The following is a 72,089-nucleotide window of genomic DNA, read 5'->3' as shown; positions in this document are numbered from 1 at the left end:
AGTTATTGGCATTTGATAGCTGCAGGGAGAGGTGGAATCTGTTTTCTTTGAGGATTTGTGGATCATATTCCAAGGCAGGCTCCATGTTCAAGAATATCTGGGGAACACAGTTTGGACTCAATGGATTTTGAAAAACAGTAACAACAGAAAAGAGAAACCACAAACTTGTGTGGGTATGGAGGTGGTGGGGGAGACCTGGGAAAGGAGCTGGGGGAGGGGTGACTGTTGGCAGCATGGGGGAGGGGTCCAAGGCAATGAGTGCTCCAGCTTCACTTTCCTGCATCCCTTCAACTTTCTGCATGTCCTAAGGCCTGGACCCAAGAAAAGCCAGAGGATCATGGAGCCAGCTGGTATAGTCCATGAGGACCAACGTGTCTGGACACCGAGCAGGAGAAGATGGAGGCCATGCCAGAGTAGGCCATGCAAATTTTCCAGCACTGTTTATCATGACCACTTTGCTGTAAGATCAGGCTGGACTAGGCTTCCTGTCTTAGTATGATGCTAAAGTAGATGCTTTTATTATTACTATTTTTTTTTTTTTTGAGACAGGGTCTGACCATGTAGCCCAGACTAACCTGGAACTCATTATGTAGACAAGGTTGGCTTTGAACTAATAGGGATATACCTGTCTCTGCCTCCTGAGTTCTCAGATTAAAGGTGTAGGTCACTGAACCTAGCATAAAGTAGAAGATAATAAATGTTAAGTAAGGGCTGGAGCCAGGTTTGGTTCCCAGGACCCTGTAGGAGGACTTTTCTGCCCTGCCTGCCATATTTAACCCATATTTCTTATTTACCTTCTGCCATATGGCTCAGTACCTTTTTTCAACACAGCATGTTCATTTTGCTTCTCCTGGTAACTTTGTCATTTTCATCCCAGAGAGTGCTCTCTCTGTCTGTACTCTTCCTATCTAGCTATTGGCTATTTAGCTCTTTATTAAATCAATGAGAGCAATGCATCTTTTCAGTGTACAAAAAGATTGTTCCAAGGTGTACCCACATTGTGGCCCACAGACTATCTGTAACTCCACTTCCAGGAGAACCAACATCCTGGGGCGCCTGGCAAACATATGGTGCACAGACATACATGGAAGCCAAACAATCCCGTGCATAAAGTAAAAATATTAAAAAATGTTGAATAAATAATCACAAGCTGGAATGGCTTTTTTTTTTGGAAACTTTCAAAGCTTACCTAGATAACCTTTTGTTTTTATCATGTAAAATATGATTTAAATATTCTTGTTTATTTTGTGAGAATTTCATATATGCATACAATATATTTTTGAATAAATTCACCTCTCATACTCTGTCCAATTTGTGCCAGACCCTCCCTTACGTCACCCTTCCAACTTCATGCTCTCAACTTATATCCCACTGGGCCCAGGTAGTGCATTAGTGTGGGGCCACTCCCTGGAGCATGGTCAGCTGAGCTACCTGGGATCACATCCCTCCTGACTTTCATTCCTCCAGCAGCCATCAGCTGCCAGTCGCTTCTCAGCTGGGGATGGAGGCTGTGTGCCCATTTACATCCATTCTGGAGTGTTGACTGGTTCCTTGTGCAGATAAATGACTGAATGCAGTGGTCTTGCCATATGCAGGATTCACTGTTTTTTCCAGGTCCTTCCTAACCTCTGGCTGGTACAGTATCCCTTTGTCTTCTTCCTTGATGGGAAGGAATGTGGATGAACATGCCACAGAGACTCGTTCACTGCACATAGATTGGTTGTGAGTTTCTGGATTAGTCTCTATACACAAAGCAACTTCTCTCACAACATCTGAGGGCTGTGCTATCCTGTGTGTATGAAGATAGCTATTTGGAAGGTAGTTTGGTACTATTCCCATTTAGAAAAAATATTTTTAAAAACTCTAGTTCTTGATAAATTACAAAATTTCTCTTTTTAAGTAGTTTCTTTAAATTAGCATACCAAGTCATGGCATATGACGTTTTATACATAAGTTGTCTTGGTGATTCACATTTTCCAAATCTGTTCCATTTCTGCTGGTCCCCTTCTCCCCCCAGTAGCTAGCTCCCTTTCTGTTTTCAACAACTGGTACTTTGAACATGATGCATTGAAGTGTATAGTGCTGTGTTCTTTCTTATCCTGTCACTGCTGGAGACCAAACTCTGGATCATACTCACCCCAGGCAGGCCCTCTCCACCTCTTCTTCCTTCCTTCCTTTCTTCCTTCTTTCCTTCCTTTTCTTTCTCCACCTCCCTTCTGTTCTTTCTCTCTCCTTTCTTTTTCTTTGTTTCCTTCTTCCTTCCTTCCCTCCTTCCCTCTCCTCCTCCTCTCTCTCTTTCCTCATGCCATGGTATGTATGAGCAAGAAAGAGAACAACTTATGAAGCTGGTTTGATGGCAGGCACCATTATCCATTGAGCCATCTACTGAGAATGATATCTATCTATCTATCTATCTATCTATCTATCTATCTATCTATCAATCTATCTATCTATCATTTATCTACCATCTATCTATCTTAAAGATCTCACCCTGTTGCCTTGGTGGGCCTGGATTTTGCTATATAGACCAGGCTGGACTTGCACCGACAGAGATTCACTGCCTCTGTGTCATGAGTGCTGAACTTAAAGGCATGCACCATCATATCAGGATTTGTTTTTTTTTTAAATGTAAAATATATATAGGATAAAATTGACTGTTCTATAAGGTATATAATTGAGTCAGGCATAGTGATTCACACCTAAAATGTTACCATCCAAGAGGCTGATTGATATACGTTTGAGGCCAGTCCAGGTTATAGAATGAGACTATGTCTCAAAAAAAGTCAAAACCAACTGACCCAATAAACAAACAACGCCCAGCACACTTCATGCATTTATTATAACCATCTTGTTATGCAGCCACCAAATTCAAGTACTGGTTTGTGGGGGCAGAGAGATGGCTCATCAGTTAGGGCTTATACTGCTGTTGCCAAGGACCAGAGTTTCAGCTCACAACTGACTGTAACTCTAGCCCCAAGGGAGCTGCACAAACTCATACACATGCACACAATTAAAAAAACAAATTGCTGGAAAAATCCTAGATATTTATTACCCCAAAGGGACTCCATTTATACCATTATCCTTCTTCTTTCCCCTGCTTGCAGCCCCGAACAAGTAACCTCCATTCTGTGTTCTGTCCGTATGGATTTACCCACTCTGGATTTGGCTAATAAATTCATTTACTAGAAGAATCCATAAACCTACATATGTATCTTTTATTTTTTAAATAAAATTTATTCTTTGAAAATTTATAATTTATATGATGTATTTTGACCACATTCACCCACCACTGCTTCCCTCCAACTTCCTACCCCCCACTCTGTCTCTCTCCCAACTTTATGTCCCCCCCTTTAAAATGTATTATTCTAATAAATACAAGAAGCTAAAGACAGGAAAATGACTTGTGGTTAATAAAACTCATCACTGTATATATACATGGACTGTGAAGAAATAATTTGATGAGATATAAAATTAAGATAGAAGGCTTCATTTGCTATTATTTTCAAAATACATCTCTCAGAACCAAGGAAAGGTTTATAAAAACTTGGTTTATTATAAAGTAGATAAAGCTAACTTTATAATATAAAGCATGTTAAAAGGTGAGATGCAATAAATATGATTTCCTTCCCTTGAAATTCTCTTTCAATTCTCCGACCTTTCCCTTGCACACCAGCTGCTCTGGCTAAGGAAGAGAGGCTATGGGAGCCAGAGAGGAAGACCCCCACCTCTGGTGTTCTGGGAACAGCAGAGAAACAGCCAGCCCATAATGAGACCCTCCTCTTCCTTAATGACTCTTGGGGCTTCGGGGATGCCTTAGGCTAGTTCTGCCCCAATTAATTGGTAGGGAGTACTTCCCACAGAGGAATTAGCCTGGATTCTTCTATCTCAGGCTTCTGTTCAATGCTCAGTCCTACCCCATAGGACGGGCCCAGCCATCAAGGGACAGTACCTCTGGGAGGGAGCTGGAGCCAGAGACTGTATCATAGCAGGTCATAGACTTGGGCTCAAATGCCTGTGCAGCTGTACATTAACAGCCACTTGGAGCCCCTTGCACATCTGCAAAGAATTCCAGTACCCTTAACCTATTGGGAGGAAAGTTTTATTGGTGAGAACAGGGATGAAGTATTTATCTAGTGTGCACAATGTCAGGAATGCTCAAACTTAGTCATTTCCTAATAGTACTATGATGTAGGTAACTAATGCCTTCCCGAAGTCTCACTACTATCACTGTTAATAAAATCATTAAAATATCAAAATGTTGATAAAATATCAGTAATATTGTTGAGCCAAGTCACACAGGAGGTTGAGACAGGAAGAAAAACCAGGAAATTTCATACAGTTAGTGACATTCTGCATTGTGGGTATTTTGTTATCATTTTTATGTAGTGTCTAATACTGAATGCGCTATTAGGTGATGGGATTGGTAAATGCATGAGGTTTGGTATGTCAAGTGTTCAGCATTTAAGATACTGTACTGAGGGGCCTGGAGAGATGGCACAGGTATGAAAAACTGTACTGCTCTTGCAGAGGACTGGAGTTTGGTAACCAGTATCTAGCTCCTGCACTTTGTAACTGTAGCCCAGAGAATCCGACGCCCTCTTCTGACCTTTGCAGGCACTGCACTCACCATATAATACCTCTCCTGCCCACTACACTTAATTTAAAATAAATGAACCTTGAAGAAACATTGCATAGAAATATTTATCTTAAATGTCAAATGCCTTATTCTTTAGTTACTAGTTTTTTGTTTTATTGAAGGGAGATTCATGTCATATGCAATGATAATTTCAAGGAGCATGAGTTTGGTATTGTTACCTCACCTAGTACGATTCACTATGTTGGGTAAATGTCAAACCATCTAGTTACAGAAGAACTTTATCACCATAAGAAAATCCTACCCCTTTTATCACTCCCATTGAACTCTCGGGGCTCTAGGCCACCACCAGACTATTTCCTGTGTTTGTGGATGGACGTATTCTGGACAGTTCACAGAAATAGGAACATACACTGTATGGCCTTTGTATGTGCTTTGTTTTACAAAGAATATAATCTGTTTTCAAGTGTGTATAAATACATGCAGAGGCTAGAGATTGACATTGGGTGTCTTCCTTGATTGCTCTGATTTTTTTTATTAGTAAATTTTGTTCTTTGTCAAGTTCATACATGTATATAGTGTATTTTGTTTACTCACACACCTACTCACGCTTATGTACCTCCAAGCCCTGGCAGCATCTATTCCTTTCTTACAAATATTTTTCTCATAAGCATTGGTTTTTGGTTTGTTTTGTGTCCCACAGAGTTTAACTAGCGCCATCTGTGTGGCCTTGAATTTAGAACTAACCATCAGAACCTAGTGGGCTTACAAGAGGAGCAGCATTGGATACTATTCCTCCCCTCTCCTGGACTCCATCAGTTTCTAATAATTCAGTGTAGGTGGGGGGATCCTGTGAGTTCCTCCTCCCTCTGTAGCTGCCCAGTAGGAGGGCCCAACTTGTTTGGGCTTAAGACCAGTAGGCAAAGCTGCTGTGAGTTCATAATTGTCACAGCTGTGACAGCCTCAGTCTTCCCATCTCAGCCTCCCTCATACTGCCACTTTTGTGTGACCCTCTCTCTTCCTGGAGAGATGTAAAATAAGTGTCTACTTGCCCCAGATATGGAACTGACAGCAGACTAGAGTAACACCACCGCCAATGTGTTTACTGGGCATGGGCGAGCATGGGTGATGACTCATGAAAACTGGCTCTCTACATGGCTTGCAGGCAGCTTGAAAGGCCAGGGAGTCTCTTCATCAGCAGTCCTTACTGTCTTATATAAAGGAGGAACCCTGTGAATCTACTAAGTTTCAGGGACTTCTCAAGCCTTTTGAGTTGTTTATCTCCTTATTGTTAATCAGCCTCCTCTTAGGACCTCCTTAATCTTAAAGACCCCTTCTCTGTAAAATAATAAATTAAAAAAAATGCTTTGACTCCAAAATTTAAGTTGAAGGACAAGTTACTGGGGAAAAGGATTTCTATTTTTGTTTCCACAGAAAATGAAAAGCTGTGGATTCCGTCCAGACTAATGTGGTTTGATCAAGCCAGACCACCTGAAACAGAGTACCAGGTGATCCTACATTCAAAACAGCTGTGCAAAGCAGCCTTGCAGACTACAGCCAGGATTTCTGCATCTTCTTAGAATCCCCCATGACAGCGCCCCTTACCAGCAGGAAGTAGTTTGGAAAGAACGACGCCCAAATTCCCAAATATTGTCTATAAATGCTTGTTTTCATTTAAATGGACTTGGTTATAAAAAAATAAATTTCCATGTGGCAATAAAAAAAAAGAAGGAGAAATAGAAACATCAGATCACAGGTAGAGAGCAAAGGAGAGGGAATGGGGAGGAGGCAGGGATGGCCTAAGAGTGTGGCCTGGTCCTCCCTACATCTAGGGCAGGTATTCCCTTAACCTTACTCATACCTGAGCATCACTTGCAGGATTATATAAATGAACCAATGTCTGGGTCCCATTCAAGGGATGTGATTCAATTGATATGTAGTTTAGACATATTTAGTTGAGTCAGAAGTTTTGTGAGCTACATGTTGGCAAGCAATGTCTTCTGGGCAAGACAGGAGTGTTGAACTCATGAACAACTACTCTGGTTGCCTGTACAAGATCTAGCCAATGAGCATTTTAGCACATCGCCGGGAGGGGCGTAGGAGCCATTGACAGTTGATGACTGCTTGGGGAGGTAAAGTCAGTTTTCTTAGGGGTAGATTGACCACGCTCCAGTGGATGGCCACACCCTCATCCACACAGAAACAGCACCAGTGGGACTCAGGTACTCAAACATAGAGGAGTGTAGTGGGGGAAGGTCTGGGAAGGGTTGGAAGGAGGATATGATCAAAATACATTGTGTGCAGGTATGAAATTCTCAAAGAATAAGTAAAACCGTATTGAAAAATTGTGATTTCAATGTCATTCTTTACAGGCGAGTGAAACTCCTCTGTGTTCCTGTACTTGCAATGTTTTCATGGTTCAGGGATGGTTGGACACCATGGCTGTGGTGAGTAGAGTAGCCACACACATGATGTGTGGATCTCGGGATTAAAATCCTTTATGTCCATTCTCAAGTGTGGTCTAGTTGGGTCCATTCTCAAGTGTGGTACTTGTATTTTCAGTCTTTTGAGGAAGCTCTATGGGAATGCTCACAGCAGCTGCACCATTTTACATTCCCATGAACAGAATATAAAGACTCCTTCACTCCTTGTCCTCAACAGAATTTCTTTCTGGTGTTATTGGTGACAGCCACACTGATTCGGGGGAGATAGAATCCCAGTTCAGTTTTGATTGGCATTAGAATCTTAAGAAGTTTTCCTGATTTTTGAAGGGTACAGCTAAGATTGAGAACCATCTTGCTTAGGAAGTATGTTCAAGGGCTGTGTGTACAAAGATTGGAGTTGGGGGACAGCTCTTTGGCTGTGCTGTTTTCTGAGTACCTGTCACTCAACCTGGGTTGGTCATGTTTACTTTGTAGGGCTATGCAAATGAAATATAGCTAAAGGAATCTGTCTGATTCACGAGGTTGCCATCAATAATTGACCAATAATAACAATAAGGAGCGCCTATTGGACTCCTAATAATAATGAGTGTGTGCACATGTGTGTGTTGGTGAGCTTGCCACAGCACATGTGTGGAGGTCAGGGGACAACTTCTGGTGTGAGTTCTTTCCTTCACCTTTATTCAGGGATTGAACTTAAGCCGCCAGTCTAGCACTGTAAGCTGTAGGCCAGTCATCTCGCCAGGGTCCACTGCATTGACTTTTATTCTCCTGCTGGGCTCTGTGCAGAACTCTATAAAGAGCCTCTCAGTTCTGAGAAGAACTAATGCACTGGAAGCAACTAAGTGTCATCTGAGAGGAAAATGCAGCTCCACATTGTCCCGTGTACTGAGTTGATAGCAAGGGATATTATTAATTACAACAGTAACAGCAATTATGAAAGGTTCCGGTTTGCACAGCGGTTCAAGCTGCAGAGAGCGTTTCTACACTCTCCAGCGCTTTGCTTTGCTCAGCTGTAATTTTCTCTCAGGTCAGGCTCAGAGAGGGAGAGGGTCTGGCCCAAAGGGACACAGCAGTGAAGTGGCCAATGCCAGAAAAGTGCACCCGAGGGAGAAGCTGGCCAGTGAGCCCACGTGGTGGCTGGCGGTGGTCACCCGACGCTGGCCGTCTCCCCTCCCCCGTCTCAGAGCCACACTGAAGAAGTGGGCTCCTGCCCAGAGATAATAGCCCCTGGTACCCTGTGTATCCCAAGGGGACCTACTGGCCTTAGAGGACTCGGGAGGGGCAGGGGGCGGGCTCGGAGGCGCGGCTCAGCACAGGGGCGGAGGCTGTGCGTGAGAGGCCGGTCACCCCGCCCGCCCGGCGTCCCCCAGCTCCTGTGCGGCTGCGGCAGGGGGACATCCCTGAGGGGGTACCGCCCCCCGCCCCGGCCTCTCGCCCCCCGCGCCCACGTGAGCGCAAGACCAGCCCGCACCCCTCCGGTTGCATAGCGCGTCCTGGCTCTGCGCCGATGCCTCGGTAGTCCGGTCCTCAACGCAGATTCAGCGCGGGTCCCTGGCGGGTCCCGGCGGACCCGGCCAGGAGCTTCCAAGGGTTCTGGCTTCTGCATCCGAGCGCAGCGTGCAGGCCGAGGCACCGGCAAGGCGGCCCCGCTAACCCAAGGCTGGTGAGTGGGACATTTGCCCCTGGGCGGGGTTGGTTCTGAGTCCGAGGCAGGTGGGGGTCCCTTGTGCACAGGTCCTCAATTTCTCGCTACCTTTCCTTAGCTCTTCCCTGTCCCTTTACAGGTGCTGAGCTTGCCTCTGCCCCAGGTCAGAGGTGAGTTTCCTGTCGTTAGATTTCTGGGTCTCCTTCCTATATCCCACACTCCCCATTCAGTAACCTTAACTCTCAGATAGTCCTGTTTCCAACACTGAATCTGACGCTTCTCCTATTTCTTGGGGTGGACTTCCTCTTCCCTACCAGAGGTTCATAACCCAAACCCAGCCATGTCTGCTGTGGTTAAGACTGGCCACCATTCCGGGGAACTGGGTATGGAGATGCTGTGTGCACGGTTGTATGTGTGTGATTGAGTTTTGGATGGGATTGCTGTTTTAAAGAGGTGTGTGTAGCTAAGTGTTTGATGTAGAGTTTTGTGCTCTCAAGTGTGTGCTGTGTGTTCAAGAATTGTGTGAATGTCACTGCCCATGTAGTTTCATTTGCATGGGGTACTTGTGCAGGAGACTCAAATTATGTGGTTTTGAGTTTCATGGTTGTGCATGGCGGTGTCCCGTGTATGTGTGTGTATCTCTCTCTGTAGGACTTTGTATGGCTGATGCTGACTTCATAGGGTTGCATTCTGAGGGTGTGTGAGTGGTTATGATTGTGTGGCTTTGAGTTTTGTGGTTGTGCATGGCAGTGGCCTGTGTGTGTGTGTGTGTGTGTGTGTGTGTGTGCGCGCGCGCGCGCGCGCGTGCAGATTTTGTATGGCTGATGCTGACTTCATGGGGTTGCATTTCTGAGGGTGTATGAGTGGTTATGTGTCTGCTGGTATGCATGAATGTAGCAGATATTTGTGTGGAATTGTGGAAGAACTGTGTGTCTGGTGTGGCAATATGGATTTTCGCATTTCTGAAGGGTGTATGTGGCTGTTTGTCTGAAGAGTGTGCATGGGACTGTGTGTCCATAAAGGATTATGTAGGTGTCAGTTGCACACAGATGTGAGTTGTATTCAAGCATGTGTGGTGAACTAATTTCTATTCTGACTTTCCCTCCTGTCATTCCCCGTAGCACAGCATCAACATACAATTTAGCCCACCAGTGTTTGTGTAAGAGAAGACATTGGCAATGTCTTAGTTATAGGTGTGAGGATGGAGGGAGGAAAGAAAAGACAGAAAGAAGGCCGGTTAAACTCACAGCTTCAGGGCTGGAGAGCAGGCTCAGTGGGAAAGAGTACTTTCTGCTCCCTGGCTTGATTAACAGTTCCAGGGGCTCTAACAGCAGGCATGTTATATGCATGTCAAACAGTCTCATTCAAAAGATAAATAAACTCTTCTTTTTACACACCACACACACACACACACACACACACACACACACACACACTCCTGCACAGCTCAAACTGCATAAAAAAAAACATGAAAAACACAAACTGACAAAAATCCTTTTCTGCATATTCCTTTTCTGAAGGCTGAAGTTAACCCTCAAGGCCGCATCACATTCTGATTTGGTTAAGAAGTACCAACAATTCCCCTCCCTCCCTCCTTCCCTGCACCCCCTCTCTCTGTTAGAAGGAAGGAGCTCCCTGTGTAGCCCAGGCTGGCCTGAAACATGCCATTCTGATGCTGTTTCTCAAGTGTTGGGACTACAACCATGCATCACCATGCCAGGCTCACAAAAATCTGTTTTTGGATGAACATTCTATCTCAGGACGCAATGACCATTTTGTGGAGTTGATGCCATTGCACCTTTATAGCCAATGCATGGTCAGTGTAAGAAATGTACATTTCTTCTCCCTTGGGGTCTATTATAACACACCATGGCCCCTTTACATCTTTCCAGGTCTTTCTCCCCACTGCTTTCTGGCCATGCTTCAGACGGTCCTTAGCTTCGGGTATCGGCTGCGTTTAGTGAGACAAGCCCGACACTTGTTTGAGCTTTAGGGGTCAGAAGGACATTCTTGTCTTCTCCTTATTTCCAAGGGGTGGCAGGCATGGCTCATGACACTTGAGAGTTGAAGGGACAAGGGGAGAGACTCCTTTAACCCTTTACTTTGTGGAGATTGGAGATCCTGGAAAGGCCATTTCTAGAATAGGTAGCTCAGGAGCCAGGGGCCAAGAGAAGGCCTAGAACCAGAAGAAACCAGAATAACTGGCTCCCTGCAAGAGACATGCCGGGCAGCTCCAGGAGCCAAGAGCCCCAGGAAGGCCCAGCTGAAGAATACTTTCAAGTCTTAGAAAATGTTTTTTTTTTTAAACATTTATTACATTTTAATAAGCATGCAAAGAATTCAGTTTCCCCAAACTAGTATTGTTAATTTTATAAGCTAGGCACACAAAGTCAGATGCTGTTGATCTCATTCATATGCAAGCTACAAATCTTGACCCAGAACAAATAGAGATTAGAGTAGTGATTATGAGAGGGGAGACAGGGAAGGGGAGGGTGGTGATATTGTTTAACAGTTTATTCTTTAACAAAGGATTAGGAGACAGGAGTTTGAATGCTTCTGGCTAGTGGAGATGAAAGGGCTAAGGAACTTGATTTGACATCATGCATTGCCTTCATGTTCTGAAAGGTTTCATCGTGCCCTGTGGGTGGGAGCAATTATCACATGTCCACTGAGATAAAATGGAAGAATTAACATAGTGACAAACCACAACTGTATGCATTTTCAGTGATCTACAACGGCATGGTGAAGGTGTGGAAGACAGCCTTGTGTTTGTTTGAGCTCAATCCTGTATCTTCTGGATTTCTGCTTATTTGTTTAATTGTTTTTTAATTGCTACCTGCTGGCTTTTCCCCACTCCAGTGCTGGGATGGAACTCAGGACCTCATACACTTGGCAGATGGATGCTCCACCCCTGAGCCACGCCCCTATTACTCCAGCACTTATATCTGCTTTTACTAGGCTATAGTCAGACTTTTTTGGTTTTTAATTATCACATTTATTCAGTGTGAGTGTGAGTGTGTGTGTGTGTGTGTGTGTGTGCACCCTCAGCATGCACAGGATAGTCAGAGGACAACTTGTGGGAATTAGTTCTCCCATTTCATTGTGTGGGTCTAGGATTGAACTCAGGCCATTCAGTTTGGCGGAAATCCTCTTTACCCATCAAGCCATCTTGTTTTCCCCACCCCCATTTTTGCAAAGCCAGAGTCACTTTCGTAAATAGTTTGTTTTGCGATCTCTATTTCAGTAACTTACCTTTGCCACTGTGGCTTGAAAGCACCTGCAGAAATACACAGTTAAGGAATGCAGCTGTGTGCCAATACCATGATTAAAAAATGCCAACCGCACAGATAGTTGGCCAGGTTTGACTCACAGACTATCACATGTCAAGATCCACACTATCTAGCTTTTTAGGTCTCCTTAGAGAATTTGTTCCAGGCACACCCTCCATCCTGGATAAACTCTAAAACCCTTGTATTTGAAAGCCTTTTACATACAATAATATCATATTTGCACAGAACAAATTCCTGTCTTCTTTCATATTTAATTCATTTCTACATTCATTACTTTAAATGCCTAGCACAATGGGTAAAGGTGCTTGCCACCAAGTCTGAAGTCCTAGGTTCAATCCCTGGGACTTACATGGAGGAGGGAATGGACTCCCAAAAGTTGTCCTCTGATGTTCCCCCACAGACAAATAGATAGAGATAGAGAGAGAAGAAAGAATAATAAATATAACTCTACCTAACACAACTTCAGTACTGTGCGTAGAGTTGCTATGGTATATTGTTTAGGGAATAAGAGGAAAAGTCTTTTCATGCCCAGTACAGATGCAAATTGAATAACTTCATCAATTGGCTGATTGATTTTTGGTGCTAAGAATTAAATACACGCCTTTGCACATGCTAAGCGTACACTACCATTGATTAAAAACAAACAAATAAATGATGGCTTAAACTTGAAGAGTGCTTTTGGCTTGCATAGAGGACTGAGATTCTGTTCCCAGCACCCACAGGACAGCTCCCAACTCCTTGTGGCTCTTGTTCCAGGGGATCCAATGCCCCTTTCTGGACTCTGTGGTCATTGTGCACACAGTGCATACATATACATGGAGTCAAACACTCTCACATAAAATATGTTATTTTTATCTTTTTAATTATGTGTATCCATGTGTGGGTATGTACACATGAGATCAGGTGACTGTCAAGACAGAGTTGGACCCTCTGGCTGCGAGCCACCTGACATTGGTCTTTTCAAAGAGCAGCAAGCACTGTTACCTATGAACCATCTTACCAGTGAGTTAAAAAATTCTTTGGTAATTTCATATATGAATACATGTATATTTAGATCATATCTCCCTCTCTTTCCTTTTCCTCTTCAATTCTTCCTGAACTCCCCCTCACATTCCTGTCCTAACTTCATGTCACTGCCTCCTCCTCTTCATCATCCTCTAAATAATCTGAGAGTCCATTTAGTGTTGCCCCAGTGCCCATGAGTATAAGGTGCCATCCACTGGAGCATGGGCAATCTGTCCCAGGCCACACCACTGAAGAAAAACACCCTTCTTTGTCCAGAATCCATTAATTGTCAATAGCTCTTGCAGCTAGATATGACCTAACTGGTTGATTGGCTTTTTGATATGAGGTCTTTCTATGCAAACCAGGCTGGCCTTGAACTCCTGCTTCTCCTGTCTGAGCCTCCTGAGTGCTGAGATGATGGGTGTGCAGCTCTAGCTTGACTCACTGAACATTTTTCATCCAGCACTGGTTTTGTCTGAGGGGGTTGATCTGCAGAGCCAGCTGCCTGGACTGTACAGAATGGCTTGTAGGGCAGAGAAAGGAAAAGAGACAGGTGTCCAGGCTCCTGACTGCTTTGGACTCACTTGAACATTCTTGGGATTCAGGGTGATTTCCAGTTATCACGTGGTAACCAGGAACATGATATCCCAGGGCAGAGGGAGAGACTGCTCGTTTTCTGCGCAGTTTGCAGTCCTGTGTCTGTGAGTGTTCGGTGATACCAACACCGCGGCTTCAGGAGTCCAGTCCTGACCAGGGCTTCCCACTGAGAAACAGGGCCTTGACTTGCAGGATACAGGGCATGGATATCCTAGTCAGGTGGCCTGACTTTTGGAAGTGAGTGGAGAACTGAGACAGATACAGAGGGCAGTCATCTTAGAAAGACAGCCACTTGAGTAGTGGCAGCAAAACAATGCCAAAACAGCTCAAGACTGCATGTGGAGGTGCATGCTTGCAGCTACCCGGGAAGCCGAGGGAATCAGTACTGAACCTAGGTCTTTGAACATGGCAGGCAAGTACCCTACCCTGAGCTATGTAGTCTGGCTCTCTTTAAAAGAGAGTTTTATTTTCATTTGAGATAGATAGATAGATAGATATAAGAGAGAGGGGGAAGAAGGGAAGAAGGGAAGGAAGAAGAAGAAGAAGAAAGAGAGAGAGAGAGAGAGAGAGAGAGAGAGAGAGAGAGAGAGAGAGAGCTTGTACATGTACCTGTGAGGCTGGGAGGGGTACAGCAGTTCTGAGCTACCTGGTGTGGGTACTGGGAATGGAACTCTGGTCTTCTGCAGGAGCAATACCCACCCTTAGTCACTGAGCCATATCCTACCCTTGCCCATTAACTCTTGTTTTAACTTTTTATTTTGAGACAGGGTCCTACTAAATTGCAGGTGCTGGCCTTGAACTTGTAAACTGCCCCCCCTTCAAGAGTAACCAATATTACAGGGCTTTCAAAGGCTGGGTTAAAAGCCACAGTTTCTAAGCTGTTTTGTAACTTCCAAGCATTTGGCTGTTAAGCAGATAGGCAGGTTTTATATTTACGTGCATTTTATTTAAGTTATGAAAAATACAACATTCCATGTGGGACACCTTAAAAAAAGCAATTCAATAAGGGTACATAGGCAATAGATGTGTGCAAGTGTGAAAAAGGGACATGAAGTCTGAGGTTTCGCTACAAAAGAGGTTCATGAATCAAGCTGGGACTAGAAATGTCCTCATTTCTTTTCCAAGCCATCCCTCCCTTACCATATTGCTCTCCTGTTCGTGCACACAAAGCAGCCACATTAGCTGGGTCCCACTGTTTGCCAGGCACTTGATTTTGTCCTTGTGAAGGGTCAACTATGAGCATCTTCAGGCTGAACGCCCAACTACTGTGGTTAGGGGGACTAGCTTACAGGTGCCCTTTCAAGAGCTCTTCAGGCAATGGGCATTGAGCAAAGGCCTGGCACTTTGGTTTGAGAGCTGCAGCAGCTCCCAGTTGCTTGAGTTGATCTCAGTGAGGAGAAGGCTGGAGGCAGAAAACCTTAAAGGCATGCAGTATTCTGAGTGTGTGTGTGTGTGTGTGTGTGTGTGTGTGTGTGTGTGTGTGTAAGGCGTGCAGTATTCTGAGTGTGTGTGTGTGTGTTTTCTCCTGCCCTGTCTCTAACCACCCTCTCTGGTGTTTGGGTCTTAACCTTTTGCTTCTAGGATAAAAATTGAATCCGATTCAGGGCGGGGTCCCAGGCGTCCCTGCAAGGTAGCACAGGGGCAGATCAACATCGCCCCTCCCCTGACTTCTGAGCTGCAGTGCCCGCCCCTCCACCCTACCACTCCTTTCCCGGACTCCTCCCTCACCAGACCTGGTCTCCTCTGTCCCACGCAGAGACGCGATGAGCAGCCACGGCAATAGTCTGTTCCTGAGAGAGAGCGGCCAACGCCTGGGTGGCGTGGGCTGTCTGCAGGGCCTGCAGGACAGTCTGCAGCAGAGAGCACTGCGCACGCGCCTGCGACTGCAGACCATGACCCGAGAGCACGTGCGGCGCTTCCTGCGTCGGAATGCCTTCATCTTGCTCACAGTCAGTGCTGTGATTATTGGTGAGCTCTGCTTCTGGGAGGCGGGACTTGCTTCTATTAACTGCCCCCCCACACCTCCGGGTGCACTCATCTCACATGTCCCCAACTCCTCAGAGGACGAAGGTAGAGAGGGCATGCACTTAGGTGAGCACAGCTGTATGAACACGGTGTGCACACACAAGTACATTGTGCAGACATGACTACACAGAAAGGATGAATATATCTTACATATATACAGACTTTAGAGGTGCAGTCACATAAACTGTGCAAACAGTCATAAATATGCAGCTATCCATTATACCCTTGAGAGATTGGTTCAGGCAAACAGTGCCCTACCCCATTTTATTTAAGGAACTTGAGTGTCCATTGATTTGGGTATCCGGGGATTTGATTATTCACAAGCTGCTGTTATCTGTGGATGCTCAAGTCCCTTTGATAAAATGGGGATAGTGTTTTATAGGATCTCTGGCTATCTTGCTCTTTAGGTTTTGTGTAACACCCAAGCAATGTACCTGCTAAGTAAATAGTTGTTATACTGTATTGTTTAGGGAATAGTGATAAGAGAGAGAGAGAAAAAAATCTCTGTATGTGCAACAGACACAACTTAAAAAATTATGTGTATGTTGTATAAAAGAATGGATTTCATTATGGCATCTTCATAGCTATATCCAATGTGCTCTGATCATATTCTTTTTCCTTCACCTCTTCTTACCTAGTTACCCCTGTGGGTCCCTTTCCTTTCCTCAAATAGCTCTATTTCTGCTTTCATCAGATACCTAAAAATTTTCCCCTAAAAATTTCCATGTTGCTTGATTAATTTGACTGTGGTATCCAAGGATACCAGGGCCAGCTGTGTTAGGCTTCTACATGCTTAGAAGCATAATTGCATATGCACTTCCATGTTTGAAAGTGATAACATAGACACAAGAATCACACTTACAGACATACCCAAGAAGTGCATGTACATATCTTTTATGAGCCCACATGTTCAGCCACATGTTTATGCTCACAACTGAATGTATACTGTCACATATATGTGCATATGAATGCACAATATACCTATGCACACACAAATGCATACAGTATCCATGTGCACATAACTGCAAACACACATACCCATTCACACAAATGCACATTATGCACACATATGCCCATGCTCATACAAATGTACACATATACTCAAACACAAGCACTCATGCACATACATACCCAGGAATACACCCATGTACACACATATGCAAATGCACACTTATACCTAGCACACACATGCCCATGTAAGTACCTATGCACATATCCATACATAGTCATGCATACAACCTTTTATACATGGCCATGCATACACAAATATCCACATCCATATATATATATATATATATATATACAAGTGCACACACATACCCATGCACAAATGTATCCATGCACACAAATGCACACACTCATAGAATATTCACTGCTCATCCTATTATACTTTCTTTGGGATGGATGAACCCTGCCTGGGGTTGAGATCCATAGTCCATTCCATGAACCCTTCCTTTCTGGCTCCAGGGGTCAGCCTGGCATTTGCCTTGCGCCCATACCAGCTATCCTACCGCCAGATCAAGTACTTCTCTTTTCCCGGTGAGCTGCTCATGAGGATGCTACAGATGCTGGTGCTCCCCCTCATCGTCTCCAGCCTTGTCACAGGTGAGAGCCCAAGCCATTGTGCATCTCTAGGACTCATTCAGAGACCAAACTTGAGAGAAGAGCCAGGGCTACTGCAACCATGGGAGCCCTTTCCCAACTCATCAACCCAGACTGTGCCCAGGTTGCGCTTCAGTCCTGCTGCCACATGATCCATGAAGCCCAATAACTTTCTTGTACTTTTTCTTGAAGGTAAAATACCACCCTTCCAGAGATCAGGGTTTTCCAGAGGTAAAGAAAGGTCATGGAGGGCAGGGAAGGTAGCTGAGATATGGGGTAGGTGAATAGGAGGTGGGATGTGGGTGAACATGTAGGAGGTGATGGAGGTGTCAGGATGGAGCATGAAGGAAGGGAAGGAGCTGTGGATGGAGAATGTAGCACTTTCCCTTAGAGATAGTCAATGTTTTTGGCTTTATGGGCCATCCGATCTTCATTGCAATGGTTCAGTTCTGATGCCGGAGTGGAACCCCACTCATAGGCAATATATCAACAAATGGGCATGGCTGTTGTCCTAGTTTCATTTATGTTGTTGTAATAAAATACTTGACAAAAAGAAACTTAGAGAAAAAAGTGTTTATTTTAGCTCCCCATTCCAGGTTATATTCCACCATTCAAGAAAGTGAAGCAAGCTAGTCAAAACCCACCCACAAGAGCAGAGAGAAAATAAATGGACACATGCTTATTTATATCAAGCAACATTGAAATATGATTAATAAAAACCTAGAGACACATATCCGGGTTCAAGCTGAAAGTCAAAAAAAGCAAAGCAGGCAAGCTCTGACCTCTACCAAGTTGAAATGGCATTCCTGTCTCCAGGAATCCCCAGAGACAATGCTCTCCACGAATCCTCAAAAGCAAATGCCCTAAACTCCTATCTCTTCCCACCCTATATTCCTTTCTCTGCCCAGCCATATCTCTCCTGTCTCCACCTCCCTAGTGCTGGGAGCTCTGTTACTATTTAGATTGATTCACTCTCATGTAGCCCAGGGTGGCCTTAGACTCACATCGATAGATCCATTTGCCTGTCTCCTGAGTCCTGGGATTAGAGGTGTGTGCTACCACTGCCTGGCTTCTATGGCTAATTATTATGGATGCTGGAATAAAGGTGTGTATCACCATTGCCTGGCTCTATGGCTGTGGCTAGCTTCACATTTTGATCTCCTTTGGCTTTATTAAATCATAAATAATATATTACCACACAACATTTCTACAGATATACAATCCAGAATCCTTTGCCTATTGTGCTGCACACAATAGGTGGGCCTTCCTCCTTCAATAGTGTAATCTGGACAACCCACACAGACATGCCCACAGGTCCACCTAATCTAGACACTCTCCTGTGGAGTCTCTCTTCCAGTGGCTCTAGATTGTGTTAACAATTGAAACTACTCATGAGAGTTGTGTTTCAATAAAACTTTATTTAGCACACCAGATTTAGCTCATAGGTGGTGTATAACAACCCTTGAGTTTAGGGGCAGAGATAATGATCAAAGCTTAAAGCACTGGTTTCTCAGTTTGGGCTTCTCAGAAGCCAAGCCTGACATGTGGATCTGAACACAAGAGACACTGAGAGAAAAACTTGTGAGGAAGTACAGGGTGGGGAAAGGAGCTAAAGCAAAGTTGTGTGTTCAGAAGAAGGCTGGTGTCTCAGTGTGAACCAATTGGGTGGGGTCTCTGAAGTGTGAGCAAGGTCATGGAGTTGTTCCTTACCCCTGGCTCTGTCCATGTCTGAATCCCTGAATCAGCCAATCATTGACTGTAGGAGGAAGCTCCCATTTTGCTAGGAATCTTTTTTAGGAGAAGGAAAAAGTGCAGGTTGTTAGTATCCCAAACTCATAACAGCTGGATGGTTGTATTGGCCTGGTAGCGGACATGTAGGTACAGCATGAACAGTATCTAGGAAGAATGTAGGAAAGAGTGGGTTTGAGGGAGGTGAGAATTGGGGAGCACTATGGGATGAAGACTTTATTATTTGTGATATTTATGGTACAGGGATAAGGTTTGGGTGGGAGTTGAAAGGTTGACTTGGAGTAAAGGATGAGGCACTGTGATTGGTCGAGTTATTTGGAATTAAAAAATGGAGTGGTATGTGTTGGTGTGTGTGTGCTCCCTCCATCCTGTGTATGGTGGTGAGTGAACTGGCTTTCAGTCAAGTCATGGTGATGGCCCAGTTACTCATTTCTTGAACAATATTTTCATTAAAAAATTCATTTTTAGCTTGAGAACCAAAAGCTGAATCATCCCTTGGTTGAACCACCAGGGGACTGGTTCCAAGATCTGTATAGATACCAATACTAGAGGATGCTGAAGCCCTTTCTGTAAAATGATGTAGTATTTTCAGATGAGCTCTACCTCTCCTCTTGTGTACTCCAAATCATCTCTAGATGATGGGGTATACCATGTACATTATACAACTTTATTCCAAAGTGAAACAAGACTTTATATATTTATTTTGTCATTATTTAATCATGTGTCTATGTGGGTATGTGCACATGAATGCAGGTGCTCATGGAGGCCAGAAAGGGGCATCAGATACCCTGGAGCTGGAGTTATAAGTGGTTGTGAACCACAGAATATTTGTGCTGCTAAAGGAATTTGGGTTCCCTGTAAGAGCAGTATGTGTTCTTAACTACTGAGTTATCTCACCAGCACCCTTTATCCACTTAAAAATATAATCAAATTATATTTTACTTGATAATGTATTTATTTGTGATAGCATAGAAGTTGTTGTGTAGATAACAGTCAGCATTTGCAGGTGAACCCATGGTTTCTGTGGACATCAGTGAAGGGATGGGCAATGATTTTGAGCTGAAGTATGGAATGGGTGGAACAGATGGAGGGAACAAGGAGTGGATGCTGTTGCAGGGACTGCACTATCTCTCTTCTAGGTATGGCATCCCTGGACAACAAGGCGACAGGGCGGATGGGAATGCGGGCAGCTGTGTACTACATGGTGACCACAGTCATTGCGGTTTTCATCGGGATCCTAATGGTCACCATCATCCATCCTGGGAAGGGCTCCAAGGAGGGACTGCACCGTGAGGGCCGAATTGAGACTGTCCCAACAGCTGATGCTTTCATGGACCTAGTCAGGTGACATTCTCATTTTGTTGGGACAACAGGGAAAAGTGGATCTAGTTTGGAAAAGGAAGCAACTATTGGTTGCTATTGTGGAACTCACTTTCTGGACTGCATCTTCTCAAGAAAGCTACATCTAGGTATGATCTTTGTACTTTGAGGCTGGAGAGGACACAGTTGTAGTGTCTCAGGACTGAGTAATAGGAGCTGCTGTTTGCTAGGTGCTTCCAACCTCTTTTGGTCAGCAAATGATTCTTAGTCCAACAAGACTTTGTCTGTCAGAATTAATGTCAAAGCTGGACATATTATCTCCATAGTACAGGCTTGGAGCTGGAAGAGTTTAGGAACTGTTATGGTGTTTTATACAATAGCTGAGGGCCAATGAGATGGCTCAGTGGGTAAAGGTACTTGCTGCCATGCCTGACCACCTGAGTTTGATCCTCTGTTCCACCTGGTGGAAGGAGAGAGGAGAATCCTGCAAATTGTCTTCCTACCTCCATATACATGCTGTGGCATACATGTGCACACACACACACACACACACACACGCACACGCACGTACACAGGCATGCACACACATGCACACACACATACATGCACATGCACACACACATGCACACACAAGCATGCACACAAGCACATATACACACATACACATACATGTACACAAACACCCCCACCAGAATAAATGTAATAAAATTTAGGGCCAGTGAGATAATTTAGTGGGCAAGGGCGCTTGTCACCAGGCTTGACAACCTGATGGGACCCTCATGGTGAAATGAAAGAACCATCTCCTACAAGTTGTCTGCCTTTTACATGTACACCATGGCACTGTACCTCCCCTAATAAATGTATTAAAAATCAAATAAAATGTATACTTGAAACTGAGTTAGTTGTAAAATGAAAACAAAATCAAAAACCCCAAAGACAAAGGTTTATTATTTAGCACATTATTCAGGGATGTAGGATGTACAAGAACTTGGTACCAGCATCTGGTGAGGACAATCTAGCTGCATCTAACATGGCATTGATCATGTGATGGTTAACCAGAGCAAGCATATAAAAACCAAGGCCACTTCCTATTAATCTATAAACCAAGGCTCTACCTCCCAATATCACCTTTATGTCAATAAGATTCCAACATGACTTTTGGAGGGGCCTAACTATAGTCAATCCATAGTAAGTTACATCTGCACCTTTGAGCTACTCTATGGGTCTGGGTGATGCCCTCTGGCCTTTGTTACCATGTATGGAAGCTAGGGAGAGTAACAGTATTTACTTCTAGGGTCATTGTAGGGTTTATGTCAGATGATGTAGGGCAGGTACTTTGCTCAGCACTTGGCCCACACCATGCATTTCTACGTTGCCTGATGCCACTATTGTCATTGCTATTGCTGAAGTACTCACCTTTGGCTCACTCCTAAAGTCTAACCACTTTCCCTTCTCTGATGTTTTTGTGCAGAAATATGTTTCCGCCTAACCTTGTGGAGGCCTGCTTCAAACAGGTTAGGAGGAAGCACATGGTTTAACCAAGGAGGGATGCAGGGTGGAGGGAGCTTGCTTCCCAAGGAGACGGGTGGGAAGAAGGGCCTGAAAGAGTGAGTGGAGGCCCTGGGGAGAACTCTGGGAAGGACTTCCCATGCTGTGGTGGTGATGCAAAGGGTTGCCAGGGTATGGGGCTCTTGGAGGCTGGGAAGCTGGGGTAGGGCTTCTGGAACTTTTGACTGCAGGTGTCCTAAAATCTGCCTGAGCATCACCTGGGGCTGGTAGTAGAAAAGCAGCCACAGGCAACACATGAAGAGGACTTTCCGGTAAAATTGTATTTACAGAAGCAAGTAATAGACTGGATTTGGCCAGTAGGGAGTGTTTAGCAACCTCTTTATTGAAGGCTGGTTATAAAGATGCAAACTATATATCCATTCTTCCATGCTGTGGTTTTTAACACCCTCATTCAGTCACTCATTTCTTCTTCGTGAAGAGGATGAAACCCAGGACTTGTTTATATTAGGCCAATGCCAGTGACTAATTCCTCCTCCTCCTCCTTCTTCTCCTTCTCCTTATTCTCCTTCTTCTTCTTGTTATTATTGTTATTATTGTGAGTGTGTGCATGTGTGTGGATGCATGTTAGGTGTGGGTGTGGAGCTCACATGACAACTTTTGGAGATTGGTTCTCTCCTCCCACCATGGGTCCTGAGGATCTAACTCAGATTGTCATCATATATGTGTTCAGTGGACACTTACCTGCCGTGAGCTATCTTGTTGGTCCATTTACTTATTTCTTTAGTCATATGTTTTATTTATTTTTATTTCTTGGTTTTTCGAGACAGGGTTTCTCTGTGGCTTTGGAGGCTGTCCTGGAACTAGCTCTTGTAGACCAGGCTGGTCTCGAAGTCACAGAGATCTGTCTGCCTCTGTCTTCCAAGTGCTGGGATTAAAAATGAGCACCACCACTGCCCAGCAATGTTTTATTAAGAAATTTAAAATTGAGATTCAAAACTAGTAGTATCCCTTGGCATTAACAAAGATTGTATACAAAATCAATAGGTGGAATTTGCAGATGACCTCTAGGTCATCTCCAGATGATGTAGGACAGCTAACACATATAGATGACATGCACACAGATGTTCTTCTGCAGCGGTTCTCAACCTTTCTGATGCTGCACTTTAAAACACTTCTTCATGTTGTGGTGATCTCCCCCACCAACCATAACATTACTTATTACTGTAATTTTGCTACTGAGTGGTATCTCAGTTCCTAAGATGATTGGAAATATGTGTCTTCTGATGGTCATGACCCACAGGTTGAGAACTGCTGGTTTAGAGAATAATGACAAGATAAGGGTCTGTATGTGTTCACTACACAAATGGTTTTCTCCTGGAATTTCCTTCCTTCCTTCCTTCCTTCCTTCCTTCCTTCCTTCCTTCCTTCCTTCCTTCCTTCCTCTCTCCCTCCCTCCTTCCTTGCTTCCTTCTTTCCATTTATTTATTTTATATATTAGTATTCTATCTGCCTGCACACCTTTATGCCAGAAGAGCGCATCAGATCCCACTATAGTTGAAAGTCACCATGTGGTTGCTGGGAATTGAACTCTCAATGGCTGAGCTATCTCTCCAGCCACTTTCCTGGTATTTTCAGTCCACAGTTATTTGTGTCTGTGGGCATGGAATTCAGATATGCTGAGGAGTTTTGTGTGACACTTTTGTGGGGGGAGATAAAACACACAGGTCTGTCACCCATGACAGACCAAAGTCATGATTGCACCAATTTGGTGAACCAATGAGTTTTTGGTAGACTTTCTAATTGGAATATGGGTGAGCAGCCCATCCCAGCACGAGTGGCAGCTATTGAAAGCTGTGTTCTGGAGGAGCTCTCTTTGCAATTTGCAAACAGTTCACCAGGTCTGGGAATCTCTTTTTGGCAGCTTGGCAAGCCAGTCTCCTCCACTAACAGTTATCTGATGCTTTTACAAAGGCAAGGAAGGGCCTTCACAGATCTTGTAAGCTTCAGATTTCTCATACATGTGAAGTTTGTTTACTTCCTGAAGTAACTCCCTACTGGAGTGAATCTTTCAATTTAGAGGAAGCCGCTATACAACCGGAGGATACACTATGCTTTTATGGGGCATTGAAATATATATACATACATATGTTTATATAAAATGTATATTAAATAATACATAAAATATATGTGAAAATGCATATTTATATATTTTTATATGCATATAAGTTATATATAAGTAATATATACTTATATATAAACACAATATATAAAAATATATGTGAAATACATATACATGGTGAAATGGCCAAATCATACCATTTAGATAAGCAGACACACACACACACCCCACAGAGATACACACACACCCCGCAGAGATACACACACACCACACAATAAATAAATCTTAAAGGGGAACAAGATCTCCTGAGCATATTGGGATTGGGAGTGGGTGCGGAGCAGTGAATGTAGACAAGAACAGAGAGAGAGAGAGAGAGAGAGAGAGAGAGAGAGAGAGAGAGAGAGACCATAATATAGGGAGCCATTATAGGTTTGAAGAGAAAACTGACTCTAGAGAAATGTTCAGAGACATACAAGAATGACCCCAACTAACAATCTGAGCAACAATGGAAAGGCTACCTTAAATGCTCTTCCCTAATAATGAGATTGATAACTAACTTATATGCCATCATAGAGCCTTCATCTAATAGCTGATGGAAACAGAAGCAGACACCCACAACTAAACACTGAGTCGAACTCCTGGAATCCAGTTGCAGAGAGGCAGGAGTGATAAGAAAATCGGGTCAAGACCAGGCTACAGAAACCCACAGAGACAGCTGACCTGAACAAGGGGGAGCTCATGGATCCCCAGACTGACTGGGAAACCAGCATTGGGCTGACTCAGACACTCTGAACATGGGTCTCAGTTAGACGTTCTGGGCAGTCTAAGGGACCTCTGACAGTGGAACTAGGATTTATCCCTCGTGCACGAAAGGACCTTGGGAGCACATTCCCCATGGAGTGACTCCCTTAACCTAGAGGCAGGAGGGAGGGCCTAGTCCCTACTCCAAATGACAGATTTTGATGCTCCCTCCTGGAAGGCATCACCCTCCCTGTGGAGTGGGGGGGGGATGTGGTAGGAGGAGTGTCGGGGGCATGGGAGGGAGGGAGAGAGAAAGGGAAGGAGAGGGAACTGGGATTGATATGTAAAATGAGAAAAAATAATAAATATATATAAAGAAATATATACACATATGTTTATACGAAATGTGTATTAAACAATACATAAAATATATGTGAAAATGCATATTTATATATTTTATACACATATAATTTATTATGTAGTATATATTTATATATAAGCACAATATATATAAATATATATGAAATACATATACATGATGAAATGGCCAAATCATGCCATTTAGACAAGCAGACACACACACACACCACAATAAATAAACCTTAAAAATGTTTCCAATTTTGGTGCATTTTGGGTTTTGGATTGTTGTTTCATTACATTTTATTTTATGTTTGTTGTTATGAATAGATGTGGGTGATGCCATTGTGCACATGTGGAGATCCTAGGACAAATTGCAGAGTCAGCTCTCCACTCCTACCATGTGGGGTCTGGGATCAAACTAAGTTTATCAGCCTTGGCTGAAAGCACTTTTACCCCTTGAGCTGTCTTTTCTGCCACAGACTTGGATTTTTGGGGGTCCACCTTGTATTTTTTTGAGTTATTTAATTCATTTCCTTGGTTATATATCCAACCATGGGCTTGCTGGGCTATAAAGTAGTGTGTGTGTGTGTGTGTGTGTGTGTGTGTGTGTGCGTGCGCGCGTGTGCACACATGCATGTGTATGTATGTGTGTGTGTGTATATGTATGTGCATGCGTGTATGCATGAATGCTTGTGCAGGTACCAAGAATGGAGCATAAGGCCTCACATGCCTAGCTCCTGGTTTTATTTTTTTGCAGCATGGGCATGCTTAGGGATTTTTTTTTTCTTACAATGGAGTTAACCACTATACTGAATCCTGTCCCAATTTCTCTCCATTCCAGTTTAAGACACAGTACAGCACACGAGTGGTAACCAGGACGATTGTAAGGACAGAGAATGGGTCAGAGCTGGGGGCCTCCATGTCTCCCCCATACTCAGCAGAGAATGAAACCAGCATCCTGGAAAATGTCACCCGGGCCTTGGGCACCCTGCAGGAGGTGATAAGTTTTGAGGAGACCGTGCCTGTGCCTGGCTCAGCCAATGGCATCAATGCCTTGGGCCTCGTGGTCTTCTCTGTGGCCTTTGGGCTAGTCATTGGCGGCATGAAGCACAAAGGGCGTGTCCTGAGGGACTTCTTTGACAGCCTCAATGAGGCTATAATGAGGCTGGTGGGCATCATCATCTGGTGAGTGGTTGGAGGGTGCCTGTGCCTGGGTGGCTGGTGATGGTTCCTGGGAGTGAGGGCCATGGGGCTGATGGGACTGTTGGAGACATTTGGCCAGATTCATTCATCTGTGTATTAGTTAATTTAGTCATTAACTCATCTCTGCAGTGATTTATTCAGCTCTTCATCACCTCATTAATCTATTTTCTCACTACTCACTTGTGCATTGACTCATTCATCTATGTATGTGCTTTTACACATTGGGTCACCCACTTCTCCGAATGTTTTATGTAATAAAATGTGTTTTTGGAGAATTTCACACATGTATACAACGTGTTTTGGTAATATCCACATTCCCATTATCCCTCCAACTTTTCTCAGACTCTCATGTCCCCTTCCCAACTTTATATCCTCGTATGCACCCGTTTGTATATATTTTCCATTGACTCCAGTTAGAGCTGTCTGCATGAACATGGATGAGAGCACATCCACCGAGCGTGGGCAATTACAAGATGTCACATCCATGAAGAAAATTGACTCTCCCTTTCTCAGCAGCCATTAACTGTCAAAATAGTTTCTCAGCTAGGGGTAAAGCTTGTGAGTCCTGCCTCACTCCATTTTGGAATGCTGATTGGCTTGATCTTGTGTCAATCTTGTGCAGGCAACCATAGTAGCTATGAGTTCATTGCATGGTTTTTGAGACAGGTCTTCCTATGTACTCCAGGATTGTCTGGAACGTGTTAGCCTTTTGTATCAGCTTCCTGATTAGTGAGAGTACAGGCATGTGCCACCACATTTCTGCATTGGTTAATTCATTGTCAATTCGTTAATTCACTTCCTCATTCTTTCCTGCAATGATTTTAAGTGACTATTTATTCATTCATCCCTCATCGGTTTCTTTTATTCATTCACTTATTCTCAACATTTTAGCATTGGCTTATCTTCTGTGTCAGGAATCAGGCATTATGCTGGTCTGCCCATCACCTGGCAGAATGCACTCAGGCAGTACCCTGGTCAGCCCAGGTGCAAAGGACCCCTTTAAAAGAAAGACCCACCTGCTTGCTCTCTCTTTTCCCATTCTCTTTCCTCCTTACTCTCTCTCTTTTCCACTGCTCTCCCGGGGCAGCCAGGACTTTTCCTGTCTCCCTTTTCTCTTCTGTACTCAATCTGTCTCTGTGGCTCTTTACCTCTTTTCTCTTTTCTCCCTACCTCCTTCCCTTTCTAATAAAATTTCTCACTTAAGCTCTGTCTGCCTTTCATGTTTTGGAAGTTGTTCCTTTCCCCCCACCCACCTAGGTCACCCTGTCCTGCTATGGAATCCGCCAAGGTTCACCATGCGCTTTATCCTAACATTTTGTTAATCTGTTCTTGTATTTATCAGTTAAATCGCTTATTCCTAAATAACAATCTTTTTTGCATGGTGCTCAGGATGGAACCTAGGGCCTTGAGTAAGCTAGGCAATTGCTGTGGCACTGAACTGTGTATTAACCCTATTAGTGAAGACATTGAATGCATTTATTTGTTTACTCATTTAAACCAAGATACTTGGATTCATTCCCAAACCTATTTATTTTTACACATTTGTCATTCTCTCATTTACTCCCTCAGATATTCCATTTATTTGTTCATTTGTATACATACTTAGGCCCTGTTTTCTTATTTTCCTTTCTACATTTGGGTATGGTGTGATGTGCATGTGTATGTATGTTATTTTTGCATGAGTGGGGGTGAGTACTCTGTGGTGGCCCAAGGGGGACATTGGCAATACTTTTCCATAGCTTTCCCACCTTATTCATTAAGGAAGGATCTCTCAGTCAAACTCAGAGCTCAGGGAAATGGCTCATCTTGCTAACCGAATTGCTCTGAGGGGTCCTGTGACTTCTCCTTTTGAGGCTGCAAGTACAGGCTTGCCGCAGTTGCCTGCTCAGCATCACATGGGCTTTGGAGGATTCAAACCCTGGACCTCATGTTTACACGATAAGTGTTTTAACCACTGAGCCATCTCCCCAGACCTGTGTCCCCTTTTCACACACATTTTTTTCAAAATCCTTTCACTCTTTTACTAGATCATTCATCCAGCAGATGTTTCCCCAGGCTTGATGTGCTAAATTCTTACTTTATCTTGAAGAAGTTTGTAAAATCTAGGAGGAGACAGATGTAGACCACATATGTGTAACACAAAGCAGTAGGTGCTGTGGTAAAGCTTCAGCAGTGGGGAATGGGTGCCTATGCAGTGGATGCTGGCTGGAAGAGGAGGGAGGGGTGAGACATACAGCTGTGCTTGAAAGGTGAGGAAGAACCTAACTGGACATGAAGAGGAGGGGGATAACAAAAACAAAGAAGAGAACAGGCAAAGCCTGAGAAACCCTGAGTGTTTGGACAATGAGTATTCTAGCTTCATTTTGGTTGCTGTGATAAAATTCTGACATAAAGCAGCAAAGGGGTTATTTATAGCCTCACATTTCCAGGTTACAGTCAATTACTGTGGAGAAGACAGGGCAGGAATTTAAAACATCACATCACAGTCTAGAGTAGAGAAAATCAACACATGAATCCTTGATTGCTTGCTTGCTTGCTTAGTCTCAGCTAGCTCCCTTTATTGCTATACAGTCCAGGGTTAAGCCCACTAAATGGTGCTGCCCATAATTAAGGGCATTTAAAGCAGTCCCCAAGGACATGCCCACAGCCCAATGTGATCTAGATAATTCCTCACTGAACCTTTCTTCTCAGGTGATTTTAGGTTGTGTCAAGCTGACAGATCAAAGTAATTAACTCAGAACAATTTATGGAAGTTTAGAAGGCCAGAGGTAGGGGATGTCTTAGCTAGGGTTAGGGTTAGGTTGCTGTGAAGAGACACCATGACCATGGCAACTCTTATAAAGGAAAACATTTCATTAGGAATGGCTTACAGTTCAGTGGTTTAGTTCATTATCATCATGGCAGGAAGTGTGGTGGAAAAGGAGGTGAGAGTTCTACATCTGGACTGGCAGGCAGCAGGAAGAGAGAGACACACTGGGACTGGATTGAGCATATGAAACCTCAAAGCCATCCAGTGACACACTTCCTCTAATAAGACCACACCTACTCCAACAAGGCCACATTTCCTAATAGGACCACTCCTCATGAGCTTCTGGGGGCCATTTTCACTCAAATGGCCACACTTTGCAGTGCCTAAGGATAGGATTCTGAAGGGAATAGTCATCTGGACATCTGGAGTTGAGTTGGAAGGGGCTTGAATGAGGGAATGGGATAAAGATCCCAGAAGCTGCATGCTGTGGTGTTATAGGAACTTTCCTGATGATCAGATGACCTGTGGGGTGACCAATGGGAGGTGGAAACATTTGAAGAATCCGATTGTATTTGTTAGCTTTCTGTTGCTATGACAAGATTCCAGGAAAACCAACTTAAAGGAGGAGAGGATTATTTTTGTCTCACAGCTTAGCAGGTTTCAGCATGGTTGGTTGGCTCCATTGCTTCTGGGCCATGATGGTGAATGGATACAGACAATGAAAATGCCAACTTCACTGCATCTAGGAAAAGATAGAGAGAGACCAAGGGACTGGGGAGAAGGCATATCCTTCAAGGGTACACCCCCTAGTGACTTACTTTCTTTAAGGAGGCCCTACCTACACTTTACTCCCAATAGCTCATTCAGCTATGAATCCATCAAGGGATAACTCATAGGAGAGGTTGAAACTCTCATGAACAGTTCATTTCCACAGGCCCTACCTCAGAACACTGACCACTAAGGACCAAGCCTTCAACATGTGAGCCTTTGGGTGCAATGTTTTGGAAGCAAACCCTAGCACTAGTGTTATTTAAAAACCATTTTATTTCATTTATGTGTGTGGATGTGCAGATGTGTCTATGGATGCCCACAGAGATCAGAAAGTGGTTCCAGATCCCTTGGAGCTGGAGTTAGAGGTGTTTTTGAGCTGTCCAATGTGGATGGTGGTATCCAAAATCAGGTTTTCATCATTGAACATCAAGTACTCATAACTATAGGGCCATTTTCCCTATGTCTCAGTGCTAGCTTTGATGCTTGGGAAGGGTTGAGGTGGAGTTGAGGCTGCATGGTAGCAACTGGGCAAAGCTTTGGGGATGCCAGCTCCAGACCTGTAAGGAAGACCACCCTAATAAATGTGTGCCTTGCCCAGGTATGCACCAGTGGGCATCCTGTTCCTGATTTCTGGGAAGATTCTGGAAATGGAAGACATGGCTGTCCTTGGAGGTCAGCTGGGCATGTATACTCTGACTGTCATCGTTGGCTTATTCCTCCATGCTGGTGGTGTGTTGCCTCTCATCTACTTCCTCGTCACCCATCGGAACCCCTTTCCGTTCATTGGGGGCATGCTACAGGCCCTCATCACAGCCATGGGTACCTCTTCCAGGTATGGCCTTTCCCTGAGCTCTCCGTGGGTCCATTCTTCATCTATAATGGGTTCCTTTAGGTACCCTCCTCTCCACCTCCCGAAACACCCATTCTGGTTGTACAATAGTATTGGGCGACTATAAAGCTCTCTGCAGGTGACCTATACTTGGGAATATAGCTTTTGTCCTGGGATGACTCTCCTAACCTCCTCTTTTGTTTCTCCAATTTATAAGGAGGAGCGCCAGATGCCAATTCTGGGTTTAGGATAGTACCACAGTAGAGAATCTTGGCTTCTTAGGCTTTCTTTTCCTATTTGTTCTTTTTAGGTGATTAATAAAGTGATCCCTCTGATATCTCATCATCCAAATTCAAAACAGCTTGAGAAAGTATTCCAAGAGCCAAACAGGAGAATATATTTATATTGATGTCATGGTGATTGGAGAATGTGCCTTTTGATTTTTGATCTGTGGTTAAATAGGATTGACATTACTGCACCCAGAATTAAACTAATCTGATCATAGTAGAGCTATTCAGCTCCCCCTCCCCACCCCAGTGCTATTTCTGATGCTTGATGCTTGGGAAATGTTGAAGTAGAGAGGGTGCTTTGTAGTAGGTAATGTCTATTTCCAAGGTCAAAGACTGTGAATCCAAGCTCTAAGTCTCATGGCATAAAGCTGACCACACAGGGGCCAGTTCTTGCAGACAAAGTGATCCCAAATGAGATGCCTACTCCTATTGAAGTTGCCACTGAATTGAAAGTACACTCTGTGAAGTGGCTGGGAAGAGACCTTGGGCTCCTGTAGAAGGATTGGGTTGCTCCTTGTGCAGATAAGCACTCAGTCTTTACTGTTCTAGTTTCATTTCTGTTGCTATGGTAAAATACCCAGGTAAAGGGCAGTTTGAGGGGATTTATTTGGCTTGTAATTCCAGGTTACAGCCTATCACTGTGGGGAAATCCAAATAGTAACTTGTGGCAGCTAGTCACATCACACCCAGGCACAGAGGATAAATACATGCTTGCTTGTTTATGCTTAACTTGATTTTTCCACTCTTAAATAGTTCAGGACCTCCTGCCTAGGGAATAGTACCATCCACAGTGGGCTATCAATTAGTTAAGGCAATCCCCCAAAGTTAATTCCCAGAGCCTGGAGGTGGTGCATGCATTTAATCCAAGTACTTGGGAGGCAGAGGCAGGCAGATCTCTGTGAGTTGGAGGCCAGCCTGGTTTATAGAGTGAGTTCCAGGACAGTCAAGGCTACACAGAGAAACCCTGTCTTGAAAAAAAAATAATTCTCAAAGGATGATCAAATATGGTAAGCTATCATCAATACTCTCTTTGAAGGTAATACCTGGTCGAAGTTGACAGTTAAAGTTAACCATCAATTTAGGCTTTGGTGGGGAGGTTAGCCACTTGGGTTGAACTGGTGTCATAAACTCTTGGTGTGGATGGGTCAAGAGACAAGATTTGGGGGACCCCTACCACTGAGTTCTCTCTGCATCATGAGTCCCACTACCCCATACACAACTTTCTACTCCTTGCTCAAATTCCAATCTGGTCTCCATGTGCTAGAGGGAAGCTCTTCTTTGGCCCATTGCTGCCACTGCCCCTGCCCCATCCTTCACTTCCCTATTCTCAGCCTCCAGTGCTCTCTTCCCCCAGCTCTGCAACTCTGCCTATCACTTTCCGCTGCCTGGAGGAGGGCCTGGGTGTGGATCGGCGCATCACCAGGTTCGTGCTGCCTGTGGGAGCTACTGTCAACATGGATGGCACTGCACTCTATGAGGCCTTGGCAGCCATCTTTATTGCTCAAGTCAACAACTATGAGCTCAACCTGGGCCAGATCACCACAATCAGGTGAGATGATGACATCATCAGCTGTATAGGATAGGCTGTTTGTACAAGGCCTATAGACAAATTTCCGGTTTATAGTTTTGCATCTTATTCCTTCTTAAGATATATAATTATGTATTTGCAAATATCCAGAATCTGAAAAAAAGCAACCTGTGAAATATTTATGGTTGCCAGTATTTTGGATAAAGGATGTAGGATGCTCAACAGCATTTGTATCCTTGCGTGATTTTTCTCATCCATATTGCTTATTGTCTTCATATCATACAAGAAAGAAGATGTAAACTGTGAAGGAAAGTATTTTCTTCATTGGAAATTTCTACAGTAGACACATCCTGACTTAAGATGGTTTGACTTATGATCTTTCTTTCCCTCCTTCCGCCCCCTCTTTCTGAGCTGGCTGGCCTAGCTGAGGAGCTGGGATTGTAGGCATGTGCTGCCATGCCTAGTAAGGGCGTGAGTGTGATACATGTTCAGTAGAAACTACACTTAGCATTGATTCTAGTTTGTGTATATGTATGTGTGCCTTCTGAGTCTGTGTTTGCCACAAGCGTGAAGGTGCTTTCCAAGGTGAGAAGAAGGCTTCAAGTTCCGAGGAACTGGAGCGACAGACAGCTGCCTGACCTGGATTCTAGGATAGAACTTGGGTCTTCTGCAAGATCAGTAGGTGCTGCTAACTGCTGAACCATCTCTCCAGCTGCTTGATTTTAAAGAAATTAAAATTTACATTAATTATTAATTATTATTAAGTGTTTGTTTGTGTGTGTGTGTGTGTGTGCATGTACCACAATGTACATGTGGGAGTAAGAGGCCCACTCACAGGATCGTTTTCCTCTTCCACTATGTGGGTCCTGGTGATTGAACTCAGGCTGTCAGGCTTGGCAGCCCATCATCTTTTCCCATTGAACCATCTCAGGTCCCTATTCTTCATTTTTGGTTGGAGTCTTTTTCTAGGCTAGTGATGTTGATGGTTTTCATTGTCTACTTGGCAGAATCTGGAATCACCTGACCAGAGAATCAGTCAGGGTTTATATAGATCAGGTTGCCCTTTGGGCATGTCTGTGGGAGATCAACTTGATTGTTTTAATTAATTTGGGGAGGCTTAGGCTAAAAGTTGACAGTATTTGTTTCCTCCAAATGGGTCCTGAGTTTAAAATTACAGAAAGACTTGACCTGTAGGCATGCACACTTTTTTCTGTGCTCTCGACTGTGGATGTGTTGTGGCTTACTGCTTCAAGTTCCTGCCTTGACTTCTCTACAACGATGAACTATAATCTGGAAGTGTGAGCAGAAATACAACCCTTTCTCCTGAAAAAAAATTTTTTTGGCACAAGTGCATACCCATACACACACACACACACACACACACACACACACACACACACACACACACACACAGGCACTGTTCTTGGCTCTTCCCTGCTTACAATGAGAAGATAGGTATGTATTTGCCATTCCCCTGATGAGGCAGGAGAGGCTCTGAGTTCATGTGCAAGGTATAAAGCTCATGAATGGAGTCTTCTGTCTGGAAAGCCCATCCTTTGATACCAGTCTGAGTATTTGCTCAACTACCATTCTGACAGAGCTGCTCTTTGGGATAATCATCTCCCATTGTTCTATGTGTATGGCTATAGAAACTAGAAAAGGGTTCCTTAAACTACTGGAGGAAGAGCTGGCATCTGGACGACACTACTGCCTTTTCTGGGAAGCCTAGTGGGCTTTGCAATACATATTACATCTTTCTGGGTGACTGGAGTTGATGGTGGAGTTTTTAACACAGGCCATCTGTGACCCATTGGCTCCTGCTTTCAATTTCATGTCAACTTGTGGGACTAGAAGTGGAAACAAGACTTTGTACATGCTAGACAGGTGCTCTACCACTGAAATAGACCCTTCTCTCTTTAATTTTTTTTTGTTTTTTGTTTTTGAGCCTGTCTTGGAACTTGCTCTGTAGACCAGACTGGCCTCCAACTCACAGAGATCCGCCTGCCTCAGTCTCCCGAGTGCTGGGATCAAAGGTGTGCACCACTAACGCTGGGCCCTCTTTAATTTTTAAAAAAAGATTATCTGAGAAATAAATGACTTCTTGTGGGCTGGAGAGACAGCTCAGTGGTGAAGAGCACTTGCTGCTCTTGCAGAGGACCTGGGTTCAGTTCCCCCCAGCCATATTGCTTCCTCCCCTTCTCTCCCTGTCTGTCCTTCTGTTCTCCCCTCCTTCTTTCCCTCCCCTTTTTTTTTCTCTTTGTTGATGGCGAGAGGAGACATCAGGTCTATTCTTTTTGAAAAATTAAAATATAAACACACCCTTCACAACTGTAGATTCCCAGAACCCAGTCTTTTGATATCTAGACAGCTTGTACATTTTGACAGACATTTCCCATCTCTCATCCCATATTCCCTGCCTCATGGTTTCTGATTTTTGTGTCTGTGACTTCAACTTTTTAAATTTATTTTCACAGCCAAAGCAAGGCTATGCAGTATTTTTCTTTCTGTGTTGACTCTGGAATTTAACTTAAGTTGCCCTTTCCTGCCTGATCCTCAAATCTTCTGTTCTGTCTTTCTGCCCGAATCCCCAATTCTTCCCATTTGTAGCATCACAGCCACAGCTGCCAGTGTAGGAGCAGCTGGCATCCCCCAGGCAGGACTGGTCACTATGGTGATTGTGCTCACATCCGTCGGCCTGCCCACAGAGGATATCACGCTGATCATAGCTGTGGATTGGTTCCTGTAAGTGTGCTTTGACTTTGACCCTGTATCTATTTCTTCTCATAACCTTTTAAGGATTTTGCAAGGACAGAGTTGTAGTATGTTAGGGAACTAGGGAGGCATTGGGATGCTCTGCTAGTGATGGACCTGGACTCCAAGCCCATAGATTTTTCAACTTTGGGATGTGAAGTGAGGATTCCATAAAGGAAGTCTCTGTCCATCAGCCAACTCACTCCTCCATCCTATTTCATATAGAATCATGCAAAGATATATATATCTTTTGATTTCCACCCAAACGTGGGAGCTGTGAGCGAGACCAAGTCCCATTTGTACAGAAGGACTAAAGTTTCATTTGAACAGTCTCCAACCTGCCATCCACCTATATAGACTCATGCCAAACAGTCTAGATCAGACATTCATGTCTAAAAGTCTGCAACAGACACTTATGCCTAATGGTCTGCATCAGATGCTCATGTCTAACAGTCTGTACTAGATGCTTACGTCTAACTGTCTGCATCAGACCCCAACATCTAATAGTCTACATCAGATCCTAATGTCTAACTGTCTGCATTAGACTCCCTTATGTATTCTTCTCCTGATTAGTATGTTTACAAACAAGAGTCCCAAATCAAAGAGTAGATCTGAGAATTTCAGGGATGATGTTGTTAGGAAGGAAAACTGAGGAAGAGCAGGGCCCGTTCAAGATTATGTGGTTGTGAATTAGTCTGGAAGCCCTCCTAGTCTGCCCTTGGTTCTCAAAAGAATGTTCAGTTCCCCCATTAATCTATCTATCCTCCACCAGTGACCGGCTTCGTACGATGACCAATGTACTGGGAGACTCAATTGGAGCGGCTGTCATTGAGCATTTGTCCCAACGGGAGCTGGAGCTGCAGGAGGCTGAGCTGACCCTTCCCAGCCTGGGGAAGCCCTACAAGTCACTCATGGCACAAGAAAAGGGGGCATCAAGGGGTCGGGGAGGTAATGAGAGCGTCATGTGAGAAGCTCCCAGCTCTCTGCCCAGGGAGAAAGGAAGGGTCTGGGTGGGGAGTCCTGGGGGACAATTTGGTGCCCATGTTCTGTGTGGCTTCTCTGGGGGGCTGCTGAGATAAAAGAGAAGGAATGAAAGATTTCCAAGGTATTTTCATCATTGTTGCATTTGTATGCTCCACACAAGAACAACCTAAGGGAGGGAAGGTTTAGTTTGCTATGGTTATAAAGGGCTTAGTTCACCATAGTGGGAAGGCATGATAGAGAAGAGTAGCTCACTTCATGGTGGTCAGTAAGCAGAGACATGAGAAATGAAGAGTAACCAGGGCAGGACACAGCTTTTCAAATACACCCTATCTGTGACTATGTCTTCAACTATACCCTGCCTCCTACTTTTCACAACTTTCCTATACATCCATTATATTACAGAACCATGCCCAACCTGTCCTACACCTACATCAAGGGACTGGTCTGTTCATGAGGTCAGACCCCTCATGATGTAATCTTCTCTGGAAACGCCCTCACAGACACAGAGGTGTGTGTACTTCATGAATTTCCTGGGCACTTGTTTCAGTTCCGTCAAGTTGAAAAGGACAATTCACCATCACAAAGGGCTCTGTTCATCTCTGAGTGTATGACAGGAACTTGAAGGATGGTGTGAGACAAAAGGGGAAGGGAACACTTGCAATTGGGGGAGGGAAATTTTCAAATTCAACAAGAAAGATCAACTCATATTCTTTATGTTCTTAAGGAGTGGTAGAGTTGACAAGGGTAAAAATACCTTTTATTTGTTATGATAAAGTGATCTCTGGCCTTTGTGTTGAGGTCCTGAAGACCATCTTCAGATTTAATGATTCATTAATAAGACTTACAAACAAACAAACAAAAAAAACCCATTATCCTCCCAGATGTGATCTATTATAGTTAAAATCAACAAAGGCACAACTCAGCAGGGCTGGGCTGACTAGACCAGGTGTGTTTGCAGTCCCTTTCTAGTGAAGTCATGAAAACCAATGACTTCTTCTCACAGTATTATGTGGCAATATGCATATTGCACTAATATCTTAGTTCTGTTTTCTGTTTTGACAAAATACCTAGGCAAAAGCAACTTGTGGGTAAAGGATTTATTTGGCTCTTACTTCCTGGTTACAACCCACTGTTGCAGGGAAGTCAAGGTGGCAGGAAGTTGAAGCAGCTGTCACATCCACAGACAAGAGCAGAGAGGATGAATACCCCTCACTAGTTAGTGCTCAGCTTGTTCTTTTCATTTCATCAAGTTCAAGATCCAGCCTATACAACTTTATGGTCCACATTCAGGGTAGATCTTCTTATCTCAAATAACTCAATGAAAACCACCCACATGTCCACAGGAAGACCCTATCCCAACAATTTCTCACTGAGATTTCCTTCCAGACAATTCTAAACTATCAAGTTGACAATTAAGATTAAAAACCATTAAGAAGCTCACCTGAATTCTGAGGCTGTGTCACATAGGCATGAAACACCCGTTGACTTACCATGTTTCAATCTCTGAAGTGGACAGTCCAGTGCACCAAGTGCTTACCAGAAGGCATTAACCTCATGGTCAGCATATACTCTTCGATATGGGCAGAGCCCCTGTTTTATCTGACACTTTTATCAGGAAGATTATTCCAAAGACCAAAGGTATTTTAGTTTTACTTCTATTGTGGTAAAACACTTTGACCAAAAGCAACTTGGGAGTGAAAGAATTCATTTGATGTGAAGTTCCAGGTTACACTCCATCACAGAATGAAGTCAAGGCAGGAGCTTGAAGGCAGGCCTGCTTCTATTCTCCAACCAAGGAGTACAGCAGAAAGCATGGAAGAGACTGCTTGCTAGCTGACTTGCAGCAGACATGTACTCAACTGGTTTCTTGCATAGTTTTGAATCAGCCACTGAGAGATGGTATTGCTCACAGTGGGCTGAGCCCTCCTACATCAATTAATAACACATCCGTGTTAGTCAATGCTCTATTTCTAGAAAGAGACCTATAATCATGGCAACTCTTATAAAGCAAGGCATTTAATTGGGGCTTGCTTACAGTTTTAGAGGTTCAGTCCATTTTCATCATAGCAGGCATCATGGTGGCATGCAGGCAGACATGATATTTGAGAAGGAGCCCAGAGCTCTACATCTATATCTGCATGCAACAGGAAAAGAATGTGACATTGGGCCTGGTTTGGGTCCTTGAGACCTCAAAGTTCACCCCCTCCCCAGTGACACACTTCCTCCCTGAAGGATGCACTTCTTAACACTTTCAAATAGTGCCACTTCCTGGTGGCCAAGCATTCAAATCTGAGAGCCCGTGGGAACCATTCTTAGTCAAACCACAACTCCCTCCTCACAATTTCCAGGAAGCCAATCTGATCTGGGCAATCCTTCAGTTGAAATTCTCTTAGGTGAGTCTAGGCTGTGTCAAATTAACAGTTAAAGCCAAGTAGAATAGAGGCCATAGCTCAAGAGATAAATAAAGGCCAGCCTTCTATTTGGGTTTATAAGCTCTGAGCACTCTTTGTCCTCTAAATTAACCTCTTTACTACACACTAAGATTGGAAAGGAAGCAGTTTCCCACAGGATAGGCTTCTGGATCTAATATCACCAAGCACTGACTCCTAAGACTATGTTGCCTCAATGGAGTCTGTATTTCCTCACAATCAGAGAAGGACATTGAATTATTTTCCTGCAACTTGGTTAACCTGTAGGGACATAAAAAGCTTGGTGAAAACACAAAGAAACAGTGCAGTAATTTGCTTCCTATTGCTATAACAATAATAAAGACTAGATAATTTATAAAGTAAGCAAGTTCATATAAACCACTGGTTCTGGAAGTTCGAGTCTAATGTCAGGCAGTTCCATCTAATTAGATGATATTTCTTTTTAAAATAAATTTTTATTTACATTAAAAACAATCTTATTTTACATACTAATCCCAGTTCCTTATCTTTCCCATCTTACCCCATCCCACTCCCCCATTTACTCCCCAGGGAGGGTGAGACTCCCAGGAGGGATCATCAAAGTCGGACACATCATTTGGAGCAGGATCTAGGTCCTCCCCCATGTATCTATGCTGAGAGAATATCCCTTCATAAGGAATGGGCTCCTAAAGCCCATTCATGTACTAGGATAAGTAATGGTTCCATTGCTAGAGGCTCCCTAGACTGCCCAGTCCTCCTAATTCTCACCTACATTCAGAGGGCCTCGTTCAGTCTTATGCAGGTTCCCCAACTGTCAGTCTGTGAACTCCCACTTGCTTAGGTCAGTTGTTTCTGTGGGTTTCCCCAGCATGGTCTTGACCCCTTTGTCCATCACTCCTCCTTCTTTGCAACTGGATTCTGGGAGTTCTGCTCAGTGCTTAACTGTGAGTGTCTGCTTCTGCTTCCATCAGCTACTGAATGAAGGTTCTACGATGGCATATAAGGTAGTCATCAGTCTCATTACAGGGGAAGGGCATTTATTTTGTCCTGGTTCATAACATGGTAGAAAGCAGGAGGAAAGGGAGGGTATGTACAAGGAAAAGGGACCAAATGTGAAAACTAACCCACAAGGAAGGCATGACTCTATTAGTGAGTCTCTGCCTTTGTCACTGGAACAGCTCTCACCTGGCTCCTTTCCCCAGTACTGCTTCACTGAAGTTTGGTTTCCAACAAGGACATTTCAGAGATACTATCAAGCCACTCACAGGAAAACACGGTTCTAGTTAAAATCTGTGTCCCTTTGTTAAAAAAGACAAAATTATTTTTTTTAAAAGTTAGGTAAAATGTAACTTGAACATTTTTTTTCCAATTGGGGAAAGAAATTACAGAGCAGATGTTCTTTTTAATGCTTTATATCCCTAAATTTAATTCTTTTTAGAAAAGATTTTTGTTTTTTAATTTTATGTGTGAGAGTATTTTCCCCGTGCACCACATGTGTGCAGTGCCCATGGAAGCCAGAAGAGAGTTCCAGAGACTCTGGATTCAGAGTTACAGATGGTTGTTAGCTGCCATGTGGGTACTAGGACATGAATATGAGTCCTCTGAAAGAGCAGACAGTGCTGTTAACTTTTGAGCCATTTCTTCAGCTTTTATTTTTTAAGATTAAAAAATTCATTCTTCAAGAATTTTGTACATGTATTTAACATATTTTGAACATAACAACACTCTTCTCCCCATCCAACCCATCCCAGAACCACCCTTGCCAAACCCCCTTCTCAACTTTATGTCCTCTTTTCATAGCCCACTCAGTTCAATTAATGCTATCCTTGGGCACACTGATGTAGGGCCTTCCATTGGCCAACTTACCAGGTGCCAATTTCCTGAAAAACACTGACTTCCCATGTCAGCAGCCTTGAAACGCTAAGGCTTTTCAGCTAGAGATAAGGCCATAAGCCTCTCTTCTATGTATTCTGGGATTCTGACTGGATTGATACAGGTATTGTGCAAGCAACCATAGCTAATCTGAACTCATGAGTACATCAGTCATGCCCAGAGAACACAGAGGGCTATATTGGCATCCTAACAAGAGCCACTTCTGTGGTGATAACTAGTTCTTCCTACCCCAGTAGCACTTTCACAGCCATTCTTAACGTCTGCTGGCTATTGAAGTTTTTTTTTTTTTTTAATCTCCTCTTTCATGATGTGCTCTGAGCCATGTGGAGAGGGGGCATGATATAGTTGTCTTATTTAGGACTGAGTAATCATCATGCAGGTATGTTTTGATACATCCTCACATTATTCTTTAAGCACTTGAGATAAACCTGAAGTAGAAGTAATTGGGAAATATAGGGGGGAAGGCTTCATATCTAATGAAACCTATTTGCAACTGAGGCATTTACAGATTTTAGAAATGGTCTTTGCATAGGCAAGAGACATTGTTAATAAAACTGAGTCCAAGTCAGATGTGGTGGTGTATTCATTGAATTCTAGCACTTGGGAGGCAGAGGCAGGAGGATCTGAGTCCAAAGCTACCCTGGTGTATAGAGCATATTCCAAGACAACCAGGTCTACAAAGAGAAATCCTGCCCTAAAAACAAAACAGAATAAAACAAAACCAACCATCCAGGCAGCCAACCAACCAGCCAACCAGCCAAAGGTCTCCACATTGCGCCCTTAGGTATTCAGCTCAATTTCAACCTTTAGATCAGATTCATTCTGTCTTGTGTTCAAAGGTTTCCATTCTCAGTATTTTATGTGAAAGGGATATGACAAGTCAAGACATAAAATTATCCCCACGCCAATACCGCTCTACTCTTGAAGCTTGTTTCCTTCTGCCCTAGTTTCTTCATGAATTTGTACCCAAAAAGTTGGGTACCAGATGTTGCACAAATTCTCTTTGGTCTTAATAATACAACATTTGTAGTCAGCTATCAGGGAGTGAAAGCTGAAAGTTCGGAGAAGCAAAGTGGCCTGCCACTAGATAGTTCTTACCTCTACCAATGCTCAGACCAAAGGGGCAATCTTGTCCTCAGACTGCATCCTCAGACTGAATCCTCAGCCTGACTGCCTCAGCCTGATTGCCTCAGCCTGACTGCCTCAGACTGAATCCTCAGACTGACTGGCTCAGACTGAATCCCCAGACTGTTCTTCAGACTGCATGCTCAGCCTGACTGCCTCAGACTGAATCCTCAGACTGCTCCTCAGACTGCTCCTCAGCCTGACTGCCTCAGACTGCATCCTCAGACTACATCCTCAGACTGACTGCCTCAGACTGAATCATCAGACTACATCCTCAGACTGCTTTTCAGAGTGCATCCTCAGACTGCTTTTCAGAGTGCATCCTCAGACTGCTTCCTCATACTGCACTTTAGACTGCCTCCTCATACTGCATCCTCAGACTCCATGCTCGGGTTGCCTCCTCAGACTGCCTAGACTGCCATGAACTCTTGCATTCTCCTACCTTATATTCCTCTGTTTGCCCAGTCATATCCCTTCCTGTCTCCACCTCCTTAGTGCTGGGATTAATTAAAGGCGGGCCATTCCAAATGCTGAGATCACCTTTATGTGAGCTCTGTTTCTCTTAGACTGGATCAGTAATATTTCAGTTTAATAAGGATCAGTATAAACAAATAGGCAGAATAGCTGTTTATTCAGGGAGAAATAACTTACAACCTAGACAGTTGAACACCAGCAAGTTCCACTCCGCATCCCACCATCAAGAGCTCGTTCCCAGGCTCCTCCTCAGACCTAATTCCAAAGGTCATTTTTGCCCCTGGCTCCACCCGCAATGGGCGAGGTCAGTGCCACAGAAGCAGACAAAGTGAATATCTCACTACAATTCCCTTTTTAGTCTAAAGAAAAGATTTAGGCTTGATACAAAGCTATATTCAAAACAGTGAATAACAAGTGTGCTCTAAGAAAAGGAAAATCGAGAACCTACATATCTAGAGTAAAGGTATAACATAACAGAGTTTACAATAGAGTTGTCCTAAGCTTGGAAGCTTAAGTCTAGTACCTAATATATCTAACTAGGAAGAGAGAATAATAGTTGTGATAGTTTAATCTTCAACCTCATCAGACCTGAGAAGGAAAATAACAATGTTAGTGTAGACAGGAAGTGCAGATGGGCAACTTCCAAAAGGTGCAGTGAGGACAGAAACAGCAGGCTACCTGGACAGTCACCCAAGGTCTCACAGTAATGTTGGTACACCCAGTTTTGGCTAAGGCCAAGAGTAGTTGACAGACCACAACAAAAACAGGGAGGTAGAAAGGCTGTCTTACCCTGACTTGGCAAGGTTCAGCAGTCTTCTATATTTGTCTCCTGCAAGCACATAGGACTGCACGTCCAAATCAGTGGTCAAGGTGGGGGAAGTTCTTTGCTCAAGAGGTCATTAGCCAAAGCGAGGATGGACTCCACAAGGAGTGACAACAGTGTCCAACATTCGGGAAGATGCATGGTGCTGTCAGGAGCGATAGTGTCTCTTGGCAACGGAGTACTAATATTAAAACATTTAAATGCCATGTTTCGCAGGACTATGAAGTGACTGAAGATTAAGCATCTATGTCTGACTAATATCATAGGTAAAGGAAACATGGGTGAAGACAATCTGTAATACTCAGGAACTTAGCTAAAAACCTGATTAAAACTTCCCCAAGTAAAGCAAGGACAAATTCCCTAAAGTAGAGGTAGAGTAGAAATGTCTAGACCAGAGGTAGAACCATAAAGGGCAGCATAATAAAAATATCTTAAACTGTATCAATATACAAAATATCTTGAACATAAGTAAAAGTATACATACATAGAATATGGTAAGGATAATGTGCATAAAACATCATAAATGGAAAGATTTCACACAATATGACAAAATATATTATACAATTCTTCCAGGAAGGAAATATAAACTTAATTTTATGTAGGTTACCACAAATAAGAATATATAACAATGTAAGCTGTATAATATTAATATCTTACTCTTACTAAATAATTCACAAGAAGATAGGCTAATCTACCTATATCCCATCTAAATTATAGCTTTCTTAACCATACCCTATTCCTGTCTAAAAGGTAAACCTGAGTCTAAGCATCATCTTCCATACCCAACCCTAAGTAACTAAAACCAACCCTAAGAAGATTAATATTATCCCTAAATTCCAAGAGTGGGGAAAGGAGGCGTTGTTATCTAAAGATTACTTCCTGCTGAAATGGGACAATGATTGCTCCATGGGATCCTGTAGGAAGAAAAAATTTTAAGCAACCAAATTTCTCAACAGAACTGGCTGTGACATATGTAGCTAGTCACTTAGTGGCAGAAAATGCTTGACTGTACTTCTATTTGAAATTCTGGCCAGGGCGTAATTACACCTAGCTAGTCATGAGTTGTCTCAAGCAAAACAGTCTCAAACCAGTTTTAGAGTGATGTTTGTAGTCCAGATGCATCAGGTTGAGTCAAGTGGAAATGTTGAAGTGGGGCCCCATCTTCTTTCCAGAGAGTTCAAAGCTTGCTATTAGGAATTGTTATTATTCCTTGTGGAAAACTTAAACATCAATATCAAAGTGAAATTTTCAAGTTTTAAGGTATGCATTAGGGAAAGGCAACAATAAGCATTAAAATGTACATGAGAAAATTAGGATTTTAGAAAGAAAATAGCATATAAGCAAATGAGTCCCCAGATTTTGTTTTCTTCTACCTTACACCAATTGGCTTCTTGATATAAGGCAGAAACTGTGAATTTAATCTTAACAACATGCTTGAATTTAGAGAAGGAAAGCCAAATCCAACTCCAAGCCAGCATTGGTTTACATGAATCGGGACTACAGGAATACTAGATAGTAAAGAGAAAGAGATTTCTACATAGAAATAGTTTACTAGAATTAAATATTTTTACCATAAATCAGATTCCTCTTCATTAGTGATTGTTTCTGGAGAGCTATCTTCTCTTCTGTAGGTACCTACATGTTCAGTGTCTTTTGGCTATTTGAAGATAGGTGTTCTCTGTTTTCCTGTAAGGACAAGAACAGAACACTTCCCCTACCTTTGAGAGTTCTCTGCACATCTCATGGGACCTAATTTGTTGGATGACTTGTCATTTCTCTTCATTAAGATGTTTCTCTCGTTCAACTCGGATCTTGATTAACTTAGATGGTATCCATAGTTTTTCTTCTGTAGATACAAATGCAAATCCCTACCCCAACATAACACATATCCTGGTTTCCATTCTGAGGTCAACACATCCTTGAAGTACATCAGCTGATTTAGTTCAGAAGTTTTTTCTATTGTCCAGTGTCTTTCTGCAACTGTTTTTCCTTTTTCATCAGCATTAAGAAAGCTTAATGTTAATAAAGCATTATGTAATCTGTGTTTGGGAATCTTGGTTCCTCCTGCCTGTTTATGGAGCATTTCTTTTAAAGTATTATTGGGTCTCTCAACCACTGCTTGTCCTGTAGGATTGTGTGGTATACCAGTTATGTGCTTTATGTTATAATACTCAGAAACTCTTTCAATTTGCTGAAGACATATGCTGGAGCATTGTCAGTTTTTATTTGTGCAGGCATGCCCATAATGGCCATTACCTTTAATAGGTGTGTGATAACAGAACCAGCCATTTCAGAGCTCAGGGCAGTGGCCCATTGAAACCCTGAAAATGTATCTATAGTGTATTTTAATTTTCCAAATTCTGCAACATAAAGCACATCCATTTGCCACATTTCATTCCTATTTATACCTTTAGGGTTACTGCCCTGGTGGTAAATGAGTTTGGTTATAGAATGAGCAAGTAGGACATTTCCTTACTATTTCCTTGGCTTGTTGCCAAGTGATAGAAAAATCCTTTTTTAAACCTTTGCTGTTCACGTTGTGTTTCTTATGAAACTCTGAGGCTTCTAGCACACTTCCTATTAATAACTGATCAATTTCATCATTGCCTTGTGCTAGAGGATCTGATAGGCCCATATGGGATCTGATATGTGAGATATATATATATATATATATGCCTATGATGAACATATCTTGTCTCTAAGCAGTATAGCAGCTCTGAATGCTTGGGATAAGGTTCATGAATTATGGAAGAGGATAGAATACTATACCAAGATAAGGCAAGGACCTAGAGAATGCTTTAGTGTGTTTCTAGAAAGATTGTCTAGGTCCTCTTTCTGATAGTATTTTGTAGATGTATAAACAATGAAGTTAATTCTGTATCATCAGGAATAAATTCTGTGGTCTCAATGTGTACGACGACTCTCTCTGCGTATTGAGAGTCAGTAACTACATTGAGGGGTTCTGTAAAATCCATAAGTATCATGAGAATGGCATACAATTCTGCCTTTTGTACAGAATCATAAGGGCTTTGAACCACTTTACTTATTTTTCCTGATTTATGTCCTGCCTTACCTGATTTGTTTGCATCAGTGTAGAATGTAGCAACTCTAGAAATAGGTGTTTTTCTTACAATGCATGGAAGGATCCAAATCGTTTTCTTTATGAATTTGATTCTTTCATTTTTGGGATAATTTTTGCTAATCATTCCCAAAAAATTACTACATACTCTCTGCCAATATTCATTATCTTTCCATAAGGAGGAAATTTCCTCATTTGTTAAAGGGTGCTGATCTGATTTTTAAAGGCCAAAGCACTTGTTTGCATTGTGGATTCACATTCTCATAAGCTAATGATTCTATGAGTATTCGCCTAGAATCTATGTTTGCTACCTCTAATTGTACTGACCTAGACAATCTTTCTAGAAACACACTAAAGCATTCTCTAGGTCCTTGCCTTATCTTGGTATAGTATTCTATCCTCTTCCATAATTCATGAACCTTATCCCAAGCATTCAGAGCTGCTGTACTGCTTAGAGACAAGATATGTTCATCATAGGCATCTTGAGTTTCTGGGTTAGCATAAAGACCTTCACTAAGAATTTTATCTTGGGGAGCTTTATAACCTTTCTTTAAACCCTGAAGTTCAAGAGCTTTTGCTTCCTCTCTCCATAAAATCCTCCATTATAATTGCAAGGAGTGTATGCCATAGAGACTACTGCCTCCTTTATACTTTTTAAATTTTTCATACATATTGGTTCCTACTGATATGCAATGACACCTTTTGGGTGTATTTTCATTGCTGGTTTTCATTAAAAGATACAGGGAAAGCTCCCCTGACCCTAAATAGTGTAGAAAATTTTAAGTATTTTCATGCCCTGTTACCTGTAGTTCTTCTTCTGATGTATCAGATTGAAGGTCTTCTAAGGCCTGAAATCTATTCTCCATTGCTTTTTTGAGTGTCTGAATTTCTTGAGTCATATAACTTTCTAGAGCCTTCATTGCATCAGTCAGTTTCTTACTTTCTCCAACTACAAATGATTTCATGTTTTTAATATTCTCATCCTTAGATATTATCTGAATGGCATGTAAACCTCCTTCCAGAAACAATGTTCTATCTGCTATCTTGTCATTATCCTCAGACATGGAAGAGAGTCTATTTGCTAGTCTTTCTATCTCATGTTCCAGTTTTTTAACCTTATTAATAGCTTCATCCGACTAGGAACAAGCTGTGTCTGCTAGCATGTTAATGCATTGCATTGTTTCTGTTTTGGTTATTGAGGCATCGGACATGGAACAAATTCTGTTTTCTACTTGGTCATTTTTATGATCCATGTTTTGTATTCTACCTGTCAGCTCTCTATTGCCATCTTCAATATTTTGAATCTTTGTTACTAAGTCTCCTATGGTTTGTACAAATTCCTTATTGTTTGTTCTAATCTCAAACCATTTCTTTAAGAATATCATATTAATGATGAAACCCATTGCTATTATGAAAAAAGTATATATTTGTACAGTCGTAATTTTCTTCTATATATGAAGTAAAAGAATTCCTAAAGTCCTGCATTGTAAGATTATCTGCCATAGTATGGAACAATTGATCTCAGGTATTATATTAGCTTAAATTGCAAAGGTTGTTACAATTACTTAGGTGTAATTCTGCTGTCTTGGAACTTTGATGCTTTTAGTTGTAGATCTCAACTTGTGGTAGTTAGCCTGGAGGTGTACCACCCAAATAGCATCTGGCAGCAGATGATCCTTCTGATCCCAGTCCCTGTAGAATAGCTCTTAACAAACTAAGGCAAGCAGAATTTTGTTAAATAAAGGAGTGAAACAAGTGTACAAATTGCTGGGACTGCAGGGCTAACAGGTGTCACCTGCAAGTGGCGCCACCAGCCACGAACACAGAAACAGGGCATGCCCAGAGTTTAGGCCTTGTGAAGGAACACATGAGCGCAGTGGGCACCGCAGGGCTCTGTGTGAATGCAATGTGAGGAAATGGGCAGGAGATTAGCAGGGGTCTCAGGGCCACAGTGGATATAAAAGGAGTTGTAGGGCAGACACAAATGTCTCACAAGCTGCGGTGTGTCTGCCTGGTTAGGCCTAAACCACCTGTTTAGGGATGGTGGGGAAAGGGAATGGTGTCTGCCACCTGGGTGAAACCCAGATCCCTTGAAAATCCTGATCCCACTTCTGACATCAGATATTGCAGTTTAATAAGGATCAGGATAAACAAATAGGCAGAACAGATGTTTATTCAGGGAGAAATAACTTACAACCTAGACAGATGAACACCAGCAAGTTCCACCGGATGTTCTCCTCTTCACATCCTGCCAGCAAGAGTGTATTCCTGGGCTCCTCCTCAGACCTAGTTCCACAGTCACTTCCACCCCTGGCTCCACCCCCAATGGGCGTGGTCAGTGCCACAGAAGCAGATAAAGTGAATATCTCACTACACAGTAATATTCCTTTGTGTAAATATACCTCATTTTCTTCATCCATTCTTTTAGTGAGGCACATATAGGTTGTTTTCAGTTTCTGGCTATTGTGAATAAGGCAGCAATGAACATGGTTGATCAAGTGTCCTTGTGGTGGGATGAATTCTTCTTTGGCTATATGCCCAAGAGTGGTATAGCTGGATCTTGAGGGAGTGTGATTCCCAAGTCTCCGAGGAACCACCATATTGATTTCTATCATGGTTGTACAAGTTTGCCTCCTACCAGCAATGGATACATGTTCCACATATTCCATAACCTTGTAAGCATGAGCTGTCACTTGTTATTGATCTTAGCCATTATGACAGGTGTAAAATGGATTCTCAAAGTAATTTTGATTTTCATTTCCCTGATAGCTAAGGTTTCTCTGCCTTTTGAGTTTCCTCTATTGAAATTCTATTTAGAACTATTCCATTTTTAGTTGGATTATTTGGTTTATTGATAATTAGTTTCTTGAATTTTTTTTAATCTATTTTGGATATTAGTACTCTATAAAATGTTGAGTTGGTAAAAATATTTTCCTGTTCTGTAGGCTGAATCTTTGTCCAAATGACAGTGTCATTTGCCCTCTAGAAGCTTTTCAGTTTTATGAAGTCCCATTGATTGTTGATCTTAATGCCTTCACTATTGGTGTTCTGTTGAGGAAGTCTTCTTCTGTGCAACGAGTTCCAGACTATTTTTCAGTTTTTCTTTTATCAGGTTTAGTGTACCTAGTTTTATGTTGAAGTCTTTGATCCATTTGGACTTGAGTTTTGCACAGGGTGCTATGTAGGGATCTATTTGCATTCCACATGTAGACATCCAGTTGACCAGCATCCTTTGTTGAAGATTTTGTCATTTTCCCAGTGTGTATCTCTGGCTTCTTTATAAAACAAAACAAAACAGGCATCTGTAGGTGTGTACATTTATGTCTGGGTCTTCAATTTGATTCCATTAATCAATATGTCTGTTTTTATAGCAATACCATGTGGCTTTGTACTACAACTTGAAGTTAGATTTGTTCTTTTATTTTTCAGGATCATTTTAGGCAATGCAGATCATTCCATCTTCTGATGTTTTCTTTAATTTCTTTCTTCAAAGATTTGAAGGTTATCACACAGGTATTTCACACATCATACAGGTATTGTTTGAGTTTAAAAAAAGTTTTATGTTTTTTGAGACTATGGTGAGTGAAATTGTTTCCCTGATTTCTTTCCCAGTCTGCTTATTATTTGTATGTAGGAGGGCTATTGACTTTTGTGAGTTAATCTTGTATCCAGTTTCTTTGCTGAACATGTTTATTGGCTGTTGGAGTTAGTTGGTGGAATTTTTAGGTTCTTTTATGTATACTAAGTTATATCTGCCAATAATTATATTTTGATTTCTTTCTTTCCCTATGCACTCACATGCTCTCCTTTGATTGTCTTATTGAATCAGTATGGATATCACAAAGAACTTTGTAGGTTTCTGGTTTTAGTGGAATTGATTTGAGTTTCTCTGCATTTAAGCTGATGTTGACTATGAGTTTCCTGTATACTGCTTTTATTATGCTAAGGAGTGTCCCATGTATACCTAATCTCTCCAGGACTTTTATAAAGGGGTGTTAGATTTTGTCAAAGGCCTATTCTGCATTCTAATGAGATACATGTGGATTTTATCTGTCAGTTTGTTTATATGGTAGATTTTATTAATCTATTTTTGTATACTGAACCATCCCTGCATCTCTGGAATGAAGCCTACTTGATCATGGTGGATGATCTTTTTGATGTATTCTTGTATTCAGTTTTCAAGCATTTTATTGATTTATTTTGCATATATGTTTTTTTTTGGGGGGGATCTTTATATGGTTTGGGTGTCAGGGTAACAGTGACATTGTTCCTTCTCTTTTTAGTTTGAGGAATAATTTGAAGAGTATTTGTGCTAACTATTCTGGAAAGTCTGGTAGAATTCTGTGCCAAAACCTTCTGTCCTTGGCATTTATTTTGGTTTGAGATTCTTTTTTTCTTTTGAGACAGGATTTCACTGTAGCGTTGAAGGCTGTCCTGGACTCACTCAGTAGACCAGGCTAGCTTCGAACTCAGAGATCTGCCCGTCTTTGCCTCCCAAATGCTGGGATTAAAGGTGTGCACCACCACCACACAGAGGTTTGGAGACTTTAATGACTTTTTCTGATTCACTAGGGCTTGGAGGTCTGTTTAAATTGCATATCTAATCTTGATATTTAACTTTACTACTTTAACTTTAGTAAGTAGTAGATATCAAGAAAATTATCCATTTCCACAAATATTGTCTATAAATGTTTTTTTCATTTAAATGGACTTGGTTATATAAAATAAATAAAAAAAGTAAAAAAAGAAGAAAATTATCCATTTCAAAAAGATTTTTTAATTTGCTTGAGTACAGGATTTTTAAAAATGATAATATTTTTTATTCAAAATTGAAACAAGCTTGTTTCACATGTCAATCCTAGTTTTCCCACCCTCCCTTTCTCCCCTATCCCCCCTATCAACCCTCACCCCATCCCCTTTCTGCTCCCCAGGAGGGGGGGTGAGGCCTTTCATGGGGAATCTTCAAAGTCTGTCATATTATTTGGAGCAAGACCTAGGCCTTCCCACATGTGTCTAAGCTGAGAGAGTATCCCTCTATGTGAAATGGGTTGCCAAAGTCCATATGTATACTTGGGATAAATACTGATCCACTACCACAGGCCCCATAGACTGCCCAGTCCTCCTACCTAACACTCACTTTCAGGAGGTCTGGGTCAGTCCTATGCTGGTTTCCCAGCTATCAGACTGGGGCCCATGAACTCTGCCTTGTTCAGGTCAGCTGTTTCTTTGGGTTTCTGTAGCCTGGTCTTGACCCCTTTGCTCATCACTCCTCTCTCTCTGCAACTGGATTCCAGGAGTTCAGCTCAGTGTTTAGATGTGGGTGTCTGCTTCTGCTTCCATCAAATACTGGATGGAGGCTCTAGGATGGCATATAAGGTAGTCGTCAATCTCATTATCAGGAAAGGGCATTTAAGGTAGCCTCTCCATTGTTGCCAAGATTATTAGTTAGGGTCATCCTTGTAGCTCTTTGAACATTTCCCATTTAAAGATTTCTCTTTAAACCTATAATGGCTCCCTCTATTATGGTGTCTCTTTTCTTGCTCTCCTCTATTCCCCCCCCCCAATTCAACCTTCCTGTTACCTCATACCCTCTCCCCTACTCTTTCCCTCTTCTCTTTCACCTAACTCCCTCTCCCCTCCCCGTATGCTCCCAATTTGCTTGGAGGATCTTGTTCCTTTCCCATTCTCTGGGGGACCATGTATGTCTCTGTTAGGGTCTTGCTTGTATCCTAGCTTTTCTGGTGGTGTGGGTTGTAGTCTTGTGATCCTTTGCTCTATGTCTAAAATCCATATATGAATGAGTACATACCATGTTTCTCTTTTTGTGACTGGGTTACCTCACTCAGGATGGTTTCTTCAAGTTCTATCCATTTGCCTATGAATTTAAAGATTCAATTTTCTCCATCCAGTTTTTAGTTGAGCAGCATTTAGGTTGCTTCCAGTTTCTGGCTTTTACAATTAATGCTGCTATGAACACAGTTGAACAGATGTCCTTGTTGTATGAATTTGCATATTTTGGGTATATGCCTAAGAGTGGAATTGCTGGATCTTGAGGTAGACTGAATCCCATTTTCCCGAAGAACCTCCACACTGATTTCTAAAGTGGCAAGGGACACCAACAACAAGACAAAGTGGTAGTCCACAGAATGGGAAAAGATATTCTCCAAACCCATATCTGACAGAAGGCTATAACAAAGAACTCAAGAAGCTAGTCACCAAAACGCCAAAAAAATCCAATTAAAAAGTGGGTATAGAACTAAATACAGACTTCTTAATAGAGGAATCTAAAATGGCTGGAAGACACTTAAGAAAGTTTTCAACATAATTAGCCATCAGGGAAATGCAAATTAGTCACCAATGTACATTGGAAAGGTTGGCTCTAATAACAGTAATCATCACTAGTAGAATGGAGTAGACAAACTTGATGACCAGAGGGATGGCTACAGAGGCCAAAGGATGAGGAATTTTCCTTCTGTTATGTCTCCTTTTATCTGGACTGCTGCCAGAAGGCATTACTTTCACTTGTGCTGTACTTTCCTTCATAAATTAAGGGAATCAGGGGGGAAGCCTTCACGTGAGGCTCCCTAACCAGATAATTCAAATTTGTGACAAGTTGACATTAAAACCAACCATCTCAGCATATCATATTGAAAATGGACCATAATAATTTGTTTCTTGACCTTGCCCACTGTCCCACTGCTCTGGTTGAGCACTGGGACAGAGGGCGGATCCAACAATCCCGCCTCCTTCAGGGAACTTCCTGGAGCTGCATTGACCATATGGGACCACCCTAAATCCCTGCCTGCCTGATCTAAGACCTCCACTGCTGGTCCTCTGCCAGAGTTCCAGGCCCCAGCCAGAAATCCCCCTATCCCTACGGGACCATCCTGAGTCCCTGCCTGCTGTATCTTTGACCCCCATCGCCGGGCCTCTGCTGGAGCCTGATCTTTGACCACCCCCCATCACCGGGCCCACAATTAAACACTGAGCCAAACTGGAATCCAGATGCATAGAGGGAGGATAAGACCATTCTGCAGAAACACAGACACAGCTGACCTGAACAAGGAGGAGCTAATGGGCCCCCAGACTGATAGCTGCTGGGAATCCAGCATGGGACTGACTCAGAGATCAAAGGGATACAAATTGGAAAGGAAGAAGTCAAACTTTCACTATTTGCAAATGATATGATAGTTTACAGAAGTAACCCCCCCAAAAAAAACTTTACCAGGGAACTCCTACAGCTGACAAACACCTTCAGCAAACTAGCAGGATACAAGATGAACTCAAAAAATATCAGTAGACCTACTTTATTCAGACGACAGAGGGGCTGAGAAAGAAATCAGAGAAACATCACACTTTATATTAGCCACAAACAACATAAAGTATCTTAGGATAACGCTTACCAAACAAGTGAAAGACCTATATAAGAACTTTGTGTCTTTAAAGAAAGAAATTAAAAAAGATACCAGAAAATACAAATATCTCCCATGCTGTTAGATAGGTAGGATAAACATAGTAAAAATAGCAATCTTGCCAAAAGCAATCTACAGATTCAATGCAATCCCCATTCAAATTGTAGCACAATTTTTCACTGATCTTGAAAGGATAATAATCAACTTTATATGGTAAAACAAAAGACTCAGGATAGCCAAAACAGTCCTGTACAATAAAGGAACTTCAGGAGGCATCACCATCCCTGACTTTAAGCTCTACTACAGAACTATAGTTCTGAAAACAGCCTGGTATTGGCATAAAAATGGACAAGCAGACTAATGGAATAGAATTGAAAATCCTGATATTAACCCATACACCTCTAAACACCTGACTTTTGACAAAACACCTAAACGTATACAATGGGAAGAGGACAGCATCTTCAACAAATGGTGCTGGCACAATTGGATGAGGGTGTGTAGAAGACAGTATATAGACCTATGTCTATCGCCATGCACAAAACTCAAGTCCAAATGGATCAAAGACCTCAACATCAATCCAGCCACACTGAACCTCTTAGAAGAGAAAGTAGGAGGTACCTTTGAACAAATTGATATAGGCGACTGTTTCCTGTACATAACTCCAGGAGCACAGACCCTGAGATCGACAATTAATAAATGGGACCACCTCAAACTTAGAAGCTTCTGTAAGGCAAAGGACACAGTTAACAAGACCAAACAGCAGCCCACAGCCCAATCCTACATCTGACAGAGGGCTGATCTCCAAAATATACAAAGAACTCAAGAAACTAGTCAACAAAACACCAAATAACTCTATTAAAAATGGGGTACAGAACTGAAGAAAGAATTCTCAACAGAGAAAATCAAAAAGACTAAAAGACACTTAAGAAAATGCTCCACATCCTTAGCTATCAGGGAAATGCAAATCAAAACAACTTTGAGATACCATCTTACTCCTGCCAGAATGGCTAAAATTAGAAACACCAATGAAGACTCTTGCTGGAGAGGATGTGGAGAAAGGGGAACACTCCTCCACTGCTGGTGGGAGTGCGAACTTGTACAGCCATTTTGGATATCAGTATGGCGGTTCCTCAGGAAAATGGGAATCAGTCTACCACAGGATCCAGCAATCCCCCTCTTAGGCATATTCCCAATTGATCCATATCCATGCAACAAAGACATGTGCTCAACTATGTCATAGCAGCATTATTTGTAATAGCAAGAAACTGGAAGCAACCTAGATGCCCCTCAACTGAAGAATGGATAAAGAAGATGTGGCACATTTACACAATGGAATACTACTCTATGGAAAAAAGCAATGGAATCTTGAAATTCACAGGGAAGTGGATGGAACTTGAAGAAACCATACTGAATGAGGTAACCCAGTCACAAAAGAAGAAACATGGTATGTAGTTGCTCATATATGGATTTTAGACATAGAGCCAAGGATCACCAGCCTCTAATTCATACCACCAGAGGAACTAGGATACAAGGAGGATTCTAACACACACACACACACACACACACACACACACACACACACACACACACATGTTCCCTCACAGAAGGGGAAAGGGACAAGATCTCCATATGGGGAGTGGGGGGGCAGTGAATGGAGAGGGAACTAGGAGAAAGAGAAGAGGAGGAGAAGAAAGCACGTGGGACTAGGAAGATTGAGTTAGGGGAGGAATAGAAGAGAGAGAGAGAGAGAGAGAGAGAGAGAGAGAGAGAGAGAGAGAGAGAGAGACTATGAAATAGGGAGCCATTATAGGTTTGAAGAGAAAACTGAACCTAGAAAAATGTTCAGATACCTACAAGACTGACCCCAACTAACAATTTGAGCAACAGTGGAAAGGCTACCATAAATGTCCTTCCCTGATAATGAGATCGACAACTAACTTATCCGCCATCATGGAGCCCTCATCTAGTAGCTGATGGAAACAGAAACAGACACCCACAACTAAACACTAAGCTGAACTGGAATCCAGATGCAGAGAGGGAGGACAAGGCCATTCTTCAGAAACACATAGAGACAGCTGACCTGAACAAGGAGGAGCTAACGGGCCCCCTGTCTGATAGCTGGGAATCCAGCATGGGACTGACTCATACTCCCTGAACATGGGTCTCAGCTAAAGGACTGAGCAGTCTAAGGGACTCAGACAGTGGAACCAGGATGTAATCTGGGTGCACAAAAGGACTTTGGGGTCACATCTCCCTTGGAGGGGTACTCCCTTAACCTAGAGGCAGGAGAGAAATCCTAGTCCTTTCTCCAAATGACTTGACAGAGGGCATCACCCTACATGGGAGTGGGTGGGGGATGGCAGTGGAGGGTGCTCAGGGAAATTAGAGGGTGGGAGAGAGGAATAGAGGGAGGGGCAGAGGGAGAGAGAGGGAACTGTGATCGATCTGTAAAATAAAAATAAATAAATAAATAAACAAATAAATAAAGCTATTGCACAAGAAACACATAAGATAAAGCCAGCCAAAATTCCAGCACAGGTATGGGAGAAACTCATGGGATTCCATTCCTTAATGATATCTACTGGCAGTTAATGGCTTCTGGATGATGTAGAATCATTCTTTAGGAATGTTACCACTGGTTGGTTTCCCACGCTTCAGAGTATGGACCAATACCCATACATATATGGGCAGAAGTATTTGGACTTAGTGTGTTCTCAAAACAAAAATTCATGAAGTTGGGAGGCAGATGCATTGGGTGGGGCCTGAGGAGATTTGGGTAAAGAAATTAGGGGTTTGGGTATGATCATATTTCATTGCACACATACATGAAATTCTCAAAGCATTAAAAGAGAAAACCATTAGATTCTTGTCACTAAGATTTCTCAGTTTTCAATTGGATACACAGGATTTGGTTCCAGAGGGAAAGGAAGTGAGAGAAGAGGAAGGAAAAGAAGTTTGGAGATGCAGACTGGTTATACAGAACATGTTAAGAGAACAGATGTTTCTCCTTGCATTGCCCTGCTTGGACCATAAGGTTTACCAATAGGGAGCTCTGCCTCATCCCTACCAGCAGCACAGCAGGGCTCCAGTGGTGTGTTCCACAGAGTAGTCTTTCCTGCATAACAGAGTTTAGCATCAAGGACTGGCAGGAAGAGGGGTCAGATACACTTCTACCTCAGGACATGTGTTTTTAAAATTATTATTATTATTATTATTATTATTATTATTACTATTATTACTATTTTGTTTGATTTTTTGAGACAGGGTCTCTCTGTGTAGCCTTGGCTATCCTGGAACTCACTCTGTAGACCAGGCTGGCCTCGAACTCACAGAGATCTACCTGCCTCTGCCTCCCAAGTGCTGGGATTAAAGGCTGGGGAGATGGCTCCACCTATAAAGTTCTTGTCATGCAAGCATGAGGAAATGAGGTTAATCTCCCAGGACTCATTTGAAAACGATTGGTGTATGGACACATAATCCCAGTGCTGGGAAGACAGAGACAGAAAGATCTCTGGAGATGACTAGCCAGCCAGTGTGTCCAGGTTCAGTGAGAGACCATGTCTCAAAAAAAAAATAAAATAAATGAAGAAAGACTGAGGGAGACACTTGATATCAACCCCTGGCTTGCACACATGTGCACACGCACATGTGCTCACACACACACATACAGATACACATCTCACCCTTCCATAAATTTGGCCTTTTAGTGGTGTCTCTTAGATCCTTTAGGTTTTATTTTTATACATTCTTAATTTTATAGTTTGAAGGCTCCAATTCATTTACCTGATCTCCAACTTCTGGGTCTCTCTTTCACCTCATTCATTTTATTAGTGAGATTTTTTAAAATTAAAAATTGATTTATTGAAGTTTTTAAATTTCCAAAAATTTTAATTTGATATTTCCTGTCTTTCTTTCTTTTTTCCTTCCTTCCTTCCTTTCTTTCTTGTTTTGGTTTTTTGAGACAGGGTTTCTCTGTATTGTTCTGGAGCCTGTCCTGGAACTAGCTCTGTAGACCAGACTGGCCTCGAATTCACAGAGATTCACCTGCCTCTGCCTCCCGAATACTGGGATTTAAGGCATGCACCACTACCACCCAGGTTAGATTTCTCTTTACTAAGTCCCTCTTTATATCCTGCATTGGCTTCTTTATGTCATTTAGCTCTTTATTTATAGTCTCTTTAAATTAATTCAAGACTTTATAAACATTCTTATAATTGTTCTTTTGAATTCTTTGTCTGGGATTTAATAAAACTCATTATCAAAGTTATTGTAGAATTGTTAAATTTGGAAGAATTTCTTGTGTTTCTACATTTGTGTTCCAGAATGGAGAGGAAAGGAAATCATGAGGACTCACCCCTAACTGAAGAGCTTTTGGGGATTGTTGGCTGCTGGGGGAGACAGACCCATTCCTTTTCAGGTATGTGGTCACTGGTAGGTTGTCCATGATCCTACAAATGGCCTCACACCAGTGCACATACTGGTAGCATTAACTGAACTTAGTGGATTATTGAACACATAAGAAGAGAAGTTGAGAGCAGGGCACATTGGTGGGGTTTTGGAGGAGTAAAATGTGCACATGCACTTTGTGTGTGTGTGTGTGTGTGTGTGTGTGTGTGTGTGTGTGTGTGTGAGAGAGAGAGAGAGAGAGAGAGAGTATTATACGAATACAGTGTTTGAATCCAGAATCCAGACCAGACTATTGTTTAAGGCCCCAATACCTGACACAGCCCCTTTTCTCTCTCACAGATGCCAGAAGATACCTTACTGAGCACTGAGGGCATTGCCTATGAATCTTTAGCTAGCAGATTTCTAGGTAGATGAACTCACATCAGAGGAGGCACTGGTGGCCACACAGTCTGCTCCCTGACCCTCCCCCTGCCTCACAATCACAGAGCCCGGATTCAGACTTGTGCTATGAACAGCCCCTCTTCCTCAGAGAAAACTACTTCTTTGAAGTTGTAATAAGGGCCCTAGAATCTGCAACATGTGCTCAAATACCTTCTTTAGAGCTACTGCCATGCTGCCTGTCTCTGGTGCTAGAGTTTGAACTCTTCTCAGAGCACATGTTGTGCTGTTTTCTCCCTGCCTGCCTGTCTGTCCATGATGTTACTAACTCTTCTAATAAACTACTGAACCCCAAGATTTGTGCCAGTGTCCTTATTAAGTCCACATCTGAGACTTTTGATATATGATCATATTTATGTGTATGCATTAAATTCTCAAAGAATAAATAAAACAGTACAGATTTTATTTCTGGAAAAAATGTAGTCACAACATTAGATGATGGAGTGTATGTTTTCTGATGTCACAAATTGCTGTTTATGGAGGTCCTGCTATGGTCCCTTCACCAAGGAGCATCATCTTTCTGAGGAGTTTCCCCAAAGCTTTCTGCATGTCCTTGTTCCTCAGGCTGTAGATGAAGGGGTTTAGCATGGGAGTGACCACTGTGTACATCAATGAGGCGATCAGATTCATTCTAGAAGATGATGTGGCTGCAGAGCTGAGGTAGACCCCAAGGCCATTGCTATAAAACAAGAAGACCACCAAGAGGTGAGACCCACAGGTGGAAAAGGCTTTGTACTTGCCTCCAGCTGAGGGAATTCTTAGGATGGAGGAGAAAATCTGATAATAGGACAATAGAATCCCAGAGAAAGGGAAACCAGCTATGACTATAGTTATAGAATATACTATAATGTTATTAACAAGGGTGTCAGAACATGAGAGCTTCAGGACTTCAGGAAGATCACAGAAAAAATGTGGGATTTCCATATTCATACAGAAAGATAGCCTTAACACAGTCAAGGTCTCAGGCAGGGAACTCATGACACTGATTAACCAGGACCCAAGAGCCAGCATCCCACAGAAGCAAGAATTCATGATGATTACATAGTGCAGGGGATGACAGATGGCCACAAAGCGGTCATAGGCCATCACTGTTAGGAGTAAATTATCCAGGCAGCCAAACACAATGAAAAAAAATATCTGTGTGATGCAGTCTGTGAAGGAGATGAATTTGCTGTGTGTGTGGATATTCAGTAGAGTCTTTGGGATGGTGGTGGAGGTGAAGCCGATATCAGCTAAGGACAGGTTAGACAGGAAGAAGTACATGGGCATGTGCAGGTGGTGGTCTGATATGATGGCCAAGATGATGAGCAGGTTGCCTATGATGGTGATCAGGTACATGGACAGAAGCAACCCAAAGAGGAAGGACTGCAGGTCGGAGTCTTCTGTGAATCCCAAAAGAAGAAAGTTTCTGCATCCTGTTTGGTTTTTGTTTTCCATAGGACTGCTATGATTATCTAGAAGGAGGGAAAAACACAACACAAATTTATTGTTTTGTTTTGATTTGGTTTGGTTTAGTTTTTCAAGACAGGGTTTCTCTGTATTGCTTTGGAGCCTGTCCTGGAACTAGCTCTGTAGACAAGGCTGGCCTCCAACTCAGAGATTCGCCTGCCTCTGCCTCCCGAGTGCTGGGATTAAAGGCGTGCACCACCATCGTCCGGCTCTCACAAATTTATCTTAAGTGGATTCTGTTAAATGATGTCAATAGTTTTTTAAATCCTAAGGTATTAGGTGAGCATTGTGACACATGCCTTTAACCCCGGCACTTGGAAGGTAGAGGCATGAGAATTTTTGTGAGTTCACGGTCAGCCTAGTCTATATAGAGAATTCAAGGACAGCCTAGAATTTTAGCAGCGAGATCAGGACCTGTCCCTGGTGCTTATCTGGCTTTTGGGAATCTGTTCTCCATGCTGGATTACCTCACTTAGCCTTGATGTAGGAGGAGGAGCTCAGTCCTACCTCAAACTGATGTGCCATGCTTTATTCAAGTCCATGGGAGGGATGTCCCTTTCTGAATGGAGACAGAGGAGGAGTAGATGAGGAGAGGGATAGATGGGGGAGGGAATAGGAGGAGAGGTGGGAGAGGAAACTGTGGTCGGTATGTAAAATAAATAAAAAGGTTAATAAAATAACATAAAAACCAAACCTCCAAACCAAACAAAACAAAGAAGCCACTTCTACAAAACAAAACAAAACACAACCAAAACCCCTAAGGTCCTATGCTGGTGAGATGACTCAGTGTGTAAAGGTGGTTTCTATCAAGACTGATGGCCTGATTTTGATTTCTGGTATGCACATCGTGTAATGAGAGCCCCAAATCCTCCAAGTCGCCATCCAACCTCTACACATGTGCCATGGTGTGCATGTACATTCACGTACACAGAATATATAAATAAATGTAGGGGCTGGAGAGATGGCCCAGCATTAATGGTTCATACTACTCTTGTAGAGGACCTGGATTTAGTTCCCAGTATCCAGGCAGAGCAGATCAAAACCACCAGTTTTAAGAGATATGATATCCCTCTTCTGGTTTCAGCTAGCACCTGTACTCTTGTACACACACACACACACACACACACACACACAGATACACATTCAAAATATGCATAACTATAACAAGTATAAGAAATCTTTAAATAAATATAATAAAAAATTAAAGCCAACCAACCAATCAGCTAAACAAACAAAATGCATGAGGGTACTGTGGCATTGTTACCATTCTCACCTAAAAAAAGTTGGCTGTAGACCAGTGGTTCTCCATGTTGTTTTCTGGAACAGCAACTTCAGCATCACTCTAATAGTTGTTAGAAATGGGCATTTGGAAACCCTTCATACCAACTGAATCTCATGCATTTTGTGGAAATGATCTGTGCTTTACCAAACCCTCTAGGGGATTCTGGTGTTCCCATGGATAGGAAGACCACAGCTATGGTGTCCCTAAGCAACCAGACCTCATCAGCATCCCTGATGGCAACTTTGGCATGTTGTCTAATGAATGTGTGAATGGGAATTTTCTGAGTATATACTGATTTTGTAAATCTCAAATTATTAGAAACCTTTTTTTTTCCCTTTTTTTCATTGTGGTGCTTTCTCTGTAATTTGTACATGTCACATATTATGGTCCTTGTGCGAGGGTGATCACAGTTTTTTTCCTTAAAAAATATTATTTTTCATTTTACATACCAACTCCAGTTCCCCTCCCTCTCCTTCTCCTACCCCTCACCTCCCCCCTTCCCACCCACATCCCTTCCTCAGAGGGGGTAAGGACTTCCTTTGGGAGTCAACAAAGTCTGGCATACCAAATTGAGGCAGGATCAAGCCCCTTCTCCCTGCATCAAGGCTGAGCAAGGTATCCCTCCAGAAGGAATGGGCTCCAAAAAAGCCAATTCATGCACCTGGGATAGATCCTGGTGCCACTGCCAGGCATTTTCCCCAGCAGATCAAGCTATGTAACTGTCACTCACATTTAGAGGGTTTAGTTCCATCCCATGCAGGTTACCCAGTTGTCAGTCCATAGTTCATGAACTCCCACTAGCTCTGGTCAACTGTCTCTGTGGTTTTCCCCATCATGATCTGGAACCCCCTTGTTCATATGATTCAGGAGCTCAGCCCAGTTCTTGGCTGTGAGTCACTGAATCTTCTTTCGTCAGGTTCAATGATGACAGTTGGGGTAGTAACTAACCTGATTAAAGGGAAAGGACTGTTCAGGCGTCCTCTCCACTGTTGTTAGTAGTCTTAACTGGGGCCATCCTTCTGGATTCATGAGAATTTCTCTAGCAATAGGTTTCTCCTTAACTCCATAATGGCCTCCTTTATCAAGATATCTCTTTCATTGCTCTCCTCCTCCATCCCCTCCCCAACTAATATTTGGTCTTCTTGATCCCTCATGTTCCCATCTCCTATCCCCTCCATTCTACACCCTTCCATTTACCCAGGAGATCTTAACTATTTTCCCTTCCTGGGGGGCCTCAATGTGTCTCTCTCTTATGGTCACCCTTTTACCTAGCTTCTCTGGGGTTCTGGATTGTAGCCTGGTTATCTTTTGCTTTACATCAAATATCCACTTATGAGTGAATACATACTGTGTTTGTCTTTCTGGGTCTGGGTTTCTTCACTCAGGATGGTTTTATCTAGTTCAATCCATTTGTCTGCAAATTTCGAGATGTCATTGTATTTTACTGCTGAGTAATACTCCATTGTGTAAATGTTTCACATTTTCTTTACCCACTCTTTGGTCCATGGGCATCTAGGTTGCCCACTTTTCATGTTTTCCTTATATTGTCACTTTTGTTATACAAATTTTATAAAATGTAGTTTCTAAGCATGAAGAATTCAGAGTTTCTAAGTCTTAAATTCCTCTCCCATTATCTGGCTATTGTTGAAGACTTTTTTTGTTAGTGTTGGGAGGGAGCTTCTAGGCACTGTGGGTCCATCACTGAGCTACATCCTCAGCCCTCTGATCCTTATCACACAAAAGTGTTCTACGTGTAAGTTGTTCTAGTGAACATGTGTCCTGTCCATGTGTACATTTATATCAGTTCTCACTTGTCTATATTATAACTACAGTTTAGATTAATTTGAATTTTTGATTTTCTTCTTATGACAAATTGTGGAAACATCCTATGAGTTCTTAAAAGTTCATAAATACAAAACAAGCAAAAAAAAACCCTAATAATAAAATAAATGTAAAAAGTGCACATACTGCTTTTCACCTTATCAATAAATTACTCTAAATAACACACACTTTTATTTTTGAGACAGAGTTTCTCTGTATTGCTTGGAGCCTGTCCTGGAACTCACCCTGTAGACCAGGCTGGCCTCGAACTCACAGGGATCCACCTACCTCTGCCTCTCAAGTGCTGGGATTAAAGGCGTGCAGCACCACTGCCTGGCCACACAAACATCTTAACAGTGAACAGATTGTTAGATAGTTTTATATAATTAAGAATTTGGGGCCAAGCAGATCTGCTGCTCATCCAGAGCCTGAGGCTGCCTCTGTGTTATCTTTTCCCACTTCCCAGGGAACAGAGGCTGTGGTACGGAAGACCATGGACCAGAGATTGCAAGACTCACTTGTGGATTTTCCCCATGTCCCAGATTAGGAGTGGGTTCTAGCCCAGCCCAGTGATAGGGAAAACAGAATGTGTCAAGGGATTGTAGGCAGGTCTGATGATCAGTCCATCTAGGACTGATGTAGAGGACACCACATTTTACAGCCCCACAGCATCTGGGCTCTGTATCCTTTGGAGTGTCAGGAGGAGGGTCATGCCTGTCACTAAGAGCTCCTGGGGGAACAGGCTGGATGATGTCAGAAAAAAGGATCTGGGGGGCCAGAAGGTGGTCAGTGGCAAAGGCACCTATGGCCAAGTGTGGCGTCCTGAGTTTAAACACTGAGACCTAAGTAGTAGGAGAGAACAAGTTCCCGCAAGTTGTTCTCTGAGCTCCACATACATGTTGTGTACTATTTAAAAAGTAGTCTTTAAATTTATTAGATTTCATCAAATTTGTTAATTCTCAAAGAGTTGGTATTTTATTATTGTGTTAAAACTTTTGTTGAAGAAGCAGACAGCTCTTCTTGAAATCAGTCTTTCTTAGCAAAATTTCCTGATGGTTTTTAGTACACAAAATTGTACTTATTACTTGTTAGTAGGGTTTTAGTGTAGTTCAAAGTTGATGTCAAGAATGATATTCCTATTAATGCAATTAAACAAAATTAAATAATAATAGAATAACAATAATAACAAAATTAAAATCTACTTGTTTTGATGAGGTATATTAGTTTGTTTCTGGACTTCCTTATTAATTAGTTTTTGTTGAAATTCATCATGTTCAAGGGTAGAGAGATGGCTCAGTGGTTAAGAGCACACACTGATCTTTTAAAGGATGGAGTTTGGTCTCCTGCCTTTTCTCACACTGTGTGTGAGCGTGCTGTTTGTGGATGTGTAGTTCCCTGTGTGCCATGATGTGGTCAGTCTTGGCCTTACACTTCATTGAGTCAGGGTGTGTTGTTTGCCTGCTGCATATGCCAGGCTAGCTGGACTGCAAGTTTCTTGGGATCCTTCTGACTCTACCTCCCATCTTAGAATAGAACACTAAATTCTAGACCACTCTATTGTATCAGGTGTTGATAAGTGTTCTGAGATTCTGTACTTAGGTTCTAAGTGGCAAGTGCTTACCAACTGAGCCATCTCCCCAGACACTGACATTTTTGATAGAGAATGAAAATAATTCAGTGCCTTCAGACAAATGACACAAGGTGATTGGAAAAGAACTCTTTGAGAGATGCAGAGAGCTATGAGAAGATTAATTTACACCAGGAAGATGAGAGGTATCTGAATTAGATTCTATAAGTGGAGGGGAAGAGTCAAAGCAGAGAGAAAGAGAAATTAAGGAAGACACTGGAGCTGATCGAGTAGAACACTTTAAGTGGACAGATGTTCCTCAATGCACTGCACCTTTTTGAGCCCCAGACTTCACCCATTCAGAACACTAGCTCCTTTTATACCTGCTTCCCATCAGGAGCTTCAGTGGTGGCATGCTGTCTGCATTCTCTTTTTCTCTGAATGGAAGAGGTTCAGCTAAGCTCCAAGGCAAGACAAGGACGTGGCATCAAGTGCTAAGTCCCATTTGAAGGAACAGTTGGACTCACTGATTCCTTGGACTGGTGCACTATAGGGGGAGCATCAGATGGGAAATAGTGTTTCCAGTGACTCTGTGTTGAATTCCCATAGAATCTCATTAAATTAATTGCTCCATTATCATTGTATTCTCTGAAGAATTTATTTCACATGAGTAAGGAAAATAAGTAGAAAGATATTTTTGTATACTAAAGAGGATCTTGTTTAACAAGTATGCTTATCTTTTCCCCTGAACTCTCTGATCATGATGCCCTTTCTCCCTGGACTGATCCTCACTTTTAGTTATCGTTTCCTGTTCATGTCAACCCATGTACATGCCAACATGTGAGATGGAATTGGTCTGTTTCAAGGCCATGTTAGCTCTGAGTGCTACATTGGAACTGAGGACAAGGGTCAGATGGCGTAACCTAAAAGAGTTGTAGTGACTTTGTCACTAGTTTCATGGCCAAAGCAACTTGGGCCAGAATGGGTTTATTTGGCTTATTTTTTCATGTCATTGTTCATCATTAAGAAAGTCAAGGCAGGAAATAAAACAGGGCAGGAACCAGGTGTCAGTAGCCAATGAAGAGGCCACAGAGGGGTGCTGCTTACTGGCTTGTTCCTTATAACTTGCTCAGCCTGTTTTTTTTTTTCTCTTTGTTTTTATTTTGTTTTTTCTTTTTAATTTTTATTTTACATATTGATCTGTTCCCTCTCTCTCCCTCCCTTCCTCTTTCCCTCTCTCCCACCCTCTTATGTCCCCAACCACCACCCTCCTCTCCCATCCCTCCCCCACTCCACATGTAGGAGGGGTCATCTAAATTTGTTAAGTCATTTGGAGTAGGGACTAGGCCTTCTCTCCTGTCTCTAGGTTAAGGGAGTATCCCTCCATGGGGAATGTGCTCCCAAAGTCCTTTTGTGCACCAGGGATACATCCCTGGTCTAAGGTCTTTTAGACTGCCCAGGCCTTCTAGCTGAGACCCATGTTCAGGCCGTCTGAGTCAGTCCCATGCTTGATTCCCAGCTATCAGGCAAGGGGCCCATTAGCTCCTCCTTGTTCAGGTCAGCTGTCTCTATGTGTTTCTGTAGCCTGGTTTTGTCCTCCCTCTCTGCATCTGGATTCCAGTTCAGCTTAGTGGTTAGTTGTGGGTGTTTGCTTCTGTTTCCATCAGCTACTAGATGAGGGCTCTATGATAGTGGATAAGTTAGTTGTTGATCTTATTATCAGGGAGGGGCATTTATGGTAGCCTTTGCACTGTTGCTCAAATTGTTAGTTGGGGCCAGTCTTGTCGGTCTCTGGACATTTTTCTAGGTTCAGTTTTCTCTTCAAACCTATAATGGTTCCATCTTTTATGGTCTCTCTCTCTCTCTCTCTTCTTTTGTTTATTGCTCCCCTGACTCAATCTTCGTAGTTCCACGTGATTTCCTCTTCTCCCCTTCTCTTTCTCCTAGTTCCTTCTCCACTCATTGCCCCCCTACCCCGCCACTCCTCATATGCTCAGGAGATCTTGTCCCTTTCCCCTTCTGTGAGGGACCTTATATGAATCTCTTATACTCCCTCTTGTATCCTAGTTTCTCTGGCAGTGTAAACTATAGGCTGGTGATCCTTTTCTCTATGTCTAAAATCTATATGTGAGTGAGGACATACCATGTTCCTCATGTTCCTTCCACTTGCCTGCGAATTTCAAGATTCCATTTTTTTTTGTTTTGTTTTTGCAGAGTAGTATTCCATTGTATCTTCTTTATCCATTCTTCAGTTGAGGGGCATCTAGGTTGCTTCCAGGTTCATGCTATTACAAATAATGCTGCTATGAACATAGTTGAGCACATGTCTTTGTTGCATGGATGTGGATCATTTGTGTATATGCCTAAGAGGGGGATTTCCAGATCCTGTGGTAGACTGATTCCCATTTTCCTGAGGAACCACCATATTGATATCCAAAATGGCTTTATAAGTTCGCATTCCCACCAGCAGTGGAGGAGTGTTCCCCTTTCTCCACATCCTCTCCAGCATAAGTTGTCATTGGTGTTTCTAATTTTAGCCATTGCATTTCCCTGATAGCTAAGGATGTTGAGCACTTTCTTAAGTGTCTTTCAGCCTCTTTGATTTCTGTTATTGAGAGTTCTCTCTTCAGTTCTGTACCTCATTTTATTTATTTATTTATTTATTTGTTTAATATAACAAAGTCCAATTAAATGAAAACAAACATTTATACACAATATTTGGGAATTTGTGCGGCGTTCTTTCCAAACTACTTCCTGCTGGTAAGGGGCACTGCCATGGGGGATTCTAAGAAGATGCAGAAATCCTGGCTGTCATCTGTCAGGCTGTTGTGTCCAGCTGTTTTGAATGTAGGATCACCTGGTACTCTGTTTCAGGTGGTCTGGCTTGATCAAACCACATTTGTCTGGAAGGAATCCACAACTTTTCATTTTCTGTGGAAACAAAAATAGAAATCCTTTTCCCCAGTAACTTGTCCTTGAACTTAAATTTTGGAGTCAAAGCATTTTTTTTATTCAATTTATTATTTTACATGTTGATCCCAGTTCCCTCTCCCCTCCCTCCCTCCCTCCCTCCATCCCTCTCTCCTTCCCTCCCTCCCTTCCTCCCTTTTACCCTCTCTGCCCTCTCACATGCACTCTAACCACCCTCCCCTCCAGTAGAGGCCTGGCGATTGAGGTCAAAGACCTGGTAGGTAAGGACTTAGGATGGTCCTGCGGGGATAGGAGGATCTCTGGCTGGGCTCAGAACTCTGGCAGAGGAGCAGCGGTGGGGGGTTAGAGATCAGGCAGGCAGGGATTCAGGGTGGTCAGACATGTATAGGCAGGTGTAGTGTGCTCAGAGCAGCTCCAGGAAGTTCCCCCTCTTTTTGATTTTTTGAGACAGGGTTTCTCTGTATGTTTTGGAGGCTGTCCTGGAACTTGCTCTGTAGACCAGGTTGGCCTCGAACTCAAAGAGATCTGCCTGCCTCTACCTCGTGAGTTTTGGGATTAAAGATATATGCCACCAATGCCCAGCATCAGCCTGCTTTCTTATAAAACCCAGGACCACTAGCCCAGGGATAGCCCCACCCACAATGATCATGCCCTCCCCCCATCAATCACTAAGAAAATGTCCTACAGGCTTGCCTGCAGCTTGATCTTACAGAAGAATTGTCTCAGCTGACGTTCCCTCTTCTCAGATGACTATAGCATGTATCATGCTGACATAAAACTAGCCAGCACAGTCATAATTTTTAGTCATAAGGCTAAAGGGACTATGTAGATACAAGTCCAGACATGTGGTAACAGAAGTGTGAAGGATGGGTTAGCTTCTATGTGGTCAGACTCAGCAGGGATCATCATTTTGCTTGTTCAATACATCCACTGGATAATTCTCACATTCCAGGACAAAGACTGTGGGTCATATTTTTCTTTCCTTTCAAAATTTATTTATTTATTTTCATTTTATATTCACCAATATTTTATATGCATTATGTGTACTACATATGTATTTGGTACCTTCAGAGGTCAGAAGATGGTGTTAGGTCCCATGCTGGAGTTAAAGATGGTTGTGAGCTGCCATGTAGGTGCTGGGAATGGAACCCTGGTCTTCTGCAAGAGCAGCTGCTGCTCTTAACTGCTGAGTCATAGTTTAAGCTCTGTGGATTATTTTAGACAGCTGATAATATGTTAGTTTTCACAGTTGAAATCAAGCATTACATAAGCAACTCCAGAATATAAGAACAGTAGGACACAGAATTATTTTTTTTAAAAAAATATTTTAATTTTACCTCAAGACCCAGATGTACCATGCTTGGGTATTTATCCAAAGTGTGCTCAATCATACTACAAAGGCACTAGCTCAGCTATGTTTTCTTCATAATAACCAGAACCTAGAATCAACCTATATGCCCCTCAACCAAAGAAAGGATAGATAAAATGTGGTATATTTATGTAATGGAGTATTACTCAGCTGTTAAAAACTCTGACATCAGGAAATTTGAAGGCAAATGGATGAAAAACAAAACAAAACAAAACCATCCTGAGTGAGATAACCCAGACCCAGACAGACAAACATGGTATATACTCACTCATAATTGGATATTAGCTGCAAAATAAAGGATAACCAAGCTACAGTTTACAGAACCAGAGAAGCTAGGAGGATCCATGTGTGTATGTGTGGGTGCTCAGACATCTCCTGGGTGGACTGGAGACAGGTAGGGATGGGAGAATGAGGGATTGAGTTAGGGGGTACATAGAGGGGAAGAGTACTGAAGGAGATGACTAGAAATTGATTGGCCTTTAGGGGTAGAAACCTCATGCAAGGCAAACACCCATGAATCTACATGGTCCTCTCCTGTGATCAGATTGGTGACAAACGCAATTGCTATCAGAGAACCTTCATCCAGTAATTGATGGAAACAGATGTAAACATCAACAGCCAAACACTGGGCAGAACTTGGGGAATCCTTCTGAAGATAGGAAGGAAAGATTGTAGGAATTAGAGGGGTCAACAACATCATAAGAAAATTCACAGAAACAACTAACCTGGCTGGTAAGGACTAGAAGAATCTGAACCAACAACAAGGGAGCCTGCATGGGACTGGGACTGACCTAGGCCCTCTACATATGTGTGATGTTGTGTAGCTTAGTCTACTTGTGGGACTTCTAACAATGGGAGTAGGGGTTGTCTCTAATGCTTTGGCTGGTTCTTGTAATTCTATCCCTCATTCTGGATTGCCTTACCAAGTCTTAATATAAGGGTGGATGATTAGTGTTACCACAGCTTGATATACTATGCTATGTAGATACCCATTGTTGGGAACCAGCAGTCTGCTGACCTCACCCTCTGATAATGGGCAGGATGCTCATGGCCATGTCTTCTCTCATGACTTACCTGGCTGCTCAAGCTTTACCTGGCTGCCACGGGACTCAGTTATACATGAGCAAGTTTCCCTTTTAAAGCAAGCATGCCAAGCATACCTCTCTTGCTCTTTCTTTCTTGCTTTCTCTTGCTCTCCCTTGCTCCTTCTTTCTCTCTCTCTTTCCCCTGCTTTCAGTTGGCCACCAGCTACCCCCCTTTCTCTCCCTTCTATCAATAAACTCCACGTGGGTGCTGAGTCTCGTGTTTGTGTTTCATAGGCAATAGCTGTAGCAAAAGAACAACGCCCATGGGAGGCCTGTCCCTTTCTGAACAGAAACAGAAGGAACAGATGGGGATGTGAAGAAGAGGTACTAGGAGGGAATGGGAGGAGAGGAAGGAGGGGAAGACTTAGTATGTAAAGTAAGTAAATAAATAAATAAAGTAAAAAAGAAAAATAGTTTTGAGAAATACATATATAATGAATTCTGTTATATAATAACTATATATTCATTATATACACATACATGCATATATATGTATGTGTATACATATACATGACCACTTTATATATATATAACATATTATGTATTATATTCATTATATATATATTCTATATACTCTTTCTATATATATATGTATATCTACAGACCCACACCCATATACACATATATGTATATAATGTATGCATAGTGAATTTTGGTCATATTTTACTTTTACTCCCCTGTTCCAACTTCTTCTTTACTCCCCTCACGCCCTGTCAGACTTAATGTCCTCTTAATTTAATAATATTTTGAAAGAAGATTAAGTTCAATTAGTGTTGCCTCTGTGTGTATGTGTGTGGGGTCACTCACAAGAACATGATCAACCAACTGTTGCGAAATTTAAATACTTTTCCCTTACAACTCTCTTCCACCCCAACCACCCAGCTGTAGAACTTTCCTGCTCTCAAGGTTGAGCAAACAAGTTTGTTCTCAGAACTTTCCAGTACACAGTGCCTGTAACTTGACCCCAGATATGGGTGGTACATGACTTCCTCCTATGCTTAGCCCATCCTCTGGCATGGGTATATAAGCCAATTACTCTCTGTAATAAAACAGCAGCTTCTTCATTTCTCGAGGTTGTCTGTTAAGTGCTTCAATCCCGACACACTCTGCCAGCTCAGTACTCTGGTTGCGTAGGCACAGTAACCAACCAAGGGGCATATCCCTGAAGAAAACTAACTCTCTTTCACCAGTAGCAATCAACTGTCAATAGTTGCTTAGTTAGGAGTGTGGGCTCATGAGATGCTCCCCCTAGGTGCTAGAATGTTTAATGGCTTGATCTTGTATAGGTCTTGTTCAGGCAAGACCAGCTAGTTGTGTGTTTGGGTGTCAATTCCCCTATTATGCCCAGAAGACATTGTTTTGCCCTAGTCCTCCTTAACATATAGATCTTACAATTTCTTTCTTTTTATTTATTTATTTATTTATTTATTTATTTATTTATTTATTATAACCAAGTGCATTTAAATGAAAACAAACATTTATAGACAATATTTGGGAATGTGGGCGCCGTTCTTTCCAAACTACTTCCTGCTGGTAAGGAGTGCTGTCATGGGGGATTCTAAGAAGACAAAGAAATCCTGGCTGTAGTCTGCAAGGCTGCTTTGTCCAGCTGTTTTGAATGTAGGATCACCTGGTACTCTGTTTCAGGCGGTCTGGCTTGATCAAACTACATTAGTCTGGAAGGAATCCACAGCTTTTCATTTTCTGTGGAAACAAAAATAGAAATCCTTTTCCCCAGTAACTTGTCCTTGAACTTAAATTTTGGAGTCAAAGTATTTTTTTATTTAATTTATTATTTTACATGTTGATCCCAGTTCCCTCTCCATCCCTTCCTCCCTCCCTTCCTCCCTCCTTCCCTCCCTTTTACTCTCTCTGCCCTCTCACATGCACCCTAACCACCCTCCACTCTCATCCCCCACCCCAATTCCATATGTAGAGGAATGCCATCCCGTTGCGGTCATGTAGATCTGACAGGTCATGTGAAGTAGGGACTAGGGCTTCTCTCCTCTCTCTAGGTTAAGGCAGTTATCCTTCTATGGGTAATGTGTTCACAAGGTCCTTTTGTGCACCAGGGATACATCCTGGCTCCACTGTCTGAGGTCCCTTAGACTGCTTAGTCCTTCTGAGACCCATATTCAGGGGGACCTGAGTCAGTCCCATGCTGGCTTCCCAGCTATCAGTCTGGGGGCCCGTTAGCTCCTTCTTGTTCAGGGAAGCTATCTCTATGTGATTCTGCAGCCTGGTCTTGTCCTCTCCATCTGCATCTGGGTTCTAGTTAGACTCAGTGTTTACGTATGGGTATTTGCTCCTGTTTCCAACAGGTATTAGATGAGGGCTCCATGGATAAGTTAGTTGTTGATCTCACTATCCAGGAAGTGCATTTATGGTAGCCTTTCCACGGATGCTCAAATTGTTAGTTGG

The 72,089-nt window shown here is 42.6% G+C and overlaps 2 protein-coding genes across 3 annotated transcripts; one reads left to right on the top strand and one right to left on the bottom strand.

The window, feature by feature from the left end:
- The first annotated feature begins 15,180 nt into the window (after window positions 1-15,180).
- Window positions 15,181-36,140, top strand: Slc1a6 (solute carrier family 1 member 6). Of its 2 annotated transcripts, XM_051177485.1 has the most exons (9): window positions 15,183-15,543; window positions 17,068-17,205; window positions 20,091-20,295; window positions 21,743-21,785; window positions 25,842-26,185; window positions 30,322-30,555; window positions 32,197-32,391; window positions 34,978-35,112; window positions 35,894-36,140. In XM_051177485.1, exons 1-9 carry the CDS (start codon window positions 15,339-15,341, stop codon window positions 36,087-36,089), a joined length of 1,695 nt encoding a protein of 564 aa, XP_051033442.1. In that variant the 5' UTR covers window positions 15,183-15,338; the 3' UTR covers window positions 36,090-36,140. The 2 variants fall into 2 exon arrangements, with proteins under 2 accessions (XP_051033443.1, XP_051033442.1); XM_051177486.1 differs by lacking the exon at window positions 34,978-35,112 and having other exon boundaries at window positions 15,181-15,543.
- Window positions 36,141-58,638: 22,498 nt separating this feature from the next.
- LOC127216685 (olfactory receptor 7C2) lies at window positions 58,639-59,601 on the bottom strand. The gene has a single exon (XM_051177492.1). The coding sequence runs from the start codon at window positions 59,599-59,601 to the stop codon at window positions 58,639-58,641; it is 963 nt and encodes a 320-aa protein (XP_051033449.1).
- Window positions 59,602-72,089: the final 12,488 nt, after the last annotated feature.

This window comes from Phodopus roborovskii, unplaced genomic scaffold, assembly GCF_943737965.1.
Source record: "Phodopus roborovskii unplaced genomic scaffold, PHOROB, whole genome shotgun sequence".
Taxonomy (NCBI): Eukaryota; Metazoa; Chordata; class Mammalia; order Rodentia; family Cricetidae; genus Phodopus; species Phodopus roborovskii.
Note: the sequence above shows the minus strand (reverse complement) of the source record. Positions and strands in the feature narration are given on the sequence as shown.

What these genes read in the sequence shown, in the direction of transcription:
- Slc1a6 (XM_051177485.1), top strand. Translation starts at nt 15,339, where the DNA reads ATGAGCAGCCACGGCAATAGTCTGTTCCTGAGAGAGAGCGGCCAACGC. An exon ending in AGTCAGTGCTGTGATTATTG is followed by an intron (nt 15,544 to 17,067) that starts GTGAGCTCTGCT and finishes TTCTGGCTCCAG; the next exon opens with GGGTCAGCCTGGCATTTGCC. An exon ending in CTGGTGGGCATCATCATCTG is followed by an intron (nt 26,186 to 30,321) that starts GTGAGTGGTTGG and finishes TGCCTTGCCCAG; the next exon opens with GTATGCACCAGTGGGCATCC.
- LOC127216685 (XM_051177492.1), bottom strand. Translation starts at nt 59,601, where the DNA reads ATGGAAAACAAAAACCAAACAGGATGCAGAAACTTTCTTCTTTTGGGA.